The sequence below is a fragment of the Alexandromys fortis genome, unplaced genomic scaffold (genome assembly GCF_014885135.2).
Source record: "Alexandromys fortis isolate MF-2015 unplaced genomic scaffold, M_Fortis_MF-2015_v1.1 scaffold_70, whole genome shotgun sequence".
NCBI lineage: Eukaryota > Metazoa > Chordata > Mammalia > Rodentia > Cricetidae > Alexandromys > Alexandromys fortis.
Genome location: NW_026067955.1, coordinates 8,365,075 through 8,434,869, shown reverse-complemented (window position 1 = coordinate 8,434,869; position 69,795 = coordinate 8,365,075). Strand labels below are relative to the sequence as shown.

At 48.2% G+C, this 69,795-nt stretch overlaps 4 protein-coding genes across 5 annotated transcripts in view; 1 reads left to right on the top strand and 3 right to left on the bottom strand.

The window, feature by feature from the left end:
* The window catches only part of Rasl12 (RAS like family 12), an 11,915-nt gene extending 2,179 nt beyond the window's left edge, over positions 1–9,736 (bottom strand). Inside the window, exons 1-4 of one of the 2 annotated variants that reach the window (XM_050152018.1) lie at positions 9,552–9,736; positions 7,509–7,565; positions 2,665–2,738; positions 1,849–2,039 (exon numbers count right to left, since the gene is read on the bottom strand). In XM_050152018.1, the coding sequence (XP_050007975.1) occupies positions 1,849–2,039; positions 2,665–2,738; positions 7,509–7,565; positions 9,552–9,654 (425 nt within the window). In that variant the 5' untranslated portion in view covers positions 9,655–9,736. The remainder of the gene's footprint in view (positions 1–1,848; positions 2,040–2,664; positions 2,739–7,508; positions 7,566–9,551) is intronic. The other variant, XM_050152017.1, reaches the window with a different exon arrangement.
* A 7,187-nt stretch (positions 9,737–16,923) lies between these two features.
* Positions 16,924–18,300, top strand: Kbtbd13 (kelch repeat and BTB domain containing 13). The gene has a single exon (XM_050151784.1). It carries the CDS (start codon positions 16,924–16,926, stop codon positions 18,298–18,300), a length of 1,377 nt encoding a protein of 458 aa, XP_050007741.1.
* A 14,171-nt stretch (positions 18,301–32,471) lies between these two features.
* On the bottom strand, positions 32,472–50,955 carry Ubap1l (ubiquitin associated protein 1 like). Its single transcript, XM_050151783.1, has 7 exons — positions 50,883–50,955; positions 49,512–49,588; positions 43,448–43,537; positions 40,600–41,178; positions 38,125–38,334; positions 33,447–33,548; positions 32,472–32,623 (listed from the first exon to the last, which is right to left on the bottom strand). Exons 1-7 carry the CDS (start codon positions 50,953–50,955, stop codon positions 32,489–32,491), a joined length of 1,266 nt encoding a protein of 421 aa, XP_050007740.1. The 3' UTR covers positions 32,472–32,488.
* Positions 50,956–54,408: 3,453 nt separating this feature from the next.
* On the bottom strand, positions 54,409–67,104 carry Pdcd7 (programmed cell death 7). The gene is made up of 5 exons (XM_050151983.1): positions 65,881–67,104; positions 60,417–60,555; positions 58,054–58,290; positions 57,724–57,811; positions 54,409–55,454 (listed from the first exon to the last, which is right to left on the bottom strand). The coding sequence occupies exons 1-5, from the start codon at positions 66,751–66,753 to the stop codon at positions 55,331–55,333; spliced, it is 1,461 nt and encodes a 486-aa protein (XP_050007940.1). The 5' UTR covers positions 66,754–67,104; the 3' UTR covers positions 54,409–55,330.
* Positions 67,105–69,795: the final 2,691 nt, after the last annotated feature.

Below are 69,795 nucleotides of genomic sequence, written 5' to 3'. Positions count from 1 at the left end.
ATTCTCCCATGCTGGACTGTGCCTGTGGCCAAAGGAAGAAAGCCATTGCCTGTCTCCTCAGAAAACGGCCACCCTTCGTTAGCCCTAGCTTGAGGGCCTGGCATTAGGAAGGAACAGTGATTTGCACTGAAGGGGGCCGCACCCCTCAGATTACTCAGGAAGCCTGTTACTGGCAGACTCTTGGGGCTTGTGGACGTTTTGTCTGCTTGTCTAGCTGAGGGCAGGTAGAGCGCAGAGGAACAGGACAGGGGTGCTGCGTGTGCTCCTGTTTGGTCCTCTCTGCCTCCTGCAAGGACAGGATAGACATTTGCGAGTGGAAGTTCCCATGGGAATGGAGCTGGAGAAAAAATGAAGACTGGCTCTTGGGAAGCTCGTCCATCCAGACAGGGACTCCTCGGGACTTGAGGCCAAGACTCCCGCTCACCGCCACCCATTGATGAGCTGCCCCAACCACTGCACAGTCCAAGATGGGAGGAGATACCAGGGAATGGGGAAAGTTTCTGGACCAAGGTTGATTTAGCAAGAGCAAGGGGACCGGAGACCCAGTGTGCCGCTGAGCCCTAACCTATTAGTGTTGCATTCAGCAAAAAAGGAAGTGGGGTAAACCATCACGTCTTGTATCCAGGAAACCAGGGCTGCTTATTCAAACCCTGGGTTCCTGCTCAATCGCTTGCAAGCCATTTTTCAACAATGCTTTTGGTAGACACTGGGGTTAAAACAGCATCCTGTAGTCACCCTCCCCGACTCATGTCCTATTGAACATTCTCCCTCTAATTCCACTGTCCAGTCTTCTGCTCGCTCTTCCAGGTTCGGAGCTATTTCAAGGCCCACCTTCAGCAATGTACCCACTGTACAACATCCCTTATTCCCCAAGATGCAACTTTTCTCAGACTGAAGGTTGGACCTCCCACGAAGAAGGCTCCATACCATCACAGTACCCTTTCAGGAAAACCACAACTCTCTTCTCCCTCTGCCTGAGTGACGTGATCTGAACAAATCCCAACCTCAGTCACTGGGCCTCTGGGGTCTGGGAGAGCAAGCACAAGCTAAGAGCAGACCGGGACTAGCAGAAGGCACCACGCCCAGCAGGTGTACTGGCCACGTGGAACAATGTCCACGTTGGAGAGTCTCAGTTCCATTGCTCAAGTGTAGGCCTCGGTGTCAAGGACCTCAGGGCCAGGCGGGTAACTTGGATGTGTGGGGAGGGTGGAGGCAGAAACCACAGGGAGGGGCAGGGTCTGTGGTCAGCTGAAGGAAGCAGGCCCCACCTCAAAGCATTCCAATTCCAAGTCATTGAAAACATTGTGCCAGCCAAGCAAAACATGGCTGGCGATTCTGCGGCGATCTGCCCTCTGGCCCAGTCTGTGACCTCTGGTTCAAGTCTAAGCCTTTCTAAGAGAGGCCTGCCCTTAGCAGCCTACTATGGCAACAAGCCTGGGGTACCATGCCTGGATGAGGCAAGGGCTGGCTGGTTGGACCATAGCAAACACCTGATCCAACGAGCAAATGAGACCCTCTCCTTGGGACTGGAGTTGGGCACCAAATGACGAGTCAGCTGCTGGGGGGAGGTGTGCCAGAATGTCCCATAGCCTCAGGCCAGGCTGATGTAAGAGACCACTGAGACTTCCGAAACAAAGGGGAGCCTTCTCTCTTTTGCCTATTGGAGTTCAGCCCACCCCTAAGTGGCCCTTCCTGTCATTGGTCACCTAGGAGACAAACTCCCGGCATAATCCCTCTACCTAAAGTTGACAGCACCACCATTCTTGGCATCAGTGATCCCTAGGTATATCATTCTGCATCCATATGCAAGCGAGCTTTAGAGAAGAGGGCTAAGATGCCCGCACCCACCTGTACTGGGCCATGTCCAGCTTGTTGCCCAGCAACAGAGCAGGGTAGCCACGCTGAGTCTCCTTGGCATGCAAGGCCAGCAACTCCAGGTAGCTGCTGCTGCCCTCAAAACTCTGGCGACTATCGACGCTATAGACCACCAGGAAGGCATGGGCCCAGTTCAGATAGCGCTCGCAGTTCCTGGGGGTGTCCTGGATTGAAGGAGAGGAATCCGACTTAGAGGCAGGAGAATGTGGGGGGAAGGCCTTCACCTGGGCTGTCCTCTCTGCCTCCCGAGTCTGCGTATACTGTTCCCCAGCAAATCTCTGCACAGGGGCACTTCAGTGTTGATTTGGCTCAGTGTGAAAAGAGACATTGTCTCATGAACCTCCTCCCACCACCCAGTCAGAGACCTGGAGACCTTGGCCCCTTGGGCACTGAGTCAAAGATTTTGGCATGGCCCTCCAAGGACCTGCTGTCCCTGAGTACTGCTGGTTTTGGGTCAGGTCCATACTACCCCTTTGGCCTCTGAGAACTGACTCCAGCCATGGCAGGGGGTAGGGAGGACTTGGAGAGATATGCTGGGGAGACAGGCTGGCACACTCCCGTTGCAGTGTCTGTGTAAACAGGCATGCACACGTGTGTGCTTAGCCTTACAGCACAGGATATCTGGGCTGATGTCAGCAATTCAGGCCCCAAAGAGTCAGAGCCCCATTCAGGGCCACACAGCAACCTGGAGTCTGACAGGATCCAGATTCCAGTGTGAGGTCAGAACTTGGGAGGCTGCACGGATTCGCTGCCCTCTCTGGGAGGTTGAGGGAATGGGGATAATGTTACCAGGTCTGCAGTGTCCATGACCCTCAGGTGGACGGGTTGGTGGTCCACAGTCTCCTCGGAGCTGTAGGTGTCCTCTGCAACACAGATGGTGAGCCAGGTCAGAGGCATGGCAGCCCACTCGAATAATAGACAAAGTCAATGTCCCAGATTCCTTCTGTGCTGGACTCTAGTGCAGCCTTGACTGGCCCTCGGGAGCTGCTACCAGGCCACTGTCCCTCTTCATTTGTCAGGCCTGAAGCATCAGAGACCACTATATACCATCCCCTGGGGGACAGGCTATTTCTGAATCCATGCACAAAGCCCATGGTGTGGAGTGTGCGGCCCATTGGCTCAGTAGCAAAGACTTGGGGCTTCCTCTAAGAACCTCAATTTTCTCCACTCTCTGTCCCTTTCACCATACTACCTGGTCCACAGGGAGCCCCCAAAAAGGACTCAGTAGGAGAGGAGAGAATGGAAAAGAAGCTTATGACAGGATGGAGCGGGAGCTGTCAGACCTCACACACAAGTTCCACTGGTTTATAAATCATCCTTATCAAATCGACAAAGTGATGTTGGATCCAAGCCAACTTCAGGGAAATGGGGAGAAAGCTCAGTGGGATGAAGTGGTTGTTATACAAGCATGAAGACCTGAGTTCAAGTCCCAAGCACCCACGTAAAAAGTCAGTCATTGGTGTATGCATGCCTGTAATCCCCGCCCTGTGAGGCTGAGACAGGAGGATCACTGGGGACCCTTGACTGTCAGCATCCCCCGGGGCTCATGGAGACCCCAGTCTCCAAGGAATAAAACAAAAAGCAAGATGCTTTAATGCCTCTCTGGCCTCTGAGTGCATACAGATCTGCAAACTTGCACACACTCCTGCATGAACACAGCACACACGTACACTGCACCCCTCCCCAATTTCCTTTTCTTTTCTTTCTTTCACTTTTCCCCCTTTTCCTTCTTTCCTTCCTTCCTTCCTTCCTTCCTTCCTTCCTTCCTTCCTTTCTTTTTTTTTCGAGACAGGGTTTCTCTATGTAGCCCTGGCAGCTCTGGAACTCACTCTGTAGACCAGGCTGGCATCAGGCTCAAAGATCTGCCTGCCTCTGCCTCCCAAGTGCTTGGATTAAAGGCGTGCACTACTGCCTGGCCAGAGCTAACAGTTTTCAAGCCTTCACTCTGCTTGGCTTGCCTATGAGCTAGCACATTTAACAGCCCTATCTTCCAGGACTGTGGGAGGACTGCTTGGTTCTCCAGGCTTGGGGCCTGGCCCATAATAAATACCTGAAAATGGCAGTGAGAAATATGAAGGAGCTCCAAGGTTAACAGGGCAGGACCACATTCCCAGGTAATTTTTTTCTCCTTTTCTTTTTATTTATGTGGGTAAGTATATGAAGTATGCATGTATATGTGCATATTCATGTGTGCGTGTATGTGTAGAGGTCAGAGTTTGACATCCGGTGTCTTCTTCAACCTCTTTTCACTTTATTATTTTTTAAAGAGGTTCTACAATTATTTTTACTTATGTGTATATGTGTGTGTGTGTGCGTGCGTGCACACGCACGCACACACAAGATGTGTGCTGGTGCCCACAGAGGCCAGAAGAGAGCACTGAATTCTCCGAAACTAGAGTTATAGACAGTTATGAGCATCCAACACAGTGCTAGAAACAGGACTTGGGTCCCCTGAAAAAGCAGCAACTGCCGATGATCACTGAGCCATCTCCAGCCCCACTCCTCCACCTTACTTTTTTGAACCATGGTTTTCCTCTGAACCAGAAGTGACCGGATAGATGTCATTCCCCTCTAGGGATCCACCTGTCTCTGCATCTCCCAGTGGTGGAATTACAGATGCATGCCACCACACCCAGCTTTTCGCATGGGCGCTGGGGCTCTGAACTCAGGTTCTCACGTTGATACGGCAGGCACTTTACTGACAGAGTGATATCCTTAACCCCCATGCTGACTTATTTTTACAGAGAAATAATTTTAAACTCAAATAGAAGTTACAAACTAACGGAGCTCCTACCTGCTCTTCACCCTGCTTCCCTCAGTGTCCGCACAGCACCTTATATAACCACAGCTCAATTGCCAAACCAGGAAACTGATGCTGGTTCTGTACTATGAACTAAATTACTGACCTTATTTGGATTCCACCAGTTTTTTTTTTCTTTTTTTAGTCTTATGACTTTAAACCCAAGAAATCAGAATGTGGCCAGGCGTACAGAAATGTCACTGGCATGCTAACAGTTGCTTCTCTTACTCCCTTCTTCCCTGGCACGTGTACGTGAAGATGACTACATTTTCGGTCCCCACCTTTCCCTGGGTGACCCCTCTAGGCAGATCTGAGGTGTCCTCTGCCTTCCTGGCCGTGGTCACTGTGAGAACAGCACCCCTAGCCCTGACTGAATGTAGTCACACACTCCTCCCTGAGGGCCGCTGGCACTCAAGCAGACCTGGACACAGGCCAGGCCCACTAACATCCAACATGAGTCACAGACAGCTCTTCGTCCCCAGCCTGCTTTGGGGACTTGGATAAATAGCTGCTCTTATCCAAAGAGAAAAAAAAAAAAACTAATGGAAAATATGCCCCAAATGTGTAACTATATTTGGCCCAAGAAGAGCTGTCGCTGGATGCCTGCATTGTGTTCAGACGTTTTATTTTCCAGCCCAAGTTGCCCCTTAGGCATTCCCTCCAAGCAAAGTCCTACCTCCCCGTAGCCCTCCTGGTGAGCCTCCTAATCTCCTGTTGTCTCCACTGTAGAAAGATGACAAGGTTGTTTTAGGAGGCTGAGGCAGGAGGATTGTAAGGTCAGTCCCTGCCTGGGCTACGGAATGAGTTCAAACAAGCCTGTGTGATGTAGTGAGACCTTATCTTAAAATTGGGAGAAAAAAAAAGTGTGTGTGTATGGGGGGGGGACTACAAATCAAAGGCAGAGTGTGCTAGCATGCATGATACACGATGTTCATTTAGTCCCCAGTAATGGGGTGGAAATAACATGGGCCTTCTGGGATGCCTCCCCCTGTGACCCCTTCGTTCCTGGCTAATGATGGGTCTGCTGGTCCTCCAGCTATGTCTGACCTGAAGTATCCTATTCCGTAGGAATTCTAGCACAGATATGAAAAGTTGCATGAAGCCTCAAGTCGTCAGGTGACTGACCTCAGGAGCTTGAATGGCAGCTTCTCACCCAGGCATAGTGGTATAGTAGTCAAGCCTACCTTGACTCTGGGCACTTTGATGTCCTTAAAATAGTATTTTTATAAAAGGCACCAAAGAAGTTCTGTCAAATAAGGTGGCACCTCAGACACAATGAGCATCCATGTCCTTGCAGGAACAGGATGGAAGCAATGACATAAGAAGCTGTTGTTCCCAGTGGAGCCAGGCAAGAACATTCTAGCACCCCTTGCCCACCCAGGGCAGAACATAGGCAGAGCCCTTCTATGCAGTCTCTAGCTCCCAGCAGCTTCAGTCACAGCCCACAAGAAGACACAGCTCCAGTACAGACAACTCAGTCCCACCCTCCATATGGGGAAACTGAGGCTCAGAGAGCCCAGGGCCCTATACACCCCTACTTCTGAGTCCACAGACAGGAAGTGAGTGGACCCTCTCCTTCCATTGAACCCGAGGGGGTTCTGTGATGTTAGGTGAGTCACTGAGTTCCCTCTGCCTCCTTTCTTATAAAGAGCTGTTTTAGTCACATGTGTCTGAGACATGCCCTCCCCTTTTGGTCCCACCAATACTTTATTTGATATTTTTGAATGGGGAAACAACTCAACACCGTTTTCAAAAGGCTACGCTCATTCAGACACCTCATTGTTCTCAATGGACGGTTTATAAATAAGGATATTATGAACGAGAGCTAGAAGTGACTTTGATGCTAAGCAGATTCTAATTTTGTTTGTCTTGGGTATTAGGGTTCCATGTAAGAGTTTATTTTAGAGGATGGTTCTTCTGTTAAAAATAAGTTTCACAACATAGACCTCACGAATGTGGGGGGATTCTCGGCAGCACGCACGGGAAGCCATTTAAGGAGGAAGAAAAAAGCAAATACGCACCAAGAGTCTATTGGGGTCAAGCACTGCCTAGTGTGTATGTGCTGTGTTCCTAGTCCTCACAGTGAGGCTCTGATACAGCTCTGCCTATGCTCCTTTGGGAGACGAGGAAATGGTAGCTCGGAGAGATTAAGTGACTGCCTCAAAGTTCCCCAGCCAATTTAAATGGCAGAGCCAGCACTCAAACTTAGCTTTTCACAACGAATTTTAGTGGGGGAGGGGATGGCTCAGTGTTGAGAACAGTTGTTACTCTTGCAGAGGACCCAGCTCCAGCCCCAGCACCCATATGGTGGTTCACAATCATCTGTCACTCCAGTTTCAGGGGATCCGACGCCCTCCTCTGACCTCCACAGGCACCAGGCACACACATGGGACACAGGTACACATGCAGGCAGAACATTCATCAACATAAAATAAAATAAATTCTTAAATCTAAAACAAAATGAATGTTCCCTGGTTCAAAGAATGTTCAGCACCGGTAGAGAATGCCTTAAATAGCTCGTCTGGCTACCCTCGAGAGAACACGGAGTGAACATTTTGAAGAACTGTGCCTGTTTGGATGTGGACATCCTGCTATTTAAGAAGAAACATTCTTCTACAATCTCGTTGCTTTGCATAGTTTAGGGCAAACAGTCTCAGGCCCTTGAACTGGACCGGCCCCCCAGTTGTCTGGTGTGCATTGAATCATCACAGTGATCCCACCCTTCCACCCTGAGATGCACAGTGCTAGCCAGGGCCCACCCATGGGGAGGCCCCAGGGGAACATCCAGGTGGGGCCCAGGCAGCAGGAGGCTCAGAGAGGAATGCCATCTTACCCAAATTGGGGTCATATTCGCTGATAAACCTCTTGGTGAGAAACTTCACAGTCAGGGCTGCAGAAAGAGGAAAGAGGTGGTCTCAGACTCCTGCTGGGTCTCCGGCTAGCCCCCAGGACACTGTCCCTCTCACTTTAGACCTCTGTGGTCTCTGGCTGACCCCAAGCTTGGCTTTCCAAGGGCCTCAGGCTGCGGAGCAGAGGAATTGGCTCGGAAGGTGTAGAAATGAAGTGCCAAGCCCCACTAATTGCATGAACCCTGGGATTATTTTCTAAAAGTTATTAAGAGCAAGAAAGGTAGCAAAAGGCATGTCTCACTGAGGTGTGTCTCTGAACAACCAAATCCAGGGCCAAGACCCTACATCTAGCTATCCTGAGGACTAGTGAGACCCCCAACTGAAGGGACATGTCTCTCTCCCGTGGGGCAACAGATCAAAGACTGTAAGTGAAGAACTGACTGACTATTGCTTGGAAGATCTGAACCCAAGGGTATGAGTTTTCCAGACAAGGCCCAGGACAGATTAAGTCCCAAGTAAACACACTCCAGTTTGAGTCCTCTACACCTAGGGCTTTTGCTCTCGGTGGGATTTCCAGACCCTCTGGGGTAGCTCTTGAGAATGGAAGCCTTGAAAAAGTAGTTCTCTCTCCCAAGTAGAGTGCACTAACAGGATTGCTTCTGTTCAGAGCGTGCCGCGTAAAGGCAAGAGTCAGCCAAATATATTATGCTGGGCTCTTGATAGGATTAAAAATAAAATTCTTTTGAAGGATTCCTAACACTGCCAATTTGCAAACTAATAGACAGGGAATAGATACTTTAAACTTTCTGGTGCTGTAGCCGCGTTGGTAGAGCGCTTGCCTACCAGGCATGAGGCACTGGGCTACATTCCCCAGGATTACGTAAACCAGCAATGGTAGTGCGGTTTACAAGTCCTGCACTTGGAAGGTAGAGGCATAGAATTAGGACTACGAGGTCATTCGTGGCTTCCTAACTAGTCCCAGGCCAGCCTGGGCTACATGAGGCTCTGCATCAAAATAAAAAATAATTCCTTCATCTGTTTAGTCACTAGTTGACCTATGGTATTGACCAAGTTACTTGGGACAGGCTGGTTTTCAAAGGAAATTCGTGTTCTGGGTCTCCCCTCTGAGCCTGGAGTGCTGGCTTCAAACTCAGAACAGTTTCCCTGGGGATCTCAGAGAGACATAGAGAAGGAAAGCCACAGCTCATGGGTCATGGTGGCCATTCACTGCCGGCTGCAACTGAACAGCCGGGGGAGCCTCGTCTGTCCCCCATCTTAAGCTGTCTGGGTCTTTCAGTGGCGGGTGGCAGGGCAAACCCTCCTTTTGGAGGTCTCTGTGATAGCTCTAAGAAGTAGTGAAGCTCAGGTTTGGTAGACATTGTCTCAGTGGTGGGAAGCCCAAGATCCAGGTTCCTCAAGGACAACTCCCTGGCACCTGGGACCATACTCTCACGTTTCCAGAAAGTCAAGAGGGGTCTGGCTTGAAACAAATACATTTGATAAGAAAATAATCTGTTTCAGAGTTCCAAGGGTTGGCAGTGAGGGAGTGAGCCTGAGAAATTCTAATCTCTACTGACTTCTACCAAGTCTCTTGGAGGAAGTGGTGAGGGGGTGGGACAGTCCAGGTCAAGGAGTAGCAAGGATGCCACTAAGTTCAAAGGGGACCCAGGGCTGGAGACCAGTGCCAATAGGTCTCTTTAGTGGGACTTGGCTGCTGGTCCCAGGGATGGAGATGAGCGGAGGACCTAAGAGAAACACAAAGAGAGACAATTTTGTTGGGGACAGCAGGAGTCACAGGTACCGAGAAGAGCGAGAAGAGCGGCAGGGGAAGAACCAAGCAGGCAGCTGAAGGCAGATAAAAGACATAGGGAAATCGAGAACAAAGTAGCAAGGCGGAGTGGGAGCCAGCGTCAGAGAAACTGAGGCAAAAATCAAAGTCACAGGAACTCACCCAACCACCCGGGGAAGCAAGTCTCTGGGAGCCGTGGATGAAGCTGCCCCCATCCTCCGAGCTCCGCGCCACTCACCAGACTTGCCCGCCCCGCGGCGCCCCAGGATGGCCAGGTTGACCTCGAGGGGCACGTTGTGCGGCCCGCTGCCCGCTCGGGGCTTGCCGAACACCGACGACATGGCGACGCTGCAGATAGCCGCAGATAGCCACGCCGGTCTCGGGGGCTGATGGGCTGCGAGCTGCGCGGCCTCAGTCACCCTCGGGCCCGCCCGTCGGTGTCCGCCTGCTGGAGGAGGGGCGTGGATGGGGCGTGGCCTTCACGCTCCAAACACCTTTTAACAGCAGTTGAGCTCTGGTCAGAGCGCCCTGCTGGTGCCAGTTTTTGCTTTAGACCACAGCCAGCTCAACCTCAGCACTGTACTTCTGTATTTTGCACTGGGGACTCTAAGTAGCATTGCTGCACAACTCAGGCTCCTGGGGACAAAGGGTTTGTGCCTCTGGCTAAGACTTCATGGCCAAGCATTTGGGAAGCTAAGGAAGCCTTGTGGTCAAACTGGAAGCCAGCCTGAGCTATAAGAGTGAATTCCAGGGTAGCTTGAGTTACCTGTGAGACCATCGCAAAAACAAACGAAACACTTTTACCCGTGCTCCTGTAAGTAATCCTAACTGAACTCATTGGGTGGCCAACAATTAACTAAAAGGCATGAAAATAGAAAGGAGGCTAATTGGGAAGAGGAGGGGGGACAAGTGATTGGTAGGGGCCTGAGAGAGGAAGTGGGGAAGAGAATATGATCAAAATACATTATATGCATGTGTGAAAATGTCACAACCAAGCCCACTATTGTGCATAATTGATAACATGCCATTAAAACTTAAAACAACAAAGAGCAAGGTTAGTACATTGAGAGACATTCCCAGAACTATGAACTTTGATGGGTTAGGTCTTTGCTTTTGTTTTGGCAGGTGGTGCTCTCTATGTGCTGAGTGTTGGAGTCTGAACGGCACTTCCATCATGGCTTCGGTTGTGCTAAGGTCTGGGAGCCTGCTACACCCACCAGAAAAAAAGAAAAACATTAAAACCTGGCCAGCAGGCAGAGGGTCCAGGGTCAAGCAGGGTGGCAGTGTCCCTCCTAACCAAGAAGGAAAAAAAAATCTTTTTTCTGGACAGGATGTGAATCCTGACTTGGTCTAGCTGTTGAGGGGAATCACAGTGGCCCAGCTGTTAAAAAGATTACAAGGTACCACAGGGATTTGTTTAGATTACACCCTCAGACCAGACTTGCTTGAACAGCTAATGGATAAAGTTTTCCTCTGAGTTGTGGGAGTTGAAAATTGGGCGCCTGGTTCCAGCCACATCCCCAGCTGGTTACAGTCCTGTGCAGACATTCTGGGCGGTATCCAGGGGGAGAAAGCTCGTCTCACTGCCGGGGTGCTGCACTGCTGGAGGAGGAAGGGTGGAGCCTGCCCAGGTCCTACAGAGGAGACCTTTGCCACTCCCCAGTTTGTATGGGGTGGGGGCAGTTGCTTCAAATCTTTCTTAGGCTAGGGCTCAGTTCACACAAAGTCCTGGGTTCAATCCCCAGCACCGAGTAAACTCCATTGACGACGGATGGTACATGCCTATAATCCCAGCTGTTCCGAGTTGGAGGCAAGAGGACCAGAAGTACGAGACCATTTTCCACTACAAGGTCAGGACTACAAGAGGAGCCTAGGTTACATCAGACCCCATCTCAAAAACAAAAGGAAAGAGTTGTCTAGCATTCTGACACGCTGACCCTGCCTGGAAAGTCCATACTCCTTGGGAGTATGCCATGGTGCTGCCAGCAGGACTGCTCAGTGGGTAAAGGCACTGACCACAAGCTTGATGATCTGACTTCAATCCCTGGGACCCATGTACTCATGTGGTCCAAGGAGATGAGTGACTTCTGCAATCTGTTCCCTGACCTCCACCACACACACACACACACACACACACACACACACACACACCAAAAAGATAAATAAAACCTGGCATCAGTTTTTCACCTTTTAAAAATTACTTTTTGCATTTGTTTATTTGCTTGCTTGTTTGTTTATTGATTGAGCATGTGTGTGGAGGTCAGAAGATTACTCGAGGGAGTCAGTTCTCTCCTTCCATTGTGTGGGTTCTGGGAGTCAGGCTCAAGTCATCAGACCTGGCAGCAAGCACCTTTACTCTCTTGTCGGCCATCCTGTCAGCCCAGTTTCCTCATCTTTAAAACTGGGACTAACAAAAGGTCCTGTTTAAGCTTAAAGTCCAAGGCTTAGGAAGGAAACAGGGCCTCTTTGACCAGTTCTTTTGCCTGGCCTCTGTCCCCTGCTTTGATAGTTGCTTGTCTAGCATTCTGACACGCTGACCCGGCCTGCAAAGGCCTTGGGAGTATGCCACTTGCTGCCAGACTCTACAATAGGCTACTTTAATCTCCCTGATCTTGGTTCCTCATCTTTAAAACTGGTATAATATTAAAGATTAGATGGGATAACATGAAAACAAATAGAACCTAGAACTAGAACCTAGAACTTGGCCCCAGAATCTAGAACTTGGCCCATGACCCATAAAACTATCAATAATTCCTTCTACTCTCCATTAAAAGCACATACCTCTTAACCACCTACCAAGAGGTCAAGGACTCTTTACTCAAGAGCGAGGTTATACTGTTTGGTCAAGTAGCTCATCTCCTTGTCTAGTCCTCTCAATCAAAATTGTGATAGAGGACTTCAGATACTGAAATGTGGGCCCAGCGATGGGCATGCAGTCAGTGCTCAAGAGATGCACAAAACAGGTAGGGGATGAACAGGTGAGAAAGAGGACTTGTCTTTCCTGATACCAAGATACCCATGAGCAATTGCACATAAAGCTAAGCTTCCGGGAGCTCTGTGATGTCACTGCTTCTCCAGGGCCACAACACATGCTTTCTATGATTGTTCTATGATATATCACAGTATCAAAACTGAGTAGAACCTTGGAAGTCAGTTGCAAATCCCACTTTTCAGGCATGGAATTGAGGCCTGGAGAGGCTCAGTAGCTTTGGCAAATTGGTGGTCACACAGCTCCAGGTGCCAGGCAAGAATCCTGACTCCTAGTATCGTGTTCATCCTTTTCCCAAGCCCAGGAGCTGCAAGGTACTCCCTGTCCTCTGGACTGTCTTCACCATGACTGAAAAAAGGCTCCACCATCAAATCGGGTCAGCTAATTCTGAGCTATAAGAGTGAATTCCAGGGTAGCTTGAGTTACCTGTGAGACCATCGCAAAATAAACGAAACACTTTTACCGGTGCTCCTGTAAGTAATCCTAACTGAACTCATTGGGTGGCCAACAATTAACTAAAAGGCATGAAAATAGAAAGGAGGCTAATTGGGAAGAGGAGGGGGACAAGTGATTAGTAGGGGCCTGAGGGGGGGGGGCAGGGGTTGTTTTCTCCAAGGACAAAAGTTATGTTTCCTTCATCAGATACAGTTCTTCTGGAACAGAAACTGGATTTCCCTCAGCCTGCTGGGAATTCCAGTAGGTTGGAGCTCAGGATTCCACTGAATAGACCCTGCTGGAGAGATGACTCGGCAGTTAAGAACACCTATCGCTCTTGCACAGGCCCCAGATTTGGTTCCCATCACCCACCTGGGGGCTCACAACCATTTCTAACACCAAATCCCAGGGGATTGGACACCTTCTGGCACCAAGCACTCATGTGGTGCACATACATACATGCAGGCAAGACTCTCATACATAAAACTTAAATAAATAAATCTTTTAAAAGTTTTAATTAAATAAAAAGAGAGACTCTACTGGATGCTGGCTGTGCAGCTGCAAATACGACTAAGGTTTGGGTCTGTGCTGCTTCAAGGCTCAGAGCCTGATGCCTGCCTTTCCTCCCCACCCCCACCTCCCTTAGTGTGGGGAATGCAAAGTGGAGAGGGGGTTTGTTAGAGGTCGGGCAGGGGTCAGGCAGGGCCTGGGAACTCTGTGGGCTGCCCACAGCCAAGACAGTTCCTTGTCCTCTCCATTTCCCAGAGGGCCACTCAGGATCTGGGAGGAGGAAACTCCCAGCTGTACACAACACCAGCTGGGGCCCTGAGGGTAAGACCAAAGGGCAGAGCTTCAGCTCAGATTCAGAACCACAATCTCCACCTTAGTTGGACCCCTCCGCATCATCAGGCTGTGGAAGGTGGAAACAAAGTGTGTGTATGACCTCCCATCCACTCAAGAGGTCTTGACTTGGGATAAAATGGGTTGGAGGATAAACTTTATTCAGTCTGGATGAGTTTTGTAATTTTTGCCTACTGCGTTCTAGGAGAGGCCTGTGATGGTTCTGTTCGGCTCTCTCTGGCTTCTACCAGGTGTCTGGACCAGACTAGCTGAGGGCAACTCTGCAGCAGACCTGGGCTCCTGACAGCCTGCCTTCTCTCGCGTCACTCCTGTCTGTGGCAAGGCTACGTAGGTGAAGAGACAGACCCAGGCTAGGTGGCGAGTAGGCTATCGGGCCAATAGACAGAGTCTGTCAAGTCCTATACTGTCATTCATAACTAAGGAAAAGCAGCCAGCCCCCTCATCTGCAAGCCCCCAGACAATCTCTCCCTGACACTAAGGCCTCACAAAAATATGAGCAAAGATCTGACCCTTCAGCGTTCACTTGTCTCCAAGAAGGGGTTGTCATGCCTACTGCTGGAAGCATTCTAGGCCAATGTCTGGTCTCAGAGGAGAGATACTTGCAGAGGGCCTGGGACGATACTCATGGGATTTCTGCCCACCCCACCCCCATCTTCTTCCTCTCTTCCTTCCTAGTCCCTGGGGCAGAGCATCTGAGATATTTCTGGCAGTGTCTTCGAGGCCTCTGGCTTCCCAGGCTCACACAAGTGGTCCCCACACCCCAGGGCTGTTTTGATGGGGTGAACTAGAGAGTGCCTTAAGGGAGGCACATTTTCTTTGGGCCTGCAGATTCATCTACATGTTCTGTGTCTGTGTCCTAAAGGGGAGGGGAGGTTTCCTGCCCTCCTACTTCCTGTCTGGTAAGGGATAGCTGTTCTGTCTTCCCAAGGGAGGACCAAAGCCAAACATCTCCCAAAGGGCATAGACCATCCTCTCAAAGTCTGGGCCTCAGTTTCCTGGCCTACAAAATGTAGTGGTAAGAGAAGGCAATCATCAAAAACTCCTTTTCATCTGACATTTGGGACCTAGTGTTAGATGGTCAACAAGAAAGTCGTGTACAGTTGGAAAAGTGCCACGGGCTGAGCTGCAGGAGGCCTGGGGCTGACTGTTCCGAGCTACAAGATCCTGGCCAGGGCTCTCTCTCACTTTGTGCCAAGTCCTCAAGGGAATTAGTGAGCTTGAAGTTCCTCCCACTGCCTCTCATTGGCTCAGGAGGCAACAGAGCAGCAAGGTTAAGGGCACAGACACTAGGGTCAAACTGGTTGCATTCTGGCCCTAGATCTGGCCCTTGTTGCTTCTGGGCTAAACCTCTGCTTTTGGGCTCCTTATCTATCAAATGGGGCCATCTGTAGGATCTAGTTCAGTGTTGGGGTACAGTTCAGTAAGCAGAGTCCTTGCCCAGGAGGCACAAAGCTCTGGGTTCAGCCCCCAGCGCAGCACTTAATTGAACTAGGCACATGCCCGTAATCCCAGCACTCGGGAGGTAGAAGTTGGAGGGTCAGAAATTCAGGGTCACCCTCACTGCACGGCAAGTATGAAACCAGCCTAAGAGACATTAGACCCTGTCTATCAAAGATATCCAGCTCATAGCGTTGCTGTAAAAAGTAATGGATATTGTGTATTTGGCACAGTTTGGGGGGTAGGGTCATAGTAACCACTCATGAGTGTTGCAAGGATTAGGAGTCAAAGTGTTTATCACAAAGCAGTTTAAGTGTAGCTTCAATTTAAGTTATTGTAGCTGGGCGGTGGTGGCGCACGCCTTTAATCCCAGCACTCGGGAGGCAGAGGCAGGCAGATCTCTGTGAGTTCAAGACCAGCCTGGTCTACAAGAGCTAGTTCCAGGACAGCTTGGGCTGTTACACAGAGAAACCCAGTCTTGAAAAGAAAGAGTTTTAAGTTATTGTATGAAGAAGACTTTCTCATCCACGGGTATACCATCTTCCCAGCACCTATACTTTTCTTCACCCAAGACGACCGCACCATAGAGGGTCAGGCAAGTGAGGACCAAACACCAGCTCCACACTTCTAAGTGAGGGGTGGCTTCTGCCTGTAGGGGTCACTGGATGGAAATGGGCTCGAAAAGAGATTTGGAAACGCAGAGATGGCTCAGCAGTAAGAGCCAGCACTTGCTCCTCGTCCAGAGGATGGGGGCTTGATACCCACATCTACATGGTGACTCTCAACTGTCTGTAATCCTGGTTCCCAGTTCCACGCCATTTGAGGTCCTCTCCTCGCATCCAAGGAGATATGCATCCTTGTATGTGATACACCTACATACAAGCAGGCAAAACCTGAGTGGGGGATTGACTAGGCTACACTGTAAGCTTGGGCAAAGGTACACTTCGGAATCCTGACGCTCCTCTTTGGTCTCTCTTCATTCTGCCTGCCCCACCATTTTGAGCAGATGAACGCTCGTCCCCAGCTGAATGACCTTGAACAGGTCACATAAAGTCTCCAGGCTTCATTCAGAACACCTTATGGAATTTGTCCCAATACTGTCAATAGCTGTTTCTATTGATCCCAGTTTTTTTTAATTATTTATCTATTTTATACGAATTGGTGTTTTGCCTGCATGTGTGTCTGTGTGAGGGTGGTGGATCCCCAGAACTAGAGTTACATACAGTTGTAAACTGACATGTAGGTGCTGGGAATTGAACCCAGGTCCTCTTGAAGTGCTCTTAGCCACTGAGCCATCTCTCCAGCCCCTCTATTGAAAAATGAACAGAGCCAAGGTATATGCTTTGTATGTGGGGAAAACAGCATGGGATGGTGCCAATTAAATGGATTATCTTTACAAGAGGGCCTGACAGGGCCCAGCGTGCAGTGGCTATTTCGTATATGGTTAATATTGTCACTATTTCTTTAAAAAAAGAAAAAAAAAAAAAGTACTGCGTCTCCGTGGAGGTGGGATGCATGCCATAGTGTGACTCCATAAGTCAAAGGGCAACTTTGTAAAGCAGGTTTCCTCCTTCCAGCTTTATGTAGGTTCCAGGCTGAACCCAGGTCAAACAGGCTTGTAGGAAAGAACCTGCTGGGCCATTTCACTGGCCCTTGTCACCAGTCTATCAACAGAGTGACCACACAGGTGTCCAGATGTCCTCTGGGCCAGGCGGCCATCCAAGCTTGCGGGCTACATCACATGAGCTGTCCTATCTTTAGTCAGGAAGGTATTTATAGTCCCCAGGGAAGTTTTTTTTTCCTCCCCGCCCCGGGGTAGCCCCAGATCAGTGGCCCCAGGCAAATCTAGGCCCCCCAGCGGCAACGGCCTCCGCCCTTCTGGCTTAACATGTCCCCGGGTCCCGAGGTCCCTGTGCAGGTGTGGGTGGACGGCCAACTCTTCCAGGCCGAGCAGTCGCTGCTGGTGGAGCACTGCGGCTTCTTCCGTGGGCTCTTCCGCTCTGGCATGCGGGAGGCGCGCGCGGCCGAGGTGCGCCTGGGTGCGCTGAGCGCCGCGGGCTTCGGCACGGCGCTACGGGTGCTGCGCGGAGAGCGGCCGGCGTTGGCGGCCGACGACGAGTTGCTGCAGGCGGTGGAGTGCGCGGCGTTCCTGCAGGCGCCCGTGCTCGCGCGCTTCCTGGAGCATAGCGTCACGTCGGACAACTGCTCGCTGCTCTGCGACGCCGCCGCCGCCTTTGGTCTGCACGACGTGCTGCACAGCGCCGCGCTCTTCATCCGCGACGGCGCGCACGAGCTGGTGGCGGATTTGGAGCTGCCCGAGGCCCGTGCCTACGTGGCGGGGCTGCGACCCAGCACCTACGTGGCCGTGAGCACGCACACACCCACACCTGGCTTCCTAGAGGACGCGTCGCGCACCATGTGCTACCTGGACGAGGAAGAGGATGCCTGGCGCACGCTAGCTGCACTGCCCTTGGAGGCCAGCACGCTCCTGGCAGGCGTGGCCACTCTTGGCAACAAGCTCTACATCGTGGGTGGTGTGTGTGGCGCCAGTAAGGAGGTTGTGGAGCTGAGTTTCTGTTACGACCCAGAAGGTGGCACCTGGTGCGAGTTCCCCAGCCCTCACCAGCCACGGTATGATCTGGCGTTGGCCGGCTTTGAAGGCCGCCTCTATGCCATTGGTGGCGAATTCCAGAGGACGCCCATGAGCTCCGTGGAGTGCTACGATCCCACCACAGGCTGCTGGAGCTTTGTGGCAGACTTGCCACAGCCAGCTACAGGGGTTCCCTGTGCCCACGCGCGTGGCCGCCTTTTTGTGTGTCTGTGGAGGCCGGCAGATATCACTGCCGTTGTTGAGTACGTGGTGCAGATGGACAAGTGGTTGCTGGTGGCTGAATTGTGTCATTCGCAGAGCTACGGCCACTTTATGGTGGCCCATCGTGACAGTCTCTATGTGGTGCGTAATGGACCTTCTGATGACTTCCTGCACTGTGCCATCGATTGCCTCAACCTGGTCACAGGCCAGTGGACATCGCTTCCTGGCCAGTTTGTCAACAGCAAGGGAGCACTCTTCACGTCCGTGGTGCGTGGGGACACCGTCTATACTGTCAACCGTGTATCCACGTTGGTGTACGCCATTGAAGATGGCACCTGGCGGCTGCTCCGGGAGAAGGCTGGGTTTCCTCGGCCTGGCTCTTTGCAGACCTTTCTCCTGCGGCTGCCGCCGGGCACTACTGGGCCTGTAGCCACCGCATTGCCAGAGTTGTGAGCTCGGAATGACGTCAGAAGACTCGCGAGTCTTCGCGAGCCTCGACTATGTGACTCTGGATTGAGGAGCTCTTGGGAACTCCTTTTTCCCTATTGGGACACTCTGATCTCTGCTTTCTGGTGGTGTGGATATCCAAGAAGCCCTGAGCAACGCAGATTCCTGGGTCCTCAAATCCCTTAGGCTCTGCTGAGAGCTGGTGGGTTACAATCTCAGGGAAAGGGGTAGGGTTATTGGACAATCCGGGCTTGTAGGTGAATAGCCAGCCAACAGTTGAGCTGTGGCTAGAAACAGATTGAATGATGTACTAACCAAAAGCTAATCAGCAGGCACAAAGGGACAGCACAATGCTGGGCCTTCGGTGAGCTGTGGCTGTAGGTCAGGGTACTAAGAGCTTGGAGACTAGCCTAGGAAACTCGGTCTTAATAGAAGTGTCAGGATGACCAAAAAAAGGTCTACACATAATTTGCCTCCCTTCTCAAACTGAGAGCAACATGTCGATTGAAAAAAATTCAATAAAATGAATACTAAGCAGTCAGCATGGAGAAGGGAAGATGCAGAATGTAAGTCAGGAAGTAGGCACATATTTAAATGGCATAGAGGAAACCGGAGACAATCTGCAAGAGCGGAGTCAGACCACAGAGTCTGAGCCCTGCAAGAGGAAAGACGGGCAAGACTGGACCAGACAGGGTCTCTGTAAACTCCAGTCTTTAAAAGAGACCAGCTAAAGATGAAGACAGTTAGGCAGTGAGTTTGGACGGACTTCTTAGAGCAGACAAAACTCAGTTGAGCCTGGAGGGAGATCATGGGAAGGAGCAAGGGTTCCTTACAGTAGCTTTGGGGACTGGAATGGAAAGCAAGCACCTGGGTGTAATTCCTTTACCTATCTTTTTTGTTATCACTATGGGACAGTGATTGTCAACCTCCTGACTAGGTTCCTTAAGGTGTTAGAAGCCTAGTCTTGTGAACTCAGGGCATTCCTTCCTAGATAAGCCACAGGCTCCACCTCTCTCCTAATCTCCGTACCCAATCCCTGGGCCAGTAATGCCTTTCCTCGTTCTCTTTGTGGGCTCCATTCCCACTTCCTTCCAGCAGGATTGGCTGATCCAGCTCCTGTTTCCCTGACCTGGCTGCAGCCTTGCTTCTTGATCTCTGTGATACTGTATTGTCTGTGCAGCCGTACCTGTATGCAGATGATAAGAGCAGAGGTCCCACGCTGTTAACTGAGCCAGGCACTTCCTTGCCTGCAGAATAAAATGATGTCTTACAGGAATCACTAGTTAGGCGTCTCCCACTGATGTGCTGTTAAACAACTCTTGTCTTAAAAGCAATACACAGAGCTGGGTGGTGGTGACGCACACCTCTAATCCTAGCACCTAGGAGGCAAAGGCTGGAGGATCTCTGAGTTCTAGGCTAGACTGGTCTACAGAGCAAGTACCAGGACAGCAAGAGCTACACAGAGAAAGAAATTCCATCTCAAACAAACGCAGTACCCAGACCTAGCTTCTGCTACAGATACCTGCTTCAGCCCTCCACCCTGGCCATGTTGGCAGCAGACTTCTTTCAAGGTCCTATATTGTCTCTATCCTCCCAAACCCACACCATACAAAATCCCAGCTTCAGAAATAGAGAACACAGCATTGGTATGGTACTTCCTGGGCTTGGAGCCTGGGTCGGGCTGTCACTTGCTACCTCTTCTCGTGAATTGTGTCCTACACCTAAATAAGCTGCCTTCAGGTGTGTGAAATCTTCTAGCCTTTGTGATAGTCTAATCTGATGAGTCCCAGCAATAAACCCTGACATCTGTGTCCTTTCATTTCTTCTACAGTCCCTCACTTGTGATTCTATAAAAGTGTGCATACACACACACACACACACACACACACATACACACACTTATCACCAGTCAATGACTTACTCAACTCACTAATGGGGGTACTAGAAGAATGGGAAGCTGCTTAGAAAGATCATCTGAGAGACAGAGATTCATATATTGAATTGGCAAAGATGCCAGGCAGTAAGTTTGCTAGGTTTTTGTCTGGAGGGCAATAAAACCTTCATTTTTAATAGTTTTGTTCTGGAAAAGAATCTTTGCATCTTCATATGTGCACGTGCATAGACTTGTGTATACCCACAGGCTGGCACAGGACTTAGTGATGTCTGGGCCACGCCACAGTGAGTCATTGAAATAGAAGGGCATCAGCCGGGTGGTGGTGGCGCACGCCTTTAATCCCAGCACTTGGGAGGCAGAAGCAGGAGGATCTCTGTGAGTTCGAGACCAGCCTGGTCTACAAGAGCTAGTTCCAGGACAGGCTCCAAAACCACAGAGAAACCCTGTCTCGAAAAACCAAAAGAAAAAAAAAGAAATAGAAGGGCATCGCCCTTCAAAATCAGGTCAGCCCAGTGCTCAGTCCTGAGAGTGACACTGTAGGGACCCATGGTCCCCCGAGAGTGATGCTGTAAGGACCCACGGTTCCCCCGAGAGTGACGTTGTAAGGACCCACGGTTCCCCTGAGAGTGATGCTGTAGGGACCCATGGTCCCCTGAGAGTGACGCTGTAGGGACCCACGGTCCCCCTGAGAGTGATGCTGTAGTGACCCTCGGTCCCCCTCAGAGTGATGCTGTAAGGACCCACAGTCCAGTGACACTGTAGAGACCCACGGTCCTCCTTTGCCTCTAATTCCAGGTGATGAGCATTCTTCCTGGCAGCCAGAGCACTGCCTTTTGTGCCATTAAGGTCTGCCAGCTCATGGGCTCTAGGTTTGACTCTGACAGGCCTGCTCTCGACACTCTTCTCACTCAGAAGAGCGGCACCTTCTTTCAGAGATGTCTTTAGTGTATAGTACTACAACATTCACACAGTTTTCCCAAAGTTCACTTTTTTAAGCATTTGAGAATTTTAAGCAATGACAATGCCTGGTGGCACATGCCTTTGATCCCAGCACTAGAGAGGCAGAGGCAGGTAGATCTCTGATTTCAAGGACAAACTGGTTTATGTAGTAGCAAGTTCCCAGACAGCTAGGACTACATAGAGAGACACTGTCTCAAAAAAAATTTTTTTAAAGCAAAACCAAGGAGATAGCCCACTTAGCAAAGTACTTGCCTTCCAGGTGGGAGGACATGAGTTTAAGTTCAAGACCTATGTATATAAAATAAAAAATAAAAATAAAGAATCCAGCCATCAACAAAGAAAGGTAATGAGGGGGACTGCAGAGACAGCTCAGCTGGTAAAATGTTGCTTTGGGAGCAACAAGGACTTGAGTTTGATCTCCAGCATCCTTAAAAGGTTGGGAGTAGAGGCATAGGCTTGCAATCCCCAGCACTGGCAAGGCATAGTCCCTGAAGCTCCCTGGCCAGTGAGAGACCCTTTCTCAGGAAGGAAAAAAAAAAAAGGAAAATAGATGTGGATGGCATCTGAGGAATAACAACTGTCTTCTGGTTTACGGGCAAATGCATGTGTGCAAATACATGCATGCAAGTGCACATACACACATGCGCACACATACATACACACATGTGCACAGAGACACACTGTGGGGGTTTGACTAAGAAAGGCCCCCACAGGCTCATATATTTGAATGCTTAATCATCAGGGAGTGGCAGGCACTACTTGAGAAGGATTAGGAGGTGTGGCCTTGTTGGAGGGATGCATAGCTTGGGGTTGACTTTGAGGTTTCAAATGCCTAAGCCAGGCCCAGTGGCTCTCTGTCTTCTTGCTGCCTGTGGATCCAGATGTGGAACTTTCAGCTACTTCTCCAGTATGTCTGCCTATGATATGATACCATGTTCCTGTCATGATGATAATGGATTAAGCATCTTAAACTGTAAGCAAGCTCCAATTAAATGCTTTCTTTTGTAAGAGTTGCCTTGGTCATGTGTCTCTTCACAGCAGTAGAACACTGACTAAGACACACACACATACACACATACCCCAAATTGCGGTCCTCTGCAAGAGGACCTCTTAACTGCTGAACTCTCTCTCCAGCCCTGTTTTCCTCCACAGCATTTAGCATCATGCTCCCTGCTATATTTTCACCTGTCTCTTGTCTTTTTCTCCCTGCTAAAATTTGAACTCCATGAGAGCAGGGACCTCTCAACTCATGGTGCTGGGGATTGAGACCAGGGCTTCCAACATGCTGGGCAGGCACCTAACCCCTGGGCTATGTTCCCAGCCCAAGGGCAGAGACTTTTGTTTGTGTTGTTCACTGACGCGTCACTAGTACCAGAAACAGTGTTTACAATATAGCAAGGATGTACACCATCTGTTAGATGAATGAGTAGTGTTTAACGGATGTCCGCTGACAGAAAGAATGAACGGATGAGCCAATAGATCAATTAGGACAAAACCTCCTGGGGTAGGTACATAGCAAGCCTCAAACTTCAGAAGGGTGGGGAAAGTTTCTGTTTGGGCAGTAAGGGTCGAGGTGAGGGTAGAGACGACTTCATGAAGAAAGGATGACCTGTACACCCTGGGAAGAGTGGGATCCAGGAATCGCAGCCACACTGCCTTCCTTCCAGGGCTGGGAAGACGCTGTGGTTGGAAAAGCTAATCACCCTGTGAAGGATTGCTCCTCTTGGCCATGGAGTACACACAGGACCAGTCTGTTTATTTTCCTCTGGCCCCAAGCAGCTGGGCCTCTTTTTCATCCTAATTGCTGTGTTCAAGCTGTTGTCACTCCTCAGAAACAGCAGCAGATTAACTGTGCCGGCATGAGATCTAGCTGTCAGGGGACAAGGTCTCTCTGGGTATAGGCATCATGGACACAGGACCACAGTGGAGAGTCTCATCTCAGTACGGTCCTCGGCAGCCTTGGCTGTCAGGAAGCTTAAAAACACACAGCCTTCTCTCTTACATCTCAGTAGCTCAAAAGAATAATGGGAGAGCTGTGGAGAGTTCAGTCATTAGTGTTTGCCCGGTAAGCACAAGGACCTGAGTTCCATTCCTGGTAACCACACTGAAAAGCTGCTGAGCCTACCTATAATCCCAGTACATGGAAAGCTAGGGCAAGAGGATCAGGAGTTCAAAACCAGCCTCAGCTACGTAGTGGCTTTGAGACATCCTGGTCTATTGAAAAACAAACAACAACAAAAGCTGGGCTTGTAATCCAAGTGCTGAGGAGGGGGAGGCAGCCAAGTCTCTGGGATTCCCTGGTCAGCCAGCCTCACTTAACTGACAAACCCAGGTCCCTGTGAGAGACCTTGTCTCAAAAAACAAAGTAGATGGTTCAAAAAGAATTATGAAAATGGTTGACCTATGGCAAGCATGTGCGTGTGCGAGCGCACATAGGTAAATGGTTTTTTTGTAGGATTGCAGAAATGAGGCACTGTGGGCAGGTGGGTCTCAAGGGGCTCAGTCTGCAGGACAGCCTTGCTTGCCTGCCGGCCATCTGGTTTAGTGTTAAATGTTGACTCCAACTGTTTTGTTGTTGTTTGGTTTTTGAAACAGGGTTTCTCTGTGTAACAGCTCTGGCTGTCCAGGAACTCACTCTGTAGACCAGGCTGGCCTCGAACTCAAAGTACCGCCTGCCTCTGCCTTCTGAGACGTGTGCCACCGCTGTCTTGCTGGTTCTGTTGTTTTTGTTTGTTTTTTAAAGACAGGGTCTCACTATGTAGTTCTAACTGGCCTAGACCTCACTATGTGGACCAGTCTGGCCTTGAACTCAATTATATCTACACGTATCTGCCTCCAGGGTGCTGGGATTAAAGATGTGTGTGCTGCCATACATAGCATTTTTAAAAAGCGTTTTGATTCATTCTTATCTTATTTGTGTAAGCGTTTTGCCTGCTTGTATGTTTGTACATCATGTGTGTGCCTTGTGCTTGGAGAGACCAGAAGAGGGTATCAGATGCCCTGGAACTAGAGCTACTGATGACTGTAACCATGTGGTTGCTGGGAATTGGACCAGGTCCTCTGGGAGAGCAGCCAGTGCTCTTAACTAAGGAGCCATCTCTCCAGCCCTGGCTTGATTTTATTTTTAAGATTTATTTTTATTTATGAGAGAGAGAGAGTTGTGTGTAGATAGGCCCTTCCGACTATGTTTTTTAATTTTTTTTAAAATCAGGGTCTCATGCAGCCCAGGCTGCCCTGGACTTGCTAGGTAACCAAGGCTGATACTGAATTTCTGAATTTCTCATCCTCCACTCCCACCAGAATGGAGACTGCAGGTGTGTGTCCCCAACTCCTTACTTACTGAGATGTGATCTTATGTTGTCCAGGCTGGCTGGCCTTGGACTTCCAAACTCGGGGAATCCTCTAACCTCAGCCTCCCAAGTGCTGAAACTACAGGCATACACCCCCACCCCAGCTCTAAACCTGGTTTCTGTATAAAAGAGGGATGGAGATGCAGATAACACTGAAAGCTGTCCAGCCCCTGGGCTGTGAGGCTAGAGATGGGAGTGGAGCCTGAGCATTCAAGCTGGAGAATGTGGCTTCTACTTTACAGAAAATGGGAGCTGCAGAAAAAGGCAGCAAAGGTGACAAGCAGAGATGTTTAACAACCCTTGAGGCCTCTGTTTGGGTCACATCACTGGTGCTTCAGAAGAGGGAGCCAGAAAGGGAGAGTGAGTTATGGACTTGGTCCCCAGCTCCCTCCTCCAGCAGTTTTGCATTGCCTTTCTTCCTCCCTTGATCTGAGTGACAGCTTCTGTCAGGGACTTTGTCCCCAGCTCCCTCCTCCTGCAGTTTTGTACTGACTTTCCCCCACTGCTATTTCCCAGTAGTCCTTTCAGGCCTCAGGTTGGGGTGGAGTGAGTGCCCTGTCTGCCTCATGCTGCCCCTGGAGTGGCCCCTCACCCTTTGTAAGCAGTCTCTGTCCTCTGGTTTCCTCTAATGACCCAGTTCGAGTGTGCCATCTTTCCTGGCAAGAGCCTGCTGGCTGTGTGCCTGTCCCCTCTGGCCCTCAGCAGTCTGGGCACCAGTCACTCAGCCATTGAGTTTGGGCACAGTAAAGCATATTGGCGACTGTCCATCTCAAAGCTTGGACTGATCCACAGTGATGGGAACCAGAGACATGCCTGGTAGGGGTTGTGTCTCCACGACCGGAAGCTGGAGTCTTGCCTCCCCAAATCACTTTGAGGGGATAAAAACTGACCTATCAAACCCCTTTTAGGAAGGCCATAGGAACAAGCAGATGTGAGAGCTCCTGGCCATGCCTTCTGGATAAGGGATCCAGCAGACCCATAGCTCCAGACTCTAGGTTGAGCCTGACTCTCTCCTCCTGGCTAGGTTTGAAGGTAGCCAACGGAGTCATAACTAAGGAGTTCGTCAGAGCCAACAGGGAGAGAGCTCTGGAGGCCCTTGTCATAGGCTAGGAAGTGCCACCCGTGGGAGGCATTTTGTGTGCATATTTGCAATGAGGTCAGGGAGGGAGCTGAGTGCAGGCCCCCAGGGAGGAGGGCAAGCAGAGTGGGAGGAATGGTCCAGCTGCTGGCTCAGATTTTCAGATTCAAATCTATCTCTAAGGCCTTCTGATTGTGTGCTCTTGGACAGCTGTTTAGCTTCTGAACATCAGGTGGGCATCTGGTAGTGGGCACAACAGCAATGCCTAAACTCAAAGGACCGAAAGGAACACAGAAACAACCAAACAAGCAGTGGCTGGCTTCTATCAATGAACTAGAAGGCTCTCTACCTCCAGGGAGGGCTGTGGGACTGTCTCCCAGGAGCAGCTGATCTGGCTGACAGTCATTCATCAACTGTACCAAGAGTGGGAGGCACGGAGAGGGGCTCTTGACCTGGGAAGCATCTGTCACCATTCCTCCTTCTGGACCACCGTCTCCAGAACACAGACCCAGAGCCCTTTCCATTACAGGGACCTGGGGCCGTGCTCCTGCCGGCAGGAGTCCCCTTCACTGGGCTGTGCAGATAGCTTTCCCTGCTACAGGTCTAACGAAGATCCAGATACCAAGAAATACACGGTCCCTATGACCTGTCCCTGAGGGCTCTGTAATCCCGAGGAGCTCAGCCTCTTACCCAGAAATGGCCCCCTCACCTCCCCACCCCTACTCAAAAAAAAAAAAAAAAAAACCTCTGGTATGTGTGTGTGTGTGTGTGTGTGTGTGTGTGTGAACAACAACCCTGAACTGTCCCCAGGCTGCCTCCTCAGTCACTTGTTCCTGCACAGTAGGAATTAGGGTGACATAGCAAAGAGAAAAAGGCGGAAGCTCCCGAGACCAGCAGCACCCACCTCTCTAGGCAGAGCTTGGCCTACTGCACAACAGAGCTGCGTGCTATCTGACTGCTCAGGCCCGGACTTTTCTCTGCTTAACCCTAAGGCCACTGAGAAGCTTCCGAAAGGTACGGTGTGGTGCTGGGGCTGCCAGTGAGCTCTGCTCTCACAGCGCCTTCTGAAGATAAATGCTGGGGCCCTCCCGGAAGCCACCAGGATCTCTTCTTTATCCCAGTCCTGTGCATCAGGGTCCTCCAGGCTCTGAGGGATGGCTACCGAGGACCAAACATGTCTGCCTTGTTCCCTAAATTGCCTGAGAGTAGCAACCTAAATCCCCCCCGTTTTCCCTTTGCCTTCAAGGGAAGCCAGTTCCCTTCAGTATGGGCCACTTCTTGCAGGGGTGGCTTTTTTGAGTTTGCCTTCTTTTCTCCATCCCTCCTTCCCTTCCTTTCTTCTCGCCTTATTTTTTCTCCATCCAGAAAATATTTTAGTGTGTCCCCTCCAACATGAGCTATGCCACAGTGAAGGACAGAGACAGCCAGGTTTGGTTTCTGTGCCTGAGGCCTTGCAGTGGGATAGAGGAGGCAGATGCTTAGTGACCACAGGATCTTGGGGGTCAGTTCCCTGGTGATGACACAGGCCCCCTGGTGGCCCATAGTCTCACCGGGCTCTCCCTCTCTCTTTGGCTTTTCAGTCAGGCCTGTCTCTAGGTCTCCAGGAGGCAGGAGGTCCTCAGGCTATGTGTGTTTCCTCACCACATCCGACAGGGGGCGTGGCTGTGAGCAGCAGAAACACCGTGGCTACTTAAGGAACACAAGACCATACCAGAAGGCGAAGGCTTCAGGTTCCTCAGAGCTCCCTGGGACAGGAAAGAGCAGGCACTCAGTGGCACAGGCTCTGCAGCAGGAGCCGATCTCACTTCTCCAAGGCCACGACCAATAAAGGTGTGGGGGGGGGGGGCGCGGGGGCTCTCAAGGATCCAATGGTACAGGCCAGAGGAAGTTGGCCTGGAGCAGGGACATGTGTCTACTCCTGGTCAAGGGAGGACAGGGCACCTTGACAATGCACTAAGACGTCTCACAGCGGGGGGGAGGGGCTGCCCCCCCCCCCAGTACTTGGGAGTTACCTAAGCACGGAGCTTGCTTAAGTTCTTGGAACTGCCTGACTACTGAGGGAAGTGGAAACTGGCTAAGCATCTGGGGCCTGACCTGGGCCCCAGCTCCTCAGCACCCTAGCACCCTGGCTTCTAACTTTGTATCCTCATCTGGAAACCAGTTAATGTCCCTGTTCAATCTGGAAACATTTTCTTAACGACAAAATAAATCAAATCATAGGTTTAAAATCTTGGGCAGAGAACAGCAGATGACGCTGTGTGGGCAGTTGCCCAGGGGACACAGAACTTGCATCCCTGAGTGGGTGGCCTTATAAGGGCAGGTTCAGGAGGAGAGTGGGCAGAAGGGAGGGCCACCAGCAGTGGCAGGAGCCCTGGAGGCTGGAGTGGGTGCCCCGACGGGGCAGGCTACGGAACCAGCAGGCATTCTTGGCCAGGACCCAGTTTTGCAGGAGGAGGCTGGCTCAACAAGCCCCCAGGAACCCCTGCTGGACCCCTTTATTGCTTCCATCCTCAGCCCAGGCAGGGACCTGTGTCATGCCTGCCCCACAAGCCAGCCCAACTCCGGCAGCTCACTGAAGGATTGAGACCATTTCCTGTTTTTGCATGTACTTTTGCCCTGACCTGTGCCCAGCTGGTATGCTAATCAATAAAGATATGCATGGTGGGAGACCTGGTGAATGTATTAAAAAAATAAAAGCAAGTAAACAAACAAAAAACCCGAGGGTCTTCTATAGCCTAGGCTGGCCTCAAACTCTAGATGTGACTGAGAATGAGTGACCCTGAACTTCTGATTCTCCTGCCTTTACCTCCTAAGTGCTAGCGTCGCCAGTATGCAACCCCACTCCTGGTTTATGTGGTGCTGGAGTTCGGACCCAAGGTTTTGTGTATGATAGGCAAGCACTCAACTGACTGGGTCACATCCTAGCCATATCCCCAGAACCAAATTAGCTGTTCTTTGGTGGCAGATTTGGCTCATGACCTGGGCAGCAGTTCCTGGGGTGCAAGGCAGAGCCCCCTCACAGGCACCAATGTGGAGCTGAGGAAAAACAACACAGGGCACCTGGAGAGGGATCTGCTAGAGACAAGGGCTGAGCCACCAGTTCTTGCCTTGTGCGAACCACCCTGTCCCCAGAATAAAAGCACATGTATCTCAAACTTCCTTCAGGTAGTGCATATAGCAGGATTTCATTTCCTGAGGCGGAAGGGAGGAAGACGGAGAGGGAGAGAGAAGGAAGGAAGAGGGAGACGGAGTGGGGGAGAGAGAGACATGTGGTGGGGGTGGGTGGTAGGTAGGTAGAGACCGAGAGACTATGCTCTGAGAGATTCCTGGTTGCCCGTGTTCCTGTGGCATCAGTATATGTAAGAGCAAAGGTTTGGCCCCTAGGGTCTGAAGGAGAGGAGAGTGCCCCAGAGGCGTCCAGGATGAAGCTCTGAGATCCTCCCTAGCCTTCATTAGGAAAGACTTCCTTGAGACCCCTGAAGCCCAGCCCCTTCCTCTGACCAACTCTTACACTATGCCTAAGACCCCACCACGGCAAAGGGCCATGTGCCCTCTGTGGAGACTAGTAGACTTCTCTTAACAGCAGGCAGATGGGCGGGCAGGGGCCACAGGACAGACTTGGGCTTAGGCAGTATGGAAGGAAAGGGCTGACAGATGGGAAGGGCCCTGGAAGAGATTCGGGACTCCTGAGTTCTCCTGCTCCAACCAACCAAGACCTAGGGGTGTGTCTCCCTCCACCGTCCCCTGCAAGGAAAGGTCAGGGCTGAGAGAGAGGAGGCTATGGCAACACCTTGGCTAGCACTCCTCCCATGACAGCTGCAGGAGATGGACTCATACTGAAGCAAGAGCAGCAAGGTACCTTCAGATAGAGCTGTGCCAGCAAGGCCCAGGCTTGCCTAGGCACTGGCCTTTGGGACCTATCTGCACATCAGCCAGGGAACTGGGAACTCAGGACCACACAGACAGCCTGCCTTGCTATCATTCCATTCTAAAATAGGAATGTCCCATGTATGATATATGCACTAGGAATGTCCCGTATATGACATATACACAGGCTGTTACCATTAACCACATATTGTGTGGGGAAAGCGCTGCCCCCATGAAGCAGGCCAAATAATGATCCCCAATAATCTAACCAAACTCCTAGAACCTGTGAGCTGTTATTTCCACGTGAAAAGGTCTTTGCAGATGGATTAGGCTAGGCCCAGTGAGAAGGCAGATCATCCTGGATTAGTCCGGTGGGCCCACAGTAATCACCAGGGTGCTTCAGAGGAAGTGGCCAAGGGTGAGTGAGACAGAGGACATTTAGCACAATTCCCTGGGGACACAATGAGTTTGAGAGCTGAGCCTGCAGCAGCTTCTAGGACAGCTGTCCTGTCAGATCAGGGGCCTTCCTTCTTCACCCCCCCCATGTGTCTCTCAGGGACTTAGTGGGGACCAGAAGAGGGGACAACACCTAAGAGGGCAGTGGGATGGCAGGAAGCAAGGCTGGATTTGGGCCAGGCTTGGCTTTGCCTGGAGCTTGGATTCCCCCATCCTCTTAGCCTCCCTTGTCGGGGGTCATTGTATCCAGAGCCCAACTACAGGCAGCCTGTGTGTGTCACCTGTGATACTCAGGAGCCTCCTGACCCTTAGCTGCAGAGCCGCCATTTTCCCAGGTGTCCCTTCCACAACCCTCCCTTCTGGCTGCTTTCTTCCCCCTGCTGAGCAGAGGTTGGGTTCCTGGAGACAGGTTTGCTCAGGTGTTTTGAGTTTAGTTATGGAAAGCGGCTGTGTCAGTTTTCTGTTGCTGGGGAAATGAGTGAGAAAAGCAGGGGCATTTCTGACTCACCGTTTCAGAGGTTCCAGCCGATGGGCGCTCTGTTGTGTTGTTTGGGGGCCTGTGGTGAGGCAGGGCATCGTGGTGGGAGTCCATGATAGAGCAAAGGTGCTCGCATAACAGTGACCGAGAAGTGGAGAAGAGAGTCCTCTTCAAGGACATGGTGGAACCTCCGTCCACCATTCCCCACCAGCACCATCAGCGGGGGACTAAGTCTAAACCTCAGGACCACTTAAGCAAACCACAGCAGCTGGCGTTTGTTAATGACAGGGAAGGGTGGAGGCTATAGGACAAGGAAAGGGAGGACACAGATGTGAATGGACTGGTAGATACAGCGCCACAAGCATCCGATGCCCTGTCCCACACCACGTCATTGAAAAGCTTCAGCATCTGTTTTATGAATGAGAAACTGAGGCACAGAGAAGATGAGCAACTTTCAAAGATCGCACGGCTAGCTAGCAATAATGCCGAACTCGTAGCCCCATCTGATTTCAGAGTCTATGCCTCAAACTCTATTTTTCCACCTCTTAAAAGAAGAGTTAAGGGGGTGTGGCTTATGAGACACCACCCCTCCCTGAGGAGCTATGCTATAGATCCTATAGGCAGTTAGTGAGTATGAGGGAAGGGAGACGTTTTCTTCAGTAGTGTAGCTACTGGTAAATTACCCATGCTCCTGTAAACAAACCTAATTAAACTTATGAAGTCACTATATAAATGAATGAAATAAAAAATTAAACAATATTAATTGTGAACTAACAACTTTTCCATTGTCTCATTTGTAATCAATAGTTTCCCAGGGATGGAAATGGAAGGATTGGATAGGAGGAAGGATAGGAATGGCGAGTGGCTTGTGGGCCTGCCAGCTGGTCACTTCTAATTTAATGGACTTAATAAAAATGGCATTCAGAGACAGATTAACTGAGTGGAATATGAAGCGCCAGGTCCATCACGGCTTCTCTGCATTCAGATGCTTACTCTTTTCCAAGTCAGTCTGATTTTAGCAACAGTCTCCTGACCAACTTTATGCTCTCTAGCCGATTTTCCCAAATACTTCTCTCTGCGTTACCTTCAACTTACTCAAAGCAAGTTAGACAACCAGGAAGTATTTTCAATGTGACTTCAAGCTGGCTGGCACTGAGACTTAGTGGAGAGCACAGGGAGCTAGGTGGGCCTCGGGAGACTTGGGTCACAGTCCCGGCTTGCTGTTTCAGCCGCAGAAGTCTCATATACACAACAGAGCAAGGAAGTGAAGGGCCTGGAGACACAGGCGATTTCCTTGGGCTTTTTCCCACAGGCTTTGCTGAATCCTGGTAACTGTCAGAGGACTTCGGGTGGGCTGCTTTGACCTGTGACCTCTTGCCTGAGTCACAGGCCACTCCAGCAATTGGTCCTCTCAATCTCTGGAGGCCTCTTAAATATAGGTTTGGTGGCTAGAGACGGCTGTTGCCCCACCCCACCCCAACCCAAAGATACAGGCTGGTAAAGGACCCAGATTATCAGAGCAGAAAGAGGCAGGGATTGGAGGTCTACAGGATCACGCACGAGGGTCATGGGCCTGCTGCATTGCAAAGGCTTCAAGAGAGCCTCGGATATAAAACAAAACAAGCTTAGACAGCTACCAGGGAGACTGAGGTCACGGGTGGATCACCTGAGCTCACAAGTTCAGCGCCAACCAGGCGACATAGAGAAAACCACACAATATAATTCTAGCCAACCGTGTTCCTGGAGGCTGCCCATCGATGCTTTCTGAGTCAGAATATAAGGTGTAGGGCCCAGGGATTACCTAAGGATTCTCATGGAAGAGGAGCCAGGTCTGGAAAATGTAGACCTTGTCAGATTCCTTTGTTTTGTTTTGCTTGAGATAGGGTCTTCCTATGTAACTCAGGCTGTCCTGGAACCTGCTATATAGACCACCTTGGCCTCAAACTCACAGAAATCCACCTGTCTCCCTCCCACCAGCTGGGATTAAAGGCGTGCACCACCACCACCACCACCATCTGGTTTGTCTTATTAGGTTTTAATAATACAATTCAGATGGGTGGTGAGTCTGGTATTTCACTGGTCAGCCATGCATCATAGAGTGTCCTGGCTTGTCACTGGGCACAGGCTACCAGCTCTTCCAGGGCTTGTTCGCGCTGATTGCCGTGGACCAACAGCACCTCCTTGATCCGGTCTTGCTGAAAGCCCATGTCACTGAACTGCTGCCAGAGTCGCAGGAACTCCCCTGCCTGAAGAGGAGGAAGACAGGGTATGCCATCACTGCAAGGCTGCCCCGATCCTGGGTGTACCCCTCCCTGGTGCCCACTACACCTCCAACCGTCCCAGAAAGCTGTGTTCCCTTCAGCAGAGAAGCCTGACTCTGGGCTGTGCCTGTCATTCTCCTCTTCCTCTAGGGACGCGAACTCTATGCTTTCTTCCTCCACCAAGGAAAGGAGGCTCCGGTCTTGCTGAGGCTCCATCATCTGGCCCACTCTGACTCTCTGTGATGTGCATTAGGGCAGGATGAGGGAGTGCACAGTGGGTCCCGCAGGACACACAGGCCCAGCCAGGAGTACTGCCTGTGTGCTGGTACTCCTGGTTTTACGGAGCTCAGCCTCTGTTAAAAACTCCCCCCTGCCCCCCTGCGTGTTCCTCTCCTCTTTGGTACCCTTCCTGCAACTCTCAGCCCTGTGAATTGCTGCCCTGTTACTGAGGCAGGGGCTATCATGGACACTTGTTTCTTTCTGTAGCTCCCTGCATGCTGTGAGGGCAGCAATCTCCCTGAGTTCAAGCATCTTCGGTCTGCTCCAGTATGAGAGTCTCAAAAACATCAGAAATCCAGTAGTATGTGTTGTGTTGATTTGATCACCGGCAGAAAAGCCCCAGCTCCACCAGCCTCTAGGTGCCCTCTCCACTTCATTCTGTCTCCTCCTTTGGCTGCACTCCACTCTCTAGGTCAGTACTTTCTCCCCAGTGTGAGCAGGCCTGTTCTCTCCTGGCCAGTCCACAGGCTGCTCTGGAGCCATTGCACCCCTGCAACTCCCTGGGGTCCAAGCAGGGGGCCCAGCTGACCTGGTGCTCAGAGAACTGGAACATCTCCATGGCCTCATCCACCAGGGCCTCATCGTAGCCCTGCCGCAGCAGCCTCTCACAGGCACCGAGGTAGCCGAGAAACTGGGTCAAAGAGGGCATGGGGGGGGGGGGAAGATAGTAAGAGGGGTGTCAGGGACGTGCTAGGGAGTCACCCAAGGATCTCCCCAAGGTCATGGAGACTGGACAACCTGTCACAAGTAACAGGAAACCAACAGAAGAGGGACAGGCTTGCTTTGGGAACCAGCAGGTGAGTGACAACAGGCCCTCAATACATGTCCCAGGCTGAGGGACAGAATCCAAGAGAAGGGCTCTTCAAACGTTCATGGAGCCTAAGTGGGGTGCAGGAAAACTCTAAACAAAAAAAGTCAACCCCCCACAGTCACCACGTGTCCTACCACCCGACTACCCATCCTTCTCAGAGCAGCACCCACATGTAAAAGGAGCCTCCTCAGCCACCCATCCTCATGCCCCTTTCCCATCCCCAGACACACCTGTCACCTAGAATGCTAGCAGGCAACAGTCTGCCCCCCAGAGCTGGGGGAGGGGAGAAGGGGAAGTGGCAGGGAAGGAAGTTCTCCAGGGGCTGAAAACTCGTTCTAACCACTGCTGCCCCTCCCCCCCCCCATTACACCATCAGAGGCTTGTTTTGCCTTCAGGACCTTTACACCAAGGCTGGCCTGGCTACACAGTGAGCTAGAGGCTTGCTGGTAACATAGAAAGACCGGTCTCAAAAAACTAACAACAAAAACCAAAGTAAGTACTGCCTTAAGGTGGCTAAGGTGGTAGCGTGCTTGCCTAGCATGTATGAGGTCCCATTCCCAGCACCATAAATCTGGGCACACGGTGCTCTGGGGATCAGAAGTTCAAGGTCAAGGCTGAGGAGATGGCCCAGTGGATAAGAGTGTTTGAACCTGAGGACCTGAATTCAAGTGCCAACTACCCACAGAAAAATCTGGACATTGTCACATGCCAACCTGTAACCCCAGCACTGTGGGAGGTAGAAGCAGAATTCCTGGGGCTTACTGCCTGCCAGCTGGGCTGTGGATCCAGTGAGACACCTTATCTCAAGGGAATAAAGCAGAGACTAGGACATTTTCTCTGGTCTCTAATGCACTCATGAGTGTCTGCACCTGCACACACATAAACACAAACACTACGCCACATGCGTATGCACACACACACACACACACATAAGATCCCACTCAGCTACAAAGCGAGTTTGTGGTCAGCCCAGCACAGGTAAACCTGTCTCCAAAACAAATACATTGCCTCTTCACCATATTCCAGCCTGCTCACGACCTCAGCTTCCTCCTCCAGTTCCCCATCCTGGACCGGCCCCTTCTCCTCCCAGGAGGCCTCCTCTCTGCACACTGTCTTTACTGGGCCATCCATCCTTGGGGCTCTCGGCCAGACCCACCCTCTGCAATGCATACTGCTTCTCGTTATATTTGGGTCCACTCACTTTTGGCACACAGTGGGAGGTTAGTCTGTCACCACGGCATCCGGATCACCAGCACAATAAACACATGCCATGTTCATAAAACCAATTAAGAACTTCCTTCAAGGAACACATAGCTTAGCCGAGGAGATAAACCAGACATGGGGGACTATGCCAGTGCAGGACAAATCGAAGCAGGATTTACAGCCAACAGGTGCCAGATGAAAGCTCTAGGCCTTGAGAACCACGTGTGTAGCTGGGAAGGATTAGGTCAAGTTTCTGCTGACCTTCAGAGCCTGTAGAAGCACAGAGAGTCTAGCCCTGTGGTTTTCAAATGCTTGGAGCTCTTGGTCTGCTTGTCCCAGCACGGGAAGCTTCCACAAGAAGCAGCTGAGAGCAGGCTGCCTGGAGCTGGAGGCCTGGGGCTGCAGGAGCAGAGTCCAGAACTCCTGCAAGAGGAGCTACAGGACATGTAGACCTGGCTCTGAGTGCATTTTGAAAGTCACTCATCCCAACCCCTTCCACAGTTGAGAAAACTGAGGCCCTGGTAGAGCTGATGGTTTGCCGAAGTTCCAGAATGACGTACATCCGTATCACCTGACCTCTCAGTGCCTCTTGGTCACTCTGATCAGGAATGGCAGGAGGGGCTCTGAGCTGACATGACAGTGGACAGGAACTCTGGAGAAACTGTCACTTCCAGAGAAAGGGAGAGTAGACAGGGGCAGAGGGTGGACACTCCCTCACAGCAATGCTCTTAACCTTGGTGCTTGTTACAACCATTCTGGCAGCTTTAAAAGCTACTAATAGGGCCTCATATAACTGGTTTGGGACAGAGTCTGGACTTTGAGACAAATTTGTGGCTCTCCAGGCTAATTTCGTTGTTGTTATTGTTTTTGCCTTTTGATACAGGATTTCTCTGTGTGACTGTGCCTGTAGACTCACTCTGTAGACCAGGCTGTTCTCAAAAACTCAGAGATCTGTCTGCTTCTGTTGGGATTAAAGGCATGTGTCTTCACCAGCCTCTCCAGATGATTTTAACTTTAAAAAAAATTACTTATAGCTGTGTTTAGTAGCACACACCTTTAATCCCAGCACTGGGAGGCAGAGGCAGGAGGATCTCTGAGTTCCAGGCTTGTCTGGTCAACATTACAAGTTCCAGGACAGCCTGGAGAGTGTGTCTCAAAAATGCTTTATTTATTTTACTGTGTGTGTATGTGTGTGTGTGGAGGGGAACAACACATGCATGTTATGTATGAACATCATAGGGCTACTTCTGAGTCAATTCTCCCTCCGCCTCGACTAACGCAGGACCTTGGGCTTTCTCTTCTGTCGGCCGGGTCCTGCCACTGCTCCTCCAGGTGACAATGACGTGCAGTCACATCTTCAAATCATGGGCTCCCTGAAAAGCTGACTGCCTGTGTACCATGCCAAACTACATATCAGGCCTCAGATCCACTGAAGGGCCCTTGGGGACCAGGCCTGGGCATCTGCATTTGGAGATTCTACTGCTTGGTCAGTTTTTGGGCCTATGGAACTGTAAAAGCTACCAGGCTTGCTGCAGGCTCAGGGTAGGTAAGGATGTCACCTTCAGACACCAAAGTAAAGCCTCAGAAGTCACTGATTCCAAACATATATTCCTCAAAAGAAACCCTCAAAGGGAACCTGTTATAACAAGTGTCCCTCAGCTGATGCACTTGGCCCCTGAACCTTCTCCTGTGCTGCCCATGCCTGTGTCGCTGGCTGCAGTGGACACATGAAGGCTGGGAAGGGAGGGAGGGAGGAAGGAATGGCCAAAGCTTTTTTCCATATTTTCTAAGTGCCCCTGTCTCCATAACCCAGTGTCCTTTCTCCTGGGTCATCTATCATCTATCTAGGCCAAGGGGACTTACTGGACTAAAATGTCTTTCAGGGGGGAGTGATCCCAAAGGAACTAAGGAAGTGCCGACTGTCATGAAGCCAGCTTTCCAACCACAAAGAATCCTGACGTTTAGACAAGGGTGCAAAGCAGGGATGGCACATTGGGAGGGGTGTGGGTGAAGGCAGTGACACTCAGTACCACCTACCATCTCTGCTCACGGTCCTTCCGTACATCCCTTTTGTCTATTGGGTCATTTGCCAACGTTTGATCTAGGTTTCATAGTGCCCTCAACTGGCCCCAACTTTCCTTCCTTATCTAAGTCCCAGGAGCCTGCCTCTCACACCTCCCACAGCTAGACTGGTTAGTAGCATCTCCCGAAGACACTGTCCCTGTCACCGCAGCTCTTCTTATCTCAGAAGCAGAGCTCTTCTTGCCTTGTAGCCCCCCTCAGTGTGGGGAACTCCCCTGAAGCCTTTCCTGAGCACTGGAAGCTCTTTGTGGAAGGTTGACAATGGATAGGGTTTCTCTGTAGTCCTCCAATCGAGAGGTCGAATCTACTTCTCCCTTTAGATCTGGACTGCTCAAAGACATTTCTAACAGTAGAGATGGAAGTGACTACATATGCAAGGTCTGAAGGCTAGGGTCAGGTGACCTTGAAGCTTTTCTCTCCCACTCTTAGAATCAATTAGAATCAATGGGGCTAGTTTTCTGAAGAAATGTGGCCTAGTTGGCAAGTATCGCCAATCACTGGACCAAGGCAGCCACCCTAGCTGAGGCAGCAAACATCATTTAGAAGTAAGAGACTGTCTAAACAGATATAATAGTATCTGAGGAAGACACCCAAGGCTGACCTATGGTCTTTATGCATATTTGCGTGTGCATTTGCCATCCACACCCCCACCAGCACATGCATGAGCAAATACACACATACAGGGATCTCTCAGTGGAGACTGCCCTATCAGACAGCTCTAGAGAGGATCTTTGTTGGTTAAAGCTCCAGCCTCCTGTGTTTGGGGCATGGGTTCAAATATGGAGATCCCCTAAATGGCCATAGGGATTCCTGCTAAAGACCTGTGGAGGGCATAATAGTAAGACCTAGAAATTTAATAAAAAACTTGGTAATTTGTGCCAAGTTGAGGTTCTACCACTAAAGAGATGGAAGCAAGGGCTGGGCTGGGGCTCTAGCCCAGTGGTAGAGACACTGCCTACTGTGTACAAGGCCCGTCAAGCCCCAGCACTGCAAGAGAGGAGACAGGAGAGGGAGAGGGGGGGAGAAACACTTCTTTCGAGTCAAAGGTCAAAAGCCGTTTGATCTTAACCTAGCTCCAGCATGGCAGCCCCTCAGCCCTGGGCCCACTCACCTGGCTTAGGCTCTGCCTTCCTGTCTTCTGAAGAGCCACAATGGCCCTTCCCAGGGGATAGCCCAAAGCGACCACTGGCCAGATGAGGTCTTGCTCCTCTTTGGTCAGGGCAGACAGTAGGTCATTTGCTGAATTAGGATGCAATCTATAGGAGTTGAGGGGCTGCGGTGTCCCACTAAGAGGTGGCAAGCAGGTGTATGGGCTGAGGGACTGAAACACAGACAGGACGGCATGTCAGTAACCAAAGGAGGTCACAGTCAGCTGGGCCGGACGTCTTAAGAGATGGCTTTGTGTGTCACTGTACGCACATGGTAGAGAACTTCAGGTCCTGCAGGGCCCAACTCATTTTCTATTCACTTTGCCAAGATGTCAACAGAGGCTAGTTAAACCCACCTCATCAGGCCGTTGGGAGGCATAAATCAGATCATGAGCAAAGTGATTCATTGGCGAAGGGCCTGGCACGTAAAAGTTGTCAGCAAAGGTTAATGTTTCACTTAGCGCTCACAACACTGAAAATGAGACATGATAGACAGCCCGAGTGTGGTGGTACACACCTGGAATCTATTTGGGAGCTGAGGCAGGGGGATTGATTGACCCTAGAGACTCAAGTTGAGCCTGGGCATCACAGTAAAAGGTTCTGTCAGGAAGAAATAACAAAAGACAGACAGACAAGGTATATAGCTTGGTTGGTAGCATGCCTGATATTGAAATGCAAAAGGTCCTGGGTTCGGTCCTTAGCATCTCATACACAGAGCTTAGTGGTGTATGCCTGTAATCCCAGATGCAGGAGGACAAAAGTTCAAGGTTGTCCTCAGCTACCGTTACATAAAGTTTGAGATCAACATGGGCTACATGAGATTCTGTCTCAGAGAGAGAGAGAATCACCCCATTAATTCATATCACAGATTGAAATCCAGGTTCAGAGACGTCAGTGACCTGATGCACAATAGACATTTGAGATGTGAACCCTGCCTTGGGGATGCTGTACCCCAGGTGGCCCCAGCAGGACGGAATTCAGCATATGCACCTAGGTAAATTCTGCGCTACAGAGGCTATTCCTGTGGTTGGCTGGTATCACAAGGAAGGACGCCCAGCTGGGAATCAAACTAGCAAGGCATTGGCACACCACCAGGCGAGATCTGCCCTCTCCTGAGGGAAATCCAGGTGCTGCTGTTCCTGGGCCTCGGTGCAAATATGGCCACGTGAGTTCCCACCTCTCGCCACTTCCTCGGGACTCTGCTTTGACTCCTCCTCTCACCCTAACCGCTAACCATCCAGATCTGAGCAGTGGTGTTGCTTTTGTCTTTGAAAAAGACTCTTAGCTACTGTCTGCCTCAGTTTCCCTATGCCTCATCCTTCTGCCCCAGCTGCCCCCCATTTAGACAATGTCTTGTTTCATAACTATGTAGCAGAGTAGCCTTAAAGTAGTCATGTAGCCAAGGTTGGCCCCACAGTGACCATTCTCCTGCTTCAGTCTCCTGAGTTGCTGATTTTACAAGTGTGTTCCACCATGGTCTGCTAACTAAATTGATCTTGACCAGGGAAGATCCTCCTGGCATCAACACCTAGAATCTGTCCAGTTCCCAAAGCCCCTCCTGTCATGCTGATCTTTATAAGTAGAGGGTGGCAGAGAGGTCCAGCAACCTGGCCAGATTTCTGGACTCTGATTTGGATTCAGTTTCTCCTTGGCCTTATTCTGTAGCACCCCCGTGTCTGACTGTGGAATAGATCACTGTGTCCAAGCCCCATATTCTGCTATCAGGCTGGATCTGCCTCAGTCTTCCCTGGATCCAGGACTTGTGGACTCTGAAATTTACTCATTTCTTAATAGAAAAAGATATAAATACAAAACTTGGCACACGTGAGCTGCCTGGATGGTAAGCTTCTCTGGACTGTAGGCTCCCTTCTGCTCTAGGAACTATCTGTGCACTCCTTCTACCCTGGTCTTGCCAGCTGCATAAGCCCTGTTTGTCAAAGCCAATCCCATAACCGAGTCTGGGCCTCTCCCTACATCCTCTTGATGCTTTGTCCTGTGGGCATCTGGTGGAAGCAACTGTTCGATATTTCCTGATTGAGCTGCCAGCTTCTCCAGCCTGCTCAGTGTGAAGCCCCAGAGCTGAGTCTCCAGCAGGCATTCACTGAGCTCCCCCTGTCGGTAGGGTCTACTGCTAGGTGCCCAAGAAGCAAAAATGATTATCTGGTCCCACCCCTAAAAGAATTCATATTCCACTGCAAGATAAGAACGGGACTAGAAACTGCGACTGTTAATCATTGTGACACACAACATGTGGGAAATCGAGAGAAGGACGAGCCTCCAAGCAGAATATACTAGGCTGTAGGAAGGGCAGGACCATAGGGCCAGGTGGGAGCAGATGAGCAGAGAGTAGTGCAGGGAGGAAGGAACCCAGGCTGGGGACCCTCTACTTGGAGGTCTTGGCTTAGGGCCTGTGGCGGTGGAGAACACAAAGGTCTTACAGCGACAGTGGGCTTGTGGCTCCGCAGTGGAGGCATAGCGCCGGCGGTAGAGGGGCGTGGAGGCAGCACGGGTTCACTGGGAGGCTGAGGTGCTGGGTCAGGGGCTGGCACCAGGCTGGCACTCAGGCTCAGAGTGCGGTGGCCTCGGAAGCGGTGCAGAAGGGCTCGAGGACACGAGGCTAGTCTGCTCTCCGAGAGCCGTCGCCGGGCACCAACCAACTCAGACCTTACGTTTCGCAGCACATCCAGCGAGCAGCGGCGACGGGCTGTAGGGGAGCCAGGCTGAGGGCTGCTGGAGCCCATCCCCTCCTCGCTGGTAGAGGAAGCATCGTCCTCATCCCTCTTCTCCACTATTTCTTCTTCCTCCTCCTTCGCTTCCTCCTCAGCAGGTTCCTGTAATCCAGCCTCCGGGCCTCTGACTTCAGCAGGTGCAGGCATCAGACTGTGTTTTGGACTGACCAGTAAGAACCAGGCTGGAGGAGCTGATGCCATCCCCAAGTCCTTGCATTGTTGGGGACAAGGTCCTCGGATGGCTGCTTCCACCCAGAAGAGAGCCTCCCTTTCCAGGCTGAAGTCATACTGCAGAGAGAAGGCTGATGTAAGGCTCAGCTGTGGCAAGCCAGGGCCCGTGGAGACACAGCCCTCAGTGCTGCCTGGAGAACCCTGTTCAGTCAAATTTGCCAGCGGGGGAAAGCTCCTGGCTCTAAGCTCTGGATAGCCTCACAGCCCACTCTCATCCTCCTTTACAGATGTTTCTGGGGCCAACAGACATCATAACAGTTTAATGGGAAACCCTGACATGAAGGGCAAATCAAGTAATGAGTTTATAGAATGAGCATGGTAAAACTTCAATATTTAAACATCCTTCACCATTCATACGTCACTGAGCAACAACTACCTCAAGACTCTCTAGATAAACCACTTTTGCGGTTGCAGCACACACAAATCTCTGGGTTCCAACCCCAGCACCACACAAACAGGGCATGGTCACGCACATCTGTGAGCTTAGCACTTAAGAGACAGAGGCGGTGGATCTCCGTGAGGTGGAGGTCAACCTCATCTACAGAGCTAGTTTCAGGACAGCCAGGGCTGTTACACAGAGAAATCCTATTTTGAAAAATCAACCCCCCCCCCAAGAAAGAGCAGAACAGAGCCAGGTGTGATGATCCCAGCACTTGAGAGGCAGAGGCAGGCAGATCTCTACGAGTTCTAGGCCAGCCTTGTCTACATAGTAAGATATAGGCCAGCCACAGTTGCATCCAGGCCTGAGCCAGAGAGGCCACAGTGCAGGCTACAGGGACAGTCAGAGCTGTGCACAAAGAGCAGGCCCTGGTATCCTGCTGTGTGCTCTGGAGGCCACTGGAGCCTCTCCACTTCACCCAGGTGTAGCTTATATATCCTTTGCTTCAGTCCTAGAATAACCATTTCTTCTTTCTTCTTCTTCTTCTTCTTCTTCTTCTTCTTCTTCTTCTTCTTCTTCTTCTTCTTCTTCTTCTTCTTCTTCTTCTTCTTCTTCTTCTTCTTCTTCTTCTTCTTCTTCTTCTTCTTCTTCTTCTTCTTCTTCTTCTTCTATTTTGGTTTTTCAAGACAGGGTTTCTCCGTAGCTTTTTTGGTTCCTGTCCTGGAACTAGCTCTTGTGGACCAGGTTGGCCTTGAACTCACAGAGATCCAGCTGCCTCTGCCTCCTGAGTCCTGGGATTAAAGGCATGCACTGCCCTCCTGTGATTTTTTCCTACAAACCTAAGCTTTTTTTTTTTTTACACTATCTCTCATGTGTTAGGTCCTACTCTTAGCTACCACAGAATGATCTGGAGAGTAGGAGTAGATGTCAGTCTTGCCTTGGGCGGTTACTGAATAAATCATCTTTGTTCTCTGCATCTTGGGTTTCTCATGTGCAAACTAAATAAAGCTGAATCAGATTCTTTTTGTTGTTGTTTCGACAGGTCTCACTCTGTAGTCTAGGCTGTCTTAGAACTCAGGATCTTTGTGCCTCAGTCTCTAAAGTGCTTGGATTAGATAGTATGTGCCACCATACATGGGGGCCCCAGATCAGCTTCAAAGTTCTTGGCAATTTTAAATTTTAAGTTATATGGATTTGTGTCTACCTTATTTCCTCTACCCCAAGCTACAGCTACAGCCTCATATTTAAGTATAAATGCAAATGTAGCATATCTCTCCCCGAAAGTCGTTAAGTAAATTTGATTATGTAGAAAGTTAATTCACGTTTACTCCAAGGTTGCATGCACCACCACCGCAGGACAGCGGGAGAGGCTTGAGGTTCTTTCAGGCCCCAGCCAGCGTGCTGGGCTGTGGACAACTATTCCCCCTAATATGCCCATAGAATGCTTCTTTCTTTCTTTTTCTGAGACAGGGTTTCTCTGTGTAGCCCTGGCTGTCCTTGAATTATCTCTATAGACCAGGCTGGTCTTGAACTCTCAGAGATCCACCCGCCTCTGCCTCCCGAGTGCTGGGATTAAAGGCATGTGCCACCACGCCTGGCATTATCTGTACTTTTTAACAGAAGATTCTGGAAACGGAGTCTTATCATTAGGTTAGGGTTAGGGTTAGAGTGATTCTAACAGCTGAGAGGGAAGAGGGGATGAGATGGAGCACACTGGCAGTGACAAGCAATTCACAGAGGCTGCTCACACAGACAGGCTCTCAGGTGACCTAGGAAACAACTTCACCACCCAGACACCTGCCTTCTCCATGGAGCCTACTGGCTTATTTTCAGATTCCCTAGACTATTGGAAAGCAAACCAAGCTTCCCTGTACAGTCACGAGGCAGGCCCCAGGGGCTCAGCCTCAGGCATCAGATCCAAGGACAGGTAGACACAGACTCACTTACCAACGAGCCCAGGAGGAGCTCTCTACAGTACGGGACACTGATCTCTGGAGCAGGGTGGGGCTCTGTGTCCATCACAAGGCCGTTGGGTACCTTAAAGGGGACACCATCAAGGACATTCATTCTGCCAGAGGCGGTGAAGCTGTCTCAGAAAACTGAGCCAGTGGCGTAGAGTCAGCTCAGGCCACGCTCTTCTGTGTGGAGGCCCCACAGCTGGAAGGGAAAGAAGAAGTGGCCAGTGCTGTATGGGGAAGAAAGGAGGAAAACCCAGAGCATCCGTACTGACTGTTTCACGTCCATGGCATGCATTACCAGGCATGTCCCAGCTGTGCCCACAGGCTGCATGCACACCAAGATAGCTACGAATAGAGCACACTACAAAACTATAAACTTACCAAAATATTACAAGATTTGTTTTTCAATTACTTTCCTGGTTTGGTAATCCAAACCTGTGCATTCTCCTGCAAGTTGCCCTCTGACCTCCACACATGCACTGCGCTGCATACACACACACACACACTAAATGTAACAAAAATTTTAAAGAAAAACAAAATAAAGTGGAAAAATTATATAACTGCACATCTCCGTAGACTCAGGATGCCCTGGACCTGGAGTTATAAGTAGTTTGACCATAAAGTTCCTGACATGGGAGCTAGGAACCAAACTCTGGTCCTCTCAAAGCAGGAAGTGTTCTTACCACTGAGCCATCTCCCTGACATGGGAGCGAGGAACCGAACTCTGGTCCTCTTAAAGCAGGAAGCGTTCTCACCACTGAACCATCTCCCTGCTATTTTATTTTCTGGAGTGGAGGCCCAAACCCAGAGCTTTGCTTTGTTAGACAAGCACTCCACCTCTGAGCTACAACTCTAACCCCCTCTCTATTATTTTTAAGAAACGTGGAGCTGGGGATACAACTCAGTGGGAGAATATTTGCCCGCTCTGATGAGGCTTTGGGCTTCTTACTTAGAGCGATAAAAACAAACAAACACAAACCCCCAAACAAAGACAAAACCCACACAAAGCAAAACTCCATAAGTCACAGCAGCTCAGAACTAAAAAGCAACTTCCTCAGCCTAGTGAAGAATATCCTTAACCATCCCCAGCAAACACCCCATTCAAAGTGAAATACTGAGCAATGTCCTTAAGGCTGGTGCTGAAACAGGGCAACTGTCTCTTCTGTCCCATGTGGCACCAGATGTTAGCTTGTGCAAGAAGAAAAGGTACACATACAGATTGGAAAGAAAGAAAACCATCATTCTGGTAGATCACAGTTATAGGAGCAAAGTCCAAAAGAATCTATGAGCAAAACTCTTAGAATTTGTAGCCTAATTTAGAAGGGACACTGGATACACAGTCAACATACAAAGTAAACTATATCCTTATATATGAACAATAAACCATGTAAAGGCATTTTTTAAATTTAAGATTGAGCTGGACAATGGTGGCACATACCTTTAACCCCAGCACTCAGGAGGCAGAGGCAGGTGGATCTCTGTGAGTTGGAGGCCAGCCTGGTCTACTAGAGCTAGTTCCAGGACAGGCTCCAAAGCTACAGAGAAACCTTGTTGTGAAAAACAAAAGAAAAAAATTAAGATTGAACTTTTAAAAGTAGAACATTGGTGTTTATTGGCATTATATTCACCACCAAGGATTTAATCTAACACGGTGTGTGTAAGACCTCTACACAGAAAACCAAAAGCTACTAGATTAAATGGAGGAACATTCCTTGCCAGAAGATGATAAACTTCAATATGTAATTCTCTGCAAAGTGATTTACAGATCTGAAGGATCATAATTCTATCACATTTTTTTGGTGTAAATTGCCACGCTAATTCTAAAATTAAATGGGTTACAAAGAACCAAGAAAATCGAGGGTATTTTTTTTAAATTTTTACTTTATGTTCATTGGTGTTTTGCTATGGGTGTCAGGTCTCCTGAAACTGGAGTTACAGACAGTTGTAAGCTGTCATGTGGCTCCTGGGAATTGAACCTGGATCCTCTGGAAGAGCAGTCAGTGCTCTTAACCACTGAGTCATCACTGAGCCATCTCTCCAAACCCTAGGGCTTTTATTTTTTAATGTGTGTTGCATGAATGTAGGTGATGTGTGCGCCGGTTCCCACAGAGGTAAGAATGTTATGAGCTGCTCAACATGGGGTTTGGATTCTAACTTTTGGCCTCTGTAAGCACAGGAAGTGCTGAAGTGTTCTTAGCCATTGAGCCATCTCCCCAGTCCCAGTGCAATATTTTCTTTCTTTTTTTTTTTTACTTTTTTTTTAATTTTTGAGACAGGCATTCTTTCTCTGTTTAACAGTCTTGGCTGTCCTTGAACTCACTCTGCAGACTAGGTTAGCCTCGAACTCAGAGATTCTTCTGCCTCTGCCTCCCAGGTGCTGGGTTTAAAGGTGTGTGTGCCACCACTGACCGGTGGCCCCAGTGCAGTCTTAAAAACAAAACAAAAACAAAGAACAACAAAAACAAAAAAGAGAGAGAGGGGGAAAGAGGGGAGACACGAGAAAGTGAGACACACAGAGAGACACAGAGAGACAGACAGACTACCAGACATCATACTTTAATCTAGCACTTGGGAAGAATCTCTGTGTGTCGAAGGTCAGTCTGGTCTACATATTGAGGTCTAAGACAGTTAGAGCTACAGAGTGAGACCCTTTCCCCAAAACTAAAGAAGACAAACAAGCAACAATAAAACTGCCCAGCCAACAACCAACAAACAGAAAAAAATAAGTGCGGTAGTGACACAAGGCCCTTCAAAAGGTCCAAAGGATGAAACCAACCAGAGACGCCACACCACACAGAACCCTGATTGGTGATAAAAGTGTGCTCTTCAGAACAGTGGAAAAGACCTCTTAGTAAATGTTCGGCAACCTGACGTCCACCTTGAGGGCAAAAACGAAACAGTCTTGGGTCTGAAGGTGCAGGGCAGTGGTAGCACACTTGCTTAGTGTAAATGACCTTCAGAACTGGAGAAAAATGACCTCTACTTCACACCATACACTAATTTCAATCCTGCAATTCTAGACGCAAATGGCAGAGTAAAACAACAGAGCACTGGCGCACACCTTTAATCTCAGCATGGGGGTGGGGGGCAGGCAGAGGCAGAGTATCTGTGAGTTCAAGGCCAGCATGGTCTATATGGCCAGTTCCAGGCCACTCTTGACTACACAAAGAAACTGTCTCAGAAAAAAACAAAACAAACAAACAACAAAAAACACCCCACAAAACAAAACCCAAACAAAAAAACAAATATATATATTTCCATATATACACACAATGTATAACGTATATATGTTAAAGATAAGTCTGTCACCATGTGAAAATGAATACTTTTTAATTTAAAAAAAAAGCATACTTATGAGTGTTTTACCTGCCTGTGTGTTATGTATATGTGTGTCGTCTAGTGCTTTTCAAGACTAGAAGTCAGCATCAGATGCCCTGGAATTGGAGTTACAATCGTAAGCCACCATGTGGGTGCTGAGAACTAAACCCAGGTCCTTTGAAAGAACAGGAAGTGTTCATAACAGGTTAGTTAGTCATCTCTCTATCCAAAACAAACACTTCTTTTCTATTTGTTTGTAAGGTGTTCACTTTTACTAAACTGGTCTCAAGTCAGTGTGCTTGTGAGCCTCTGGATGCATCAACATCTCCACCCACTCCCAGGGAGACCAAAAGTTTATAATCTCAAGTTGGGGGACAAAAAAGGAGGGCATTATGACTGGCTACTCAAAATTAAAAACAAAAGTAAAAAGGTATTAAGGCAGATGTCTTAGGGTTCCTGTTGTTGTGAAGAGACTCCATGACCATGGCAACTCTTATAAAGGAAAACATTTAATTGGGGTTGGTTTACAGTTTCAGTGGTTCACTCGATTATCATCTTGGAGAGGAACATGGCAGTGCAGACATGGTGCTGGGAGCTGAGAGTTCTACATCTTGACCCACAGGCAACAGAAGCAACTGTGTGCCACACTGAGAGTGGCTTGAGCATAGGAGACCCCAAAGCCCACCACCTCACTGACACACTTCCTCCAACAAAGCCACACCTATTGATAGTGCCACTCTCGATGGGGGCCATTTTCTTTCAAACCACCATAGCAGAAGATTTTTAAAAACCAGTAATGCATATAATCTACACAAAAGCAATGCTGCCACCTCCCCTGTGTGAACCTGGGACACAGACTTAGTCATCATCCTTCCCAGAGTAGGGTCGGTTTTGGGAGGATGAATAACTTCCTTAACCATGTAGTTTATTGGCATGTTTATTAAACAAAAAAAGCATTGTACAATCAATTTTCAGCCACAGAAGGGCAGGGGTGGTGCACGCCTTTAATCCCAGCACTCGGGAGGCAGAGGAGGTGGAGCCCTGTGATTTCAAGGCCAGCCTGGTCTACATAAGTGAATTCTAGAACTGTCTTCATAGCTACTAAGAAACCCTGCTTTGAAAAACAAAAACAATGACCAAAAAAAAAAAAAAACCCAATAAAAGAAATCTTACTCCTCAGTCCCATGGTGCAACTCTGAGGCCGTTTGCTCCACCAACTGCAGCTGTCTTCACTCTACCAGTTTTTAAATCTTGACTCAAAGGCACCAAAACAAAACACAAGGTGATGCCAGCGTTGTCTGATGTTTGTTTTCCTGCAATAGCTAGGTTCTGTCAAGAAAAGGTGTACCCAGAAGCATTTTTTTTTTTTTGAGACAGGGTTTCTCTTTGGCTTTGGAGCCTGTCCTGGAATTCAATCTGTAGAGCAGGCTGGCCTCCAACTCACAGAGATCCACCTGCCTCTGTCTCCTGACTGCTGGGATTAAAGTTGTGTACCACCACCATGCGGCCAGGTCATCTTTTCAGTTCAGGGGAGCCTCAGAGAGCAGATGGGGTGCTCCTTGGGGACCACACGCACCTCATTGTGGAAGGTATGGCGCTAGGTCATCTCCATGTTGTCCCAGCTCGTAGCAATGCCTTGCTCCAGGATACCCAAAATGAAGGTGTCTTAGAGAAGTTTACAAAGCACTAATGTTACACAGCCAGTCTTGGTCGTACAAGTCTATAATCACAGGTACTTAGAAGACTGAGGCAGGAGGATTGCAAGTTCAATGCCAACCTGGATTACAGAATGAGTTTAGGTCTAGCCAGGGCAAGTTAGTGAGGCTCTGTCTTAACATGGAAGTGAGAAGAGGGCTGGGCTATGCAGCTCAGTGATAGAGCGCTTCACAGCAGGCAGAAAGCCCTGCGAGTCCCCAGTACCACCAGTACACAGGTGCACACAAAGACAAAGGCTAACCAAAAAGGAAACACCAATAAGCCAGATTAAAGCTAGAAGTCTTAGTCACCAGAGTTAGACAACCACAGAATGGGGGATGAGATTTGCAAAATATCTCCTGACAAAGGACTCATATTCAGCCTACACAATGAAATTCTATAAACAATAGAAAGTTTTTTTCTTTTCTTTTCTTGGTTTTTCGACACAGAGTTTCTCTACGTAATCTTTTGACTGTCCTGGAACTCACTGTAGACCAGGCTGCCCTCGAACTCACAGAGATCTGCCTGCCTCTGTCTATCAAGTGCTGGGATTAAAGGCATGTGCCACCACGCCCCCGGCACAATAGAAGTTTTAAATTATTAGGATATACAAGTGGTCAATAGATATAGGATGTATCATTTAACCTCTTTAGTCATAGGGTATATAAAGTAAAACAGTGACCCAACACACACCCAGCCATGAATGGCTCAAATTAAAAAGCCTGGCTATGACAAGCTGTTGAAGATAGGAACATTTGTAATTTTCAAGCACTATGGTAAGGTCATTAATCAGGACTGGTCCACAGTATCTACCAAGGCTGAAACTCAAGAATTCAAAATGCATCTTCATTCCTCTTGTCTTTATCCAGGGTTTAATATTGAGTTCACTGCCATAAAAACCAAACCAACCAACAACAACAACAACAACAAAACAACCTCAATTCTTTCACACAGAGTTCAAGCTCCCAACTACCTATAAACTAAATTCTGATCATAGCTGGGCAGTGTGCTAACACTCAGGAGCCTGGACTAGGGCTCACCTTTGGCCCCACACAACCCGTCAGCACTGACAGGATGACAACAAAGCCCTGCTGCTTAGGGTCACTGTGTGGCCGTCCTGTTCCAACAGGACAGCCTCATGTGGAGAGGCTGAGTGGGTAATCTGGGAGCAGGCAGGTCAAGCGAGAGCAGGTGGCCCAAGCCCTTAATTCCCACATCTCTCCAGCCTGTCTGTTCTCATCAGTGTCTCTGCCTGAATCCGCGTCACTGCACGTCAGCGGATGGCTCATTATGCCTCTCTACGGCCAAGATCAGGCAAGTCTTGGGGTAAAATCTGCCCTGCTGGCTTATTTTTACTGGGCACTTGTGAGGTCTAAGGATGTTCCAGGAAGTTCAGGAAAGCTCAGCAGGTTTTACCATCCTCAGACTTACCTTTCAGTATCAGCTACCCTTGAGTTTTGAATTATAGAGAAGGAAAAGGCCAGGTTCTTTTGTCATCCACTTGAAATACAGACATAACAATCCCTCTCCCAAGCCTCCACCTGACAGCTGCATCCCTAATAACTGTTTTCTCTACAACCCTGATCCGGCTTCTAGTCTGGGGATTCCGAGGGTCTCTTTCTGAAGAATAGCAAAGGCCACAGAGGAAATTAGTTAAAGTTTAAATTTTCAAGTTTGAACACTTTAAAATGCACTGGGGAGGGGCAGCCTAGCTCTTGTGGGGCTTTGGAGGGCTTTAGGAAACAGATGGGGTTTACCGTGGGTATCAGAGGGTAGGAGGATGGATTGTGAGCAGAGAAAGAATCAAAGAGCAGGCATCCAGGAAGTTACAGCATGAGACAGACAGCAGATACGGAAGCCAGGATGGAGCGAGGGGTCACAAGTGAGCAAATGCTATGTGCAGCCTGCAACAGCATTTAAGGTAGATTTTCCTCCCCAGAGGTCTTTGTCTCAAGGTATGACGACGATCCAGGGCACTAACACTCACTCAGACCCTTTACCACCTTCCATCTCAAATCTTCTCAAGGTTCTTCTTAAGTCCGTCTGTGTCACCTCCATGGCCAAGTGGGAATCCAAGCTGGTGTTCCTCACCGAACAGCTCACTTCATTTATCTTCTCGTGTGCTATTATTGTAATTTTGTTCCACACACCGAAGTGTGATCATTTCAAACTACAAAATTAAGCGACATTCTTCCTCTTTTTTATAGTTCTCAGGTTCTTTCCAAATAAAAATTAAAATTCTCAAGGCTTGCAATAGCTGGACTGATGGTGTGTGTTGTTGTTGAGACGGGGTTTTTCTGTGTAATCATTGCTGTCCTGGAACTCACAGATATCCGCCTGCCTCTGCCTCCAGAGTGCTGGGATCAAAGGTGTACACCACACCCATTACTAGACCGATTCTTACCTAGTACCTCCAGCTGGAGTTGCCTTCATTTGCCGTGCATAGTCCCTTGATCCACAGCGCTCTGCGCAGCCACTCCTCATTCTGCCTGTTTTTCTGTCTTCTCAACAACTAAGTTTTCCCAGAGCTGAAACATCTCCTGCTCAAAGCAGCTTTCTCCGACAGCCGAGGATGGCCTTCAATTTCTGATTCCCTGCCTTCACCTTGTAAGTGTGGGATCTGGTTATACTGGGTGCTGTGGACTGAAGTCAGGGCTTCATGCATGCTAGACAAGCATTGTGCCAACCAAACTACATTCCCAGCTCCCCACACCCCCTTTTACTCCAACCCATAGTTATACTGTGAACATGTATATTCCACCACACATGTAGGTGGAATAGTAACTTATTCTTACCACATGATACTGTTTATATAATCTTTAATGTGTTATGTCTGAAGTCAGCTCCTACTTTGTGATCTCATAAAACCTTCAAAGTACTCAAAACAGGTTTTGACTGTTGTATTATTGGCCATCTTCCTTTTAACCTGTGTTGTTGGGGGGGAGTTTATGGTGCATTTCTTAGCATCTATGAGCATTTTGTATGAAATATCTGAGCAACAAAAACACAGATGGATCAGCAGCACTATCACAGGACAATGAAGAACAACTCATGAAGTATGGGTCAGTGAAGGCTAGTCTAGATGGGCAAGATGGAGACAGGATAATGAAGAACAACTCAGGAAGTCGAGGTCAGTGAAGGCTAGTCTAGATGGGTTAAGAGGGAGACAGGATAACGAACTACCCATGAGGTCTGGGTCAGTGAGGGCTAGTCTAGATGGGTAAGAGAGAGAAACCTTTCACAAAGTCTTTACTTCTTTCAATACCAGGAAGGCAGGAATCCTGTTCACTCTTTTTATGTTCTTAACACTTAAATTAGTTATGGAAAATGGAAAACAAAAAGCTATCTCCCAAAGGACACAGCTCAAATTCTAGCTTCCTGATCCTCACATGAATTAACAAAGCTGAAACTTCCTACAGATGTGCAGTTATACAAGTCTAACACCACCTGCCTCAAAACCTCAACTGTTACTTCAGAGATTATGAGAAAACAAGTTTATTCCAAAGGCAAATGGGATCTGCTTTGGAAAGCATCTTCAGCGGCAGCCAGGTGTGACAATCCGGAACTACTGTGTGGTTAGATACAACAGTACACAGCTCATTCACAACTCACAAGGTAAAGCAGAAACATTCATCAGCTGACAGAAGCCTTTTTAAACATTATCATTAACACAAGAAGCTAAGTGGAAAAAGACATAATTTGTACTTACCTTGTAATTCCCAGGAGAGCTTCTCTGTGGACAAAATATGAAGACACAAACAGTACAACAGATGGTGTAATCCCAGCTAAGCTTTTTAAAAAGTCACATGGACAAAGAAACATACAGGGTTTCAGAGTGATTAAACTGGCTGGCTTGTTGCAGCAAATTCTCAGACAGCACAAACTCAGATACTCCAGCCAAATACTTAGCATTTAACATATAACGAGTCTTTCTTTCATGGCTTGTTACTCTTCCGGGTGTTTATCTAATTCCTTAAAAGCTTGTGTTAGTCTCTCACAATTCCTGTTTTTGAGGTATGAATTTTTTCATTTAAAATATAATTACTCTTGGGCTGGAGCAATGGCTAAGTGGTTAAAAGTACCGGGTGCTCTTCCAGAGGACCAGGGGTTGATTCCCAGCACCCATATGGTGCCTCAGAACCATCTGTGATGCCAACCCCAGAGGATCAGACTCTCTTCTGGCCTCTGAGACCAGGAGTGCATACAGTGCAAAGACATACATGCAGACATAATCATACACATAAAATAAAAGAAATATCTTTAAGAAAGAATACGATAAATCAATGCTATGGAATAATCCTTCTGTACACCATAAAGATGTCACTCAAACTGGTTTAATAAAAAGTGACTGGCCAGTAGCCAGGCAGGAAGTATAGGCATGGCAACCAAACTAAGGATGCTGGCATAAAGGGTGGAGTCAGAGGAGATGTCAGCAGAGAGGAAGCAGGATGTGTAGAAAATGAGGTAATAGGCCATGAACCACATGGTAGAGGGTAGAGAAGAAATACGGTTAATTTAAAATGTAAGACACAGCTTGTAACAAGCCTGGTTACCAGCCAAGCATTTGCAATTAATATTAAGATTCTAAGTGATTCTTTGGGAGCAGCTGCTGGCACAGGAAAACTCTGCTTACAAATCAACAATTAATTAACTTTTTAAAATTATTATTATAAATTTTCTTTTTATTAAACATTCTTTTTTTAAAAAATATTTATTTATTTATTAATTATGTATACAATATTCTGCCTGTGTGTATGTCTGCAGGCCAGAAGAGGGCACCAGACCTCATTACAGATGGTTGTGAGCCACCATGTGGTTGCCGGGAATTGAACTCAGGACCTTTGGAAGAGCAGGCAATGCTCTTAACCGAGCCATCTCTCCAGCCCCCTAAACATTGATTCTTAATATATGGAGAAGTGAGGTAAATTTTAGGTAAAAGTGAAAAATCCTTTATTAATTCGTCAAGGGCTGGAGGCTTGACAGAACTATAGATCCAATACTGTTGATTGAAAAAACTAAGGGATGACCAAGGGTTGGGGGTGTAGTCACGGTACAGTACTCACCTGCACCTAAGCCTGGACAGAAACAGTGGCTGCTGCTGCTACAGCTCATAGGCAGGCAATGTACCAGAAAACTTAGCAAACAAAAACTGAACAAAAATAAGAGCCTTGCTGGCACTGAATATAGATCAGGAGTAGCTTTTCTCCACCCAGAGTTCAACACCTCCTTTTCTGGTTCAGTTGCTGAATCTCTCTAGTCCCTGCCCATCAATGCTGGTATCCATGGTGATAAGGATGTCCTGTCACAACTCATACAATCCATCTTTCATTGCTGCTTTTCCTGCAGCTCATCTCAAAGCAGGAAGTGAAGAGTTCAAATGAAGAGGTGAGCAGGCCCATGCAGTCCAGAGGCTAATTGTGCAAACTTTTGAACGCATTAGCTCACACTCGCTGGGAAAAATAGCCCCTGTCCAATCTAAAACAGCTCTGTTCTCTTTCTATTATTTTATTCGTTTTTTAGCCTGTATGTATATCTGTGTGAGGGTGCTGGATCCTGGAGTTATAGACAGTTGTAAGCTGCCATATGGGTGCTGGGAATTGAACCTGGGTCTTCTAAAGAGCAGTCAGTGCTCTTAACCACTGAGCCATCTCTCCAGCCCCAAAAGCTCTGTTCTCTAAGTGTACAGGAGAATGCACAACTGAGCAATGTGTATTAAACTACAAAAGGGACAAAGGGCTCCCAATCCCACATCATTCCAAAATTGATAGTGATCTTTCTTGCTATCCAGTCATATTTTGCAGACAAAGTTTTGTGTTTAAAATAATTTTTCTGGAGCACACATCTGTTTATTAAATTTGAATTCTGGAGTGAAATGCTTTAGTAATGTGAAGATGAAATGTGTTAAATGATTTGAGATAATAAATCAGGGGCAAAGGCTCAAACGAAAAAGTGAAAATGGTATTTATTTAGCTTTTAGGAAATTAAATAACAAAACCCAGAACAAAGCAAAACAAAAACTGTAACATGTCATGAGTGATCATGTCCAATAACAATAGCCCTTATTAATGAATATAAAAAATAAAATTTACCATTCGTACTTGCTCTTTTCCAAACTTTTACTACATGGATATTTTTAGAAGCTTGAGCTAAGGGGGGTGGGGGGAATCCCAGAGCTACCCAAGCCCCTACCATGTGATTGAGATTTACAGTCCCATAGGGACACACATTTCTATTCCTGAAGACCCCACATAGCTGGATCTCTTGGAACTCCAGACTGATGCTTTCATGAGGACGCAGGCAATGTCTGTCAGAGCAGGAGCCAACCTTGTCTGGCACTGGTCTGGTCTGGCTTTCTAAGCTCTCCACAGGACAACAGTTCTGTCAGCATTCCTGGCAGCCCAGTCTAAAGCCATTGTTATCTTCAGTGGCAGCCTCCCAACTGCACCAAAACTGGGATTAATGGAACTTAGGTCAAACTTTGACCTGTACTCCTGGAAGCTGGAGGACAATGGGTACAGGAAGATAAAGAGTAACCAAGTGTGATGACTGCACTTACCCACCAATATACAACAAATCTAGAGAAAATGGGCAGGCCACATTTCACCAAGCCCCTCAAAACACAGGCACACTGAGTGAGCCAAGGCCCCTGTCGGTGCTAACAACCTCTCAGTTCATCTAGGCCCTTTCCCGAAGAACCTTATTAATCTGTTTCAAAAGGCACCTCTGGCCAGGGCAGAGACCAGAAAGAAGCAGGACTTCCAGCTAAGACAAGTTGTGCAGAAGACTCCAGCGTGAGATGACAGCATCACTAATATCTAGAGCTGCAGTGCTCGCCTGCTGGGCCACACTCCTGGAGGTCTTAATGCAGCTTAACGGCCGTTGCCCAGACGTCGTTGCTGGGGACCGGGGGAAGGACCCATCCTTGGGGAATGGAGTTGCCTTTGGGATGATCAGACGGCACCAGGTACTGATCCCAATCATGCCTTAATGAGAACATTACAAAACAATGTTTATTTCTGGTTTTCATCAAGCAAGATATTCAGAAACTATATTTTATATCTAGGATACTATTTTCAAATGGCAGATACACTAACCTGCTACAGAACTTGGTTTCCAGGAAGTATGCCAAGGGTCACACTAATGTACACATTTAAGGAAAACCTTAAGCTTTAACTGTGTAGACAGCCAAACAACGAATGTACAGTTAACTCATTATTTGCATACTCTCTGAGACAGGGTCGAGGCTGACCTTGAAGTCCTTATCCTCCTGTCTCCACCTCCTAAGTATTAGGGCTACAGGCATGAGCTACCACCCTTGGCTATATTAGCAAATTTAAATCATCCCATATGGCATTTTCATGAACCACAAATGTAGAGAGAGGAAAAAAAAATCTGTCATCTCTCTTTCTTCTTTCCAGCTCTTATAGTAAATCAGCATCCCTGCTGTGGTCTGCTCTGTGCCATGATGTTCTTGCTTCTTACTGGTGACCTTATTGTTTAAAATGGCACCCAAGCGTCCTGGTGAAGTGCTGCTGTGGCTTAGTCTAAGAGTTGTGAATCACCTTGGAGAAGATAGTGCGCTCTAGACAAGCTTTGTTGGACTCAGATTACAGCACAGTTAGCCCTGATGCAATGCTTGTACTCAACAGCATACATTAAATCAGGTGTCTTCAAACAGAACCACAAAACTGATGGTGATCAGCTAATTAAAAAGTAGGGCAGAAAAAAAAAAAAGGCAGAGGCTGGAGAGATGGTCCAGCGGTTAAGAACACTGGCTACTCTTAGAGAGGATCCAGGTTTGACTTCCAGCATCACATGGTGCCTCACAACTGTCTGTAGCTGTCCAGTTCCATAGACTCTGATGCCTTCTCTTGGCCTCCATGGGCAGCAGGTGCAAATATGGCACACAGATATACAATCAGGCAAAATACCAAATCACATAAGATTAAAACAAAAACAAAAACAAAAAAAAAGAAAACAAAAATTAAGACAAGAGGCTCAGCTGTCTCCAGGAGCAAGGTCTGGTATTCTGTGACTCAATATTCAAAGTAACTTGAGTGAACACCCCATTATCAATAATATGTTTAAAGGCTAAAACTTGTGCATTAGACAAAGCTGGAACTCTTCCTGAAAAATAAACTTGATATGCCAGAAAATTCCTTCCCACGATTCAGAAATTACTGTAATGTTGGAAGGAGCTTCAGTTATTTTCAAGGCATTCTCTGAGACTCCTAGGTCCTAAGATGTTTTAGCCTAGAAAACTGTGGGCCCCTGGTCTCCCTTATTCCTGGGGTGCATTGGCGGGGACAGTTTGTTATCAGTTAACTAAGCTTCCTGTGTTTCCGTGCTATCCCTGCCCCACCTGGTGATTTAGCTGCAGGCAATCTTCTCCATTGTTAATATGGTAATTTCCCACCTTCCTGAGCGGAGAGATCTTTGTGCTGCAGTTAGGTAGAAAAGGGCTTCCCCAAGTCTGAATAAACGGCATTCGTTTGATCTCCTATCGAATGACCCTGGTCTCTGTGTCTTGTGTTCAATCTCCAGGCCCTTGCCCGGACTCGCATTCGGTACAGCTGCGCGCGAACTGTACCGAGGGTGTAACACCAAAACCGGGTGTTACAGAAAACAAGTTTATACTGCCTGGGACATCTAATCATTTACTCTGTTTTATCTATTGACTTCTCAAAAGATTGCATGAGGGCAAGAGGCTTTGCTAAAGCTCAAAGGCCACGCTCTAGTCTACTATTTCCATTTTATAGGTGAGGGAATCACAACTAGACAGCTGAGAATTACCCAGCTTCTGAGTAGCTGGTTCTGTTGACAGCACCGAGCTTTACCCTGCAGGCAACTCAGGGTCAGCATGGGCCTTAGCCTTCACGGGTAACTATTCAGGAATAAAGGTTTCTCTTTCTGGGTTGATTTAGCAGTAAGAGAAAAAAAAAAAAAAAAAAAAAGGCCAGCTATGATGATGCAGGCCTTTAATCTCAACACTGAGGAGGTGGTGGCAAGTAGATCTTTGAGTTCAAGAACAGCCCTGTTTGACAGAGCAATCACAGTCGAGTTTCTTTACCTGTTCAAATGGAGACACTGACTTCCAAGAATTAATGAAGACTTTTAAGATACAAGTGGTACCCTTGAAATCTGGCAACACTGCACACCCAAAAGAAACTTTCAAAAAAGACGCAGCAACAGACTTCAACAGTAAATGCATTTCATGAAGAGTTTACTGCTACCCAAGGCTGCCCTTCTGACCTTATCTGAAGGAGCGCAGGCAAGGAGTGCTCAGCCTGGAGGTAATACTGGCGGAATGGCTGCAATAGGTGAGCAAGTGGGAACTCATCTGAAAGAGAAAGGCACAACATGTCACCTTGCTATTACCAGCGCACTCTCAAGGCAGGTGACGAAGCCTCTGCTTATGACAACAGGGTGACTTCATCTCCTCTGTAACCCTGACTTTCACCACAGAGCTGAGAATCTCAACTGTAGTCAGGACTTCCTTTCGGAGTAAATTGGGTTTCTCATGATAAAAAGAACTGTCAACTTAGATCTTTCCTCCCTCTCCACTGGTAAGGATAAACTTACCCGGATCTCCAAATAACTTGGACTCGATTTCTCGCTTCTGAAGTAAAAGCTTCTCTTTCTCTTTTCTCTGTTTCTTTTCTAATTCTCTTTTCCTCTCTTCCTCCTGTTCTCCTTCTAGCATAACTCGGAGGGCTCTCTCTTCAGCTTCATACAGTTCAGAGCGCTTTTTAATGAGTTTTCTCAGTCGCTGAAGATGATGCTCAAAAGTCTCATCTGCTGAGGCAGGAGGACAGACCCCTGTACAAAGAGAAGCAAGTGGAAGTTCCTTTGTCTCTACATTGCTAGGCAGTAGAAAGACAGGTAAGAGGAACACCTCTGCAGCACTTGACATGGGCTTTACACACGCTTCCTAATACGGCAGGGCACCAGCTGAGAAACTGATGCACCGCCTGCCACTGTCAGGTGGAGGCGCCTTTTCCTTCTATCTCTCTGACCTATTTTGATTTCTTTATTGAATTCTCTACTTTGACATCCTCTAGAAGTTTGTCTTTTTGGCCTTCATCTCATATTATAATCTCAAGGTCGTTCCAACTCATGCTACATGCTGATGAACTAACTCATTTGTGTTTCTGTGGGGGAAATGGTATGTACATATACATACTTACGCACGTGCACATGTGTGTGCGCATGCATCCCCATGCACCAGAACAGCATCCTGTTCTATCATTCTTTGTCTTGTTCCCGTGAAGCAGGGTCTCTCACTGAACCTGGAGCTAGGTTGGCACCTAGCAATCCTAGCTATTCTCCTGAGTATACCCCCCAGCCTCACACTGGGATTACAGGCATATGGTGACATCTGGCCTTTTACATGGGTCCTGGGGATACAAATGCAGGTGCATACACCCTGTGTCACCTCCCCAACCCCTTGCTGATAAACTCTCATCCAGAATAGACACACCTCCCAATCCTTCCTAAACAGTGCCATTCACCAGGGCCCAAGCATTCAAATATGTGAGCCTATAGAGATATTGAGACCATTCTCTTTTTTTTTTGGATTTTTCGAGATAGGGTGTCTCTAGTCTCTGTAGCTTTGGAGCCTGTCCTGGAGCTAGCTTTTGTAGACCAGGCTGGTGGAGGTCATTTTTAAATCACATTTTCTGAAGCTTTCTGCTTCAAAATTTCAGAGTCAGACACAGTAGGTGGCCCATACAATTCCAGAACTCATGTGGTAGAAGCAGAAGTATCAGCAGTTCAAGGCTTGCCTTGGTTACTACATAGGAAGTGTGAGGCCAATCTGGGCCTCAAAAATACAAAACAGCCAGGTGTGATAGCACATAACTTTAATCCCACACTTGGAAGATAAGAGTTAGGTGGATTCCTGCAAATATGAGGTCAGCCTAGCCTATACCTATAATGAACTCCAGGCCAGTCAAGGCTTACATAGTGAGATATTATGTAAAAATCCAAAAAAAAGTGGGTATGGTGGTGGACGCCTTTAATCCCTGCATTCAGGAGGGCAGAGGTAGGAGGATCTCTTTGACTGTGAACCCAGCCTGGTGTACAAAGTAAGTTCCAGGATGGCCAACCACCCAACCAAATTAAATAATTATTCTTATACAACATAATACTAAAATATAGAAATTTGATATTTACAGCCTGAGAAATTACAGCATAAAAATCATTAACATCATCTTTGGGGGGCTGGAGAGATGACTCAGCGGTTAAGAGCACTGCCTGATCTTCCAGAGGTCCTGAGTTCAATTCCCAACAACCACATGGTTGGTGGCTCACAACCATCTGTAATGAGGTCTGGTGCCCTCTTCTGGCCTGCAGGCATACATGCAGACAGAACACAATACATAATAAACCTTTTTAAAAACATCATCCTTGTTCGGGGTTACTTGTTGCTCTTGCAGAAGACCCATTTGGTTCCCAGCACACACATGATGGCTTAAAACCATTTGTAACTCCAACTCCAAGGTATCAACACCCTCTTCTTTCAGCCACAGGTATTTACACACATACCATACAAACAGCCACATACACATTAAAATTAGGTTTAAAGAAAAAAGTCAATCCCAAATTTCTGAGCTACTGTTGTCAAGTCTACTTACGCTAGAGAGTAAAAATAATTAAGTACCAAATGTTCTTACTCCAAAAATATTTGCAAGCCAAACATGGTGGCCCAGGCCTGTGATCTCTACAATGGAGAAGCTGAGGCAGGACAACTGTCACAAGCTCAAAGCCAGCATGAGCTGCTGAGCTGAGATTCTAGCTACAAAAAAGAAACAAAAGATGAGGAAAAGGTAAGAAAAGGAAAACACGTTCACACGATATTGTACAATATTTAGGATGAAGAGGTACTAGGATAAAGGAGGAGGAAGAAGGAGAAAAAGGAAGTAAAAATGCAAAGTTGTACTTACCTTTCCTCGCTGCAGCTTCTTTCCTCAGTTTCCTCAATTTCTCTAAAGCACGCAGAATGTCCACCATTCTTTTAGTGTCCGATTGTTTTTTTCTTACTTCAGATAAGACACCATCAGCAGCCGCTTTGAGTTCCTGTTCCTGAAGGGGAAAAAAAGTCCACAAGAACCTGCATTAGGAACCTCCTCACAATCCACTACACCTTCCTGGAGGCAAACTTTCAGAGGGTCAGGCCATCCACAACAGACCACTGAGTCTATATTTCTGTTTCCCAGGCCTGGCACGCCGCTACACTATTCAGTCAAGGACTTCGTTGCCTGGTTAATGATCCAACCATGGCTGCTTTGTTTGCTCTGAGACTGACCCTGTGGAACCCAGGCAGGTCCTGACTGAACTCCCATCTTCTTACCTCAGTCTCCCATTGATGTGATCCACCTCTCCCAGCCCATCATACAGCCCTCTCCCGCTTTTTGGATTTTGTTTTATTTCTAAGAGATGGTCTTACTCTGCAGCCCAGACTGGCTTCAAACTGCAGCATTCCACCTGCCTTAGCCTCCCAAGGGCTGAGATCATAGATGTGAGTCATCCAACTCCATATAACCTTCTTAGAGGGGAACCTCTTCCCTAAGCAGCTTCAATACTAGTACTGAGTTCTTCTCAGTGTTCCCAGGTGTGATCCAGGAGTGCCTGCTTCTATTTTACCTTGTCAAGCTTTAGTTCTATTAAAAATGCAGACTATCTGTAGGCATCACAATCCCTGACTTCAAACTCTACTACAGAGCTACAGTACTGAAAACAGCCTGGTATTAGCATACGAACAGACAGGAGGACCAATGGAACCCAATAGAAGACCTGGATATCAATCCACGCATCTTTGAACACCCGAGTTTTGATAAAGAAGCAAAAAATATCAAATGGAAAAAAGAAAGCATATTTAACAAGTGGTGCTGGCATAACTGGATATCAACATGTAGAAGAATGAAAATAGACCCATATCTATCACCATGCACAAAACCAAGTCCAAATGGATCAAAGACCTCAACATAAAGCCAACCACAGTGAACCTTATAGAAGAGAAAGTGGGAAGTACACTGGAATGCATTGGCACAGAGAACCACTTCCTAAATATAACCCCAGCAGCACAGACACCGAGAGAAACAATTAATAAATGGGACCTCCTGAAACGGAAAAGCTTCTGTAAAGCAAAGGACACGGTCAACAAGACAAAACGACAGCCTACAGAATGGGAAAACACTAACCCCATATCAGACAGAGGTCTGATCTCCAAAATATACAAAGAACTCAAGGAATTGGACACCAAAAGATCACATAATCCAATAAAAAAAATGGAGTACAGACCTAAACAGAGAACTCTCAACAGAGGAATCTAAAATGGCTGAAAGACACTTAAGGAAATGTTCAACATCCTTAGTCATCAGAGAAATGCAAATCAAAACAACTCTGAGATTCCATCATACACCTGTAAGAATGGCCAAGATTAAAAACACTGATGACAACTTATGCTGGAGAGGTTGTGGGGAAAAGGGAACACTTCAGCATTGCTGATGGGAATGCAAGCTGGTACAGCCCCTTTGGATGTCAGTGTGGCGATTTCTCAGAAAATTAGGAAACAACCTTCCTCAAGACCCAGTAATACCACTTTTGGGTATATAGCCAAAGGATGCTCAATTGTGCCACAAGGACATATGCTCAACTATGTTCATAGCAGCTTTGTTTGTCATAGCCAGAACCTGGAAACAACATAAATGCCCCTCGAAAAATGGATAAGAAAAATGTGGTACATTTACACAATGCAGTACTACTCAGCAGAAAAAAAGTAACAACAGCTTGAATTTTGCAGGAAAATGGATGGAGCTAGAAAACATATTGAGTGAGGTAACCAGACCCAGAAAGAAAATTATCACATGTACTCACTCATAGGTGGTTTTTAAACATAAAGCAAAGAAAACCAGCCTACAAATCACAATCCCAGAGAACTTAGACAACAATGAGGACACTAAGAGAGACTTACATAGATGTAATTTACATGAGAAGTAGAGAGTAGAAAAAGACAAGATCTCCTGAGTAAATTGGGAGCATGGGGACCTTGGGGGAGGGCTGAAGGGAGGAGGAGAGAGGCATTGAGGGGAGCAGAGAAAAATGTAGAACTCAATAAATACCAATAAAAAAAATTACTTCACCCCCCGCCCCCAAAATGTAAACTAACAGACCTGAATAATCAGGCTCCCAAGGAGGACAAGAAATGGGACTGGAAAAGCCTGGGACTGTACAACGTCTCAGAGTAACACTGTTTGTCCTTCTCTGCTCCCAAAGATCTACACAGTCATTTTTCACACATTGGAGGCAAATCTTCCAGGGATTTTTTTGTCTTCCATATTCTCAGCTGCCTGCCTAGTTCTCTCTCCCATCTGTCAAGTAAGTGTCTGCAATTCCACCATTACAGTAAAAAACCACGCACTTTACTCTTCTGCCTGGAAAACTACAACTATCTTTACCTGTTGCTTCACTTGGCTTTGGCGCTGCTTTTGAGACTCAGCTCAGAGCTCAGATGTCATTAAATTATCTCAGGAGCCTTCCCGAGTTCATTGAACTTGGTAGCTTTCCATGGGCTCCTTATACTACCTTCAGTTGAAAAACTTACACCATGCTGTACTGACATGATCCCCTCCAAGACTCTAAGCAATCAAAGAAAATTTTATTCCTCTCAGTCCCTGCGATTAGACACTAGGCCCAACACCTAATGGACCTTGCTAAATGTTTGCTGAAGTGACTCATTTCATCAGATTAAAGTGTTGTTTCCCTAGTGCTAACGTTCCTGCGGGTACAATGCTGAAATTTGCTATCAATATACTTCCCAGCAATGCTATACTGGTCTCTAGGATAGTAGCAGACACAGGGAAAAGGGAGATTGTCCTGGTTAATTTTATGTGAACTGAACACGAGCTAGCTAGAGTCCTCTGGGAAGAGGGACACACAATTGAGTGTCCAATGTGAGTGGTAATACCCTTGGGCAGGCTGATCAAGCCCTGGAGAGTAAGCCAGGAAGTGACACTTCTCTACAGCAGTTACATCAGCTCCTGCCTCCAGGTTCCGGTTCGACTGCCTTTAACTTTTAGTGATGCATTTCATCACAATAGAAACCCTAAACCAGGCGGTGGTGACACACACCTTTAATCCCAGCATTTGGGAGGCAAGGCAGGCAGATCTCAGGGAGTTTGAGGCCAGCCTGGTCTACAAAGTGAGTTCTAGGTCAGCTAGGATTATTATTACACAGAAAAAACCCATCTCAAAAATAAAATAAAATAATAAACCCTAACCAAGACAAAACTCAAGACAAAAGTATTAGCTGATTGTGGAGAACAGAGGGCAAAAGGACCATTAGCACGGCCCTAACAAGACTTGGATAATGACACCAATAGACACACTAGCATGGAATGGGGAAAGTTCCAAAATGCTTAACCCCAAACAACTATAGGCAAGCGGGGAATGCTCAGAGCAGAAAAATGGGACAAACAGCTCAATTCATTATCCAATATGAAGTGGTTAGCCCTGAAATCATATACATACAAGTAGCATTAAATGTACGGATCAGGTTGTATTTATGTATATATGTAACAATAAGAAAAAGAGGCCATGAATTTTGAAAGAGGACAAGGGAGGTGCACAGTTGGAGGGAAGAGATGGAAAAAGGGAAATGATATAATTACAATTTCAAAAATAAACTTCAGTTCCAGGGGATCCAAAGTCCCCTTTGGACTTCCATGGGCACTAGGCACACATGTGGGCCACATATAAGCATGCAAACAAAATACATAAAACAAAACGAATAAATCTAAAATAGTAAGAGTAACAACAACAGCATTCATGCCATTTTTTAAAGATTTATTTATTTATTATGTATACAACATTCCTTCCATGTATGTTTATATGCCAGAAGAGGGCACCAGATCTCATTATAGATGACTGTGAGCCACAATGTGGTTGCTGGGAATTGAACTCATGACCTCGGGAAGAGCAGTTAGTGCTCTTAACCATCTCTCCAGCCAGCAACAGTATTCAAAGGAAATGAGGATGACATCAACCAACACTTGGCAATTTATTTTCTTCCTGGCTCTACTAAAGAAGACGAGCTAGATAAGCTTTGAAATCAGATAATCTAGGCTCAAGTCTGAAACTATTGGTACAAACTTACGGAACTGTTGTCACGCTAACTGCTTTAAGTCTCAATGTGTAAAATTAGGGTAATGAATTTCTCAGGGCCGTATGTAGGACTTTAGTGTAGTGTCTACCTTAGATGCGAGTGTTGAACTGGGGTGAGGAAGACAAACACAGAAACAGTGTAGAACCTGGGACAGCAGTGTATTTAGGTTACACACACTCTCCTCTTACAATAATGTACTTGGCAGCCAAGCTGCTTTGCCTCTCCAGCAACCTCAGATCTCCGTCTTTACATTTACTCCTCACTAAGCAATGGAATAGGGTTCTTCTCCCCAGTGACCATCAAACATGGACAGTTTCTATTCAAACATATTCCCAATACATGCTACTAGGCGGGCCCATCCAGCATGAACTGGTTTTTGGTGCATGCACAGTAAGGTAAAAGGTAAATCCCTGTCTATGGAAACTTTTAAAGAGAGTAACCTACTTACCATCTTATGCCTATACACAAGGGAAGTGCTTCTGATTAAGATCAAATGCATCACAGAAAGGGACGTACACAGTAGAAAAGATTACAGGGCCTAATCTCTCAATCAAAACAGAGATCCATCTTCATTACATTAGTAACCAAGTTCCTCCTCCTTAATCCCACAAAAGGAAGTGGGAGTATTTTCTCTAGTGTGGGCCATGGGGCTGTCAATCTTGACAGTGTATCCTTTCTAATCTGTACTTACTATTTGCTTTGTTTTCTGAATAAAGTTTTCTTGCTATTTTTGCAATCCTGTGCGAATCCTTATTTCAACCATTTGAATAAGAGGTCAAGTACCTGGAAACACCTGGACAAGACAGATTCATACCATCCAATACACAGGAATTCATAGTTTCAAACTAATAAACAAATGAACCCTGGGGAAAACTATTATTAATAACACCAGCTAATTAGGCCATAAAGGTCTCGAGGTGTGGCTCGAAGAGAGTCCTCTAAATTTGCATGCTTAGGACAGTATAAAACATAATACGAAGACCGGTTAGTACTGAACATCAATCAGTAAGCGGATCCAACTTTGAATCAGGGCACAGGGGTGTCCTCCCAGAACTGCACAGTGTGAACTTGTCGTGTGTTTACAGGACTTCATAGTGTACGTTATAGTTTTGTGCACCACACATCGTTAACGAAAAACAGAGCAAAGAGGTGGAAAGGCTAGTTTTCACGGATAAGTATAAAGCTAACCAGCACGCAGATTCAGGTTCCAGTCACCACCGTCCCAAGTGCCTAGTAATTCTCACCCGCTTCTTTTCTTCCACTTCCTGCACGCACTTCACCCTCCAGCGGTCAATCTCCTGCTCCCGTTCTGTAGCCTGCGCGGCTTCCGCCTCCCGCTCAGCCTCGCGTTCCCGGGCCCTCTCCCGAAGCCGCAACCGGCGGCGCCGGACCCTCTCAAGCCTCCGCTGTGCCTCGCCCACATAGGCGGCCTGGGCCAGCGGCTGCAGCCGCTCAACTAGCTCCGCTCGCAGTGGCACAGCCTGAGCGTATAGCGAGGCCCAGGCCGCTCCGTCGCCCTCGGCCTCTCGCAGGGACTGCCCCAGGCTGCGGAGCCGCCGCACCAGGCGAAAAGCGGCGCGCAATCGCGCGCGCACCTCGCCCAGGCAGGGCCCGACGGGTGTGCGCGGTGGCCTGGGGCCGCCCGGCCGCCTAGGGTTCCCGAACACCGCCTCCAGCCACTGCCGGTCGCGCAGGCGCTGCAGGGCCGCGTCCCCGAGCACGTCGGGTGGCGGCGGCGCCTCGGCCCAGCGCGGGCTCCAGGGCGGCCCGGGGCCTGGAGGCGGTGGCCGCGGACGCTCGCCGGCGTCGGGCCCCGGGAAGGGCCGGCACTGCGGCGGCGGTGGTGGCAGCGGCGGTGGCGGTACCGGGAAGAAGGAGCCGCTGGAGCCGCTGCCGCCGCCGCGGGAGGTCTCGGCCGGGGCGCGGGGCTGCAGTGCCAGCGGAGGCTGGAGGAAGGGGGCGGATGCCCCCGGGAAGGGGCCGGGCCGCTGGGGAAGAGGCGGCGGGAAAGCCGGGGAGGGCAGCGGCGGGGGCGGACAGCCGAACGGAGCGGAAAGCGGTGGCTGCGGGGGTGGCAGTCCCTGACGGCCCTGGGCGAAGAAAGGTGGCAAGGCCATGTCTGTAGCGCTGCGGTGAGAGCTCTGACAGTAATGTGTGTACTTCTATACGCGAGTTCCGGGAGGAAGTGACGTTTTACATGCGCGACTCCTCGCTTTACACGCCTCCCAGAAGTGCGCCGTCCTAGGTTACATTGGTTCGCTTGAACTCACGTCCTGTACTTTAAAAGAGTGTTCTAGGTGAGGAACTACAGGGACTCAGCGTGAGACTTCGCTAAGATCTCAAAGACTAGGAGTTACGTTCCCGGTGACCTTTCCGGCTCCCAGAGCTAAGACCGGGAGAAATCACGTGGCCGCCCTCTAGAAAGCAGTTTAAATACCCTGTAGGCATGGTCTTGAACTGCTTTGGGGAAGGAGTCGCGGCTTTCTGAGAGGGGCCGGAGCTTCCAACTGAACAGGTGTCACATCAGGTTTTTTGGTTGTTTGCTTTTTTTTTTTTTTTTTGAGACAAGGATTCTCTGTGAAACACTGTTTGACCTGGAACTCACTCTGTAGGCCAAGCTGGCATCCAGCCATCTGCTTCTGCCTCCCTAGTGTTGGGATTAAAGGCGTAAGCCACCACTGCCTGGTTCCAGGTTGTTAAAGCTTAACAATGAAAAACAAAACAAAACAGTGGCTATAAGCCAGATGCTGGGTGTGAGAATGTTAAATGGGCATCTTTTTTTTTTTTAAGGGGCCATGCTAATCATCTCTGTATGTTCCAATTTTAGGCAGAGACAGGTGGATCTCTGTGAGTTAAAGGCCAGCCTGGTTTACGGAGCGAGTTCAAGAACAGGCTCCATAGCTGGAGTAAACCCTGTCTCGAAAAAAAAACAAAACACAGAGTAGTGATAGTTTTTTTTTTTTTTTTGAAAGTGGAGTCACCTGCTCCTGCCACTGCTGCCATCACCCAGGGAGAAGGAGCCCAAGTGTGAGAGAACAGTCCACTATCTGACACTGGCAGTCAACAACACTTGAAAGCCAAATGGAGCTCTGGGGACACATCACGGGCTGTTCTCTAGCCATTTAGGGGAGGACAGGGCACTTTTAATATAATGACTTCTTGCACCATTTTGCCTGGTGAACTAGGCTGTCAACACTGATGTATTCCACTTTTTATGCCTTCTGTTGTGATGTCATCAAACATAGTAAAGGCCTTCAGTCATGCTTTGGGATTTCATTATCTTCTCTCCCTCTAACATCCCCTCCCCCCCCCCCCCCCCCCCCCCCCCCCCCCCCGCCCCCGTTTCTCTGTTAACAGTCCTGACTGCCTGGCTGTCCTGGAACTCGCTTTGTAGTTCAGGCTGGCTTTGAACTCGCCACCACCATCCCAGGACAGCCTGTGGCTATGTACAGTGAGTCTCCAAAAAAGTTTAACTTTTAAGTAACAAAGTAGCTTACTCTTTTTTTTAAAATATTTATTTATTATGTATACAGTGTTCTGCCTGCACATATCCCTGCTTACTCTTCTGATATAGTTCAGAGCTATGTAGAAAGACCCTGTCTCAGCCGGGCAGTGGTGTGGAGGCAGAGGCAGGCGGATCTGTGAGTTCAAGGACAGCCTGGTCTACAAGAGCTAGTTCCAGGACAGGAACCAAAAAAGCTACGGAGAAACCCTGTCTCAAAAATCAAAAAAAAAAAAAAAAAAAAAAGACCCTGTCTCAAAAACAAAAGACCAGCCGGGGTGGGGGTGGGGGGATGGTGCATGCCTTTAATCCCAGCACTTGGGAAGCAGAGGCAGGTGGATATCAAGGCCAGCCTGGTCTAAAGAGTGAGTTCCAGGACAGGACAGCCAAGGCTACATAGAGAAACCCTGTCTCAAAACAAAATAAAACAAAACAAAGGGAAAAAAAGAGAGAGAGAAAAAAAAAAACCCAAAAGGCAAATCTGGCTGCTGGCTGCACCACTGTCCACCACCATGAACACCACCACTGTAGCTTCTGTTTGATGGAGTAGGGGCTGGTTTATTGAGACAGGGTTTCTCTGTGTAGCCCAGCTGTCCTGGAACTTGCTCTGTAGACCAGCCAGGCCGGAAGCTCAGAGATTCACCTGCCTTTGCCTTCACTGCTCGGCATCACAGTAGCTTTTATTAATCTTTCTGTTTATCCAGGTGCCAAAACCTAAATTCCAGGATAAATCATAATTGTATGTGGCTGTGTTTGTCTCGAAGTCCATTTTTGGAGGATTTTTTTTATATATTTAGAAACTGCCAATTTTTACTCTTAAAAATGGAAGTGATGCTTATAAGGGAAGAATATTAAAATTATAGTACAAAAGACTTGATGAGACCCAGAACCATTACTTTGGAAAGCAGGGACATCTGTTCCTTACTGCAGCTACCAGGCTGAAATATCTGCAAAATTCAATGTGTGGCCCCATCCTACCTCTGTCGTATCAAGGAACTTCACATCCCTTATATCATGGAAAACCCAAGTCTTCATGGGATTTAGACTTTAAGTGTAATGTGTGTTTCCTAGGGGAAAAGCTGGTGAAAACACTCTAAAGCCAAAAAAGAAAAAAATGAATACTTACAGATACTGTGATGTAAAGAATTTCAATAAGATTGAACTGAATGAATGTTATAAGAACTTGTAACATTTTGGAAGAAAAGCATAAAGGATACTTAATTATGGACTCAGATGCAATTTTCATTTGAGTCTACCTCATACCTGTGTCTTAGTTTTGCCCTATAATACAAAGTAATAATCTATATGTCAGTGAGGACACTGACTAATGATAAAACATAAGATTTTCTTTATGTTTTTGTACAGTCAAAAAACTGACAGACATCTAGCACCTATAGACAAAAGACCAATTCAGTACTTTAGAAAAAGTGTACACTATTAAGGCATTTTATTTAGTCTGGTACATGGCTGACACAGCATGCTACCTAAATAATTAGTTGTCTATATTCTTCTAATATTTAAATCAGACTATCAATTCCATCTACTCACTGATGGTACTAAAAATGGTTCAAGATGGCAAATAAGCCAGACAAGTTATCAAGAGAATAGATCTTTTTTATGCTATCGGTTGGGAAATCAATGTCATACACTAGCTGAA

Coding starts and splice junctions, on each gene's coding strand:
- Kbtbd13 (XM_050151784.1), top strand. CDS start 16,924: ATGTCCCCGGGTCCCGAGGTCCCTGTGCAGGTGTGGGTGGACGGCCAA.
- Ubap1l (XM_050151783.1), bottom strand. CDS start 50,955: ATGAGGAGTGGCTGCGCAGAGCGCTGTGGATCAAGGGACTATGCACGG. Junction 43,538..49,511: donor CGGGTTGTGTGGGGCCAAAG/GTGAGCCCTAGT, acceptor GTCCCCTTTAAG/GTACCCAACGGCCTTGTGAT. Junction 32,624..33,446: donor TCCAGTTCTCTGAGCACCAG/GTCAGCTGGGCC, acceptor CCTCCTCTTCAG/GCAGGGGAGTTCCTGCGACT.
- Pdcd7 (XM_050151983.1), bottom strand. CDS start 66,753: ATGGCCTTGCCACCTTTCTTCGCCCAGGGCCGTCAGGGACTGCCACCC. Junction 60,556..65,880: donor AAGTGGAAGAAAAGAAGCGG/GTGAGAATTACT, acceptor TTTCCCCTTCAG/GAACAGGAACTCAAAGCGGC. Junction 55,455..57,723: donor CCTGCGCTCCTTCAGATAAG/GTCAGAAGGGCA, acceptor GTTCTCATTAAG/GCATGATTGGGATCAGTACC.